The sequence below is a fragment of the Sarcophilus harrisii genome, chromosome 3 (genome assembly GCF_902635505.1).
Source record: "Sarcophilus harrisii chromosome 3, mSarHar1.11, whole genome shotgun sequence".
In the NCBI taxonomy this organism is placed as follows: Eukaryota; Metazoa; Chordata; class Mammalia; order Dasyuromorphia; family Dasyuridae; genus Sarcophilus; species Sarcophilus harrisii.
Window position 1 is genome coordinate 608546101 of NC_045428.1, and position 71566 is coordinate 608617666.

Below are 71566 nucleotides of genomic sequence, written 5' to 3' on the forward strand. Positions count from 1 at the left end.
CGGGGGCTGAGCGAATGGTCTGCGTGTAGCCACCGTCCCAGGGGCTGGGGATCTCTCTCCAGACCCGCCCCCGCCAGCCTGTAGCTTCCCCCCAGACAGTGCTAGGCCGGCCAGCCCGTCCGCATCTCCCCCTGGCCACCTGGAACTCTGCCCCCCCTCTCCCCCAGACTTCTCCCCCCCGACGCGGGAGGGACAGCGCCCGCGGTCCCCGGGCTCCCTCCAGCTTCCTACCAAGCCCCCCCCTCACCGAGCCGCAGCTCCGGCCGAAGCCCGCCTGCGGGCGGAGAAAGCAGGAGGGAGGATACAATGTGGCTGTTGGGAGGATACTTTGTGACTGGAGGACGGCCGGGAGCCACGTCACCCCCTCTGGAGCCCGGCCCCAGGCTGGCAGGCACGCAGAGCGCCCACGCACACCCCCCACGCCCGCGCCGCTCCCGCCCCACCCACGCGTGGCCACGCCCACCCGCCCCGCCCACCTCCATCCCCGCCCCACCCTTCCTCAGTCGCACCCTCCTTTAGCGCCCCGCGGACAGCCCACCCACGATCACCCTGCCCCCGGAAGCCCCAGATTTCTCCACGATGAGGCATGTGTGCTTCCCTCCGGGACTGACACCCACCAGCTCTCCCTCACCTGTGCGTGGCCAAACCCGCCCACGAACAAAGAGCCGGACCGGCCGGGCCCCGTGAGGAACTGCGCCTGCGCACCGAGAGCCTCCGAACTACGATTCCCAGAAAGCATCGCGCCCTGCAGGAGTCTTGGCCGAGACCAACAGCTAGACAGTGACACGCGTGGGTGTGCGGGGGATTCTGGGAAATGTAATCCGGCCACTAATAGTCACCTGGAATGCCCACATTGCTGGCCCCCTCTCCACAAACGCACCTTGCCCCCTTGGTCCCAGCCACCTTGGCCCGGGAGGAGCGATGCTTCCGAGGGGAAGCGGGAAAAGCTGGTGCTTTCCAAGGGGCGGGAGTTCTTCCAACCCACCCGAGCTCAGAAGGCTGGATTTACCCATTTTGATGGGCATTGCCCACCTTCCGCTTATCGGGGAAAAGGGAAATTAATAATTATTTACATGGGGCAGCCAGATGGCGCAGTGGATAGAGCACCAGCCCTGGGTTCAGGAGGACCTGAGTTCAAATCTTGTCTCAGACACTTGGACACTTCCCAGCTGCCAGACCCTGGGCAAGTCACTTAACCCTAATTGCCTCAGGGAAAATAATAATAATAATAATTATTATTTACATGGAGCTGAGCGATGAGCTAACTATTGTGCTTGGCAAATATTGTCTCTTTAGAAAATGTTCTTATTTGATCCTAAGAGGTCAATGCTATTATGATCCTCAATTTGCAGTAGAAGAAACTGAGGCAGAGTTTAGTGAATTGATGGCTTGGTAAGGGGAGACAAGGTGGACTGAACTAATGTCTTCTTGATTCCATGCTCAGCGATCTATTCACTGGATGACTAGATGCCCCTGAATGACTTTTGAACCTCTCTAAATAATGGTTTTCTCTTTTCTTCCTTCCTTCCTCCCTTTTTTCTTCCCTCCCTCCTTTTCTTCCTTCCTTCTTTCCTTCCTTCTTTCCTTTCCTCATCCCTCCCTCTCTCCCTCCCTTTCTTCTTCCCTCCCTTCTTTCCTTCCTTCTTTCCTTTCCTCCTCCCTTCCTCCCTCCCTTCCTTTCTTCCTTTTTTTTTTTTTTTTTTTTTTTTTTTTTTGATGAAGAATTGGGTTTAAGTCACTTGCCCAGGGTCACATAGCTAGTAAGTGTTAAGTATCTGAGACTGAATGTGAACTCAGGTCCTCCTAACTTCAGGGCTGATGCTCTACACATAAATAAAAATAACAATAAATTCCCACCAGATCCTGACTCTCATGCCCAGGGCAGAGTTGAGATCCTGAGCCAGGGGTTGCTTTGGTTGCTTTTATAATTTGCATCATATTCCTGGCCCAGCTGGATGTATGTGTCAAATCTGTGGAAACTGTTGTTTGGGAAGGAATCAGATTTTCCATATTGTAGAATATTGAAGTTCAGATCCATTCTCTGTTTAGGGCCAACTCCTAGATCTAGGATTATGAGGGACCTGGAGCTGCTCAGTGGATGGATTATTGTCATTAATTGTTTTCTTGTTACTGTAGGAAGTTGAGAGGAGGACTTAGTGTTCACCATGAGATGGGGCATATAGGTTACTGACTTTCTGAAACCCTATAAAAGTTTGGCCATTACTCAGCCCTTCTTTCCAGTAGAACAGGAGAAAGAAAACAAATGGAGACTGTGCCTTTGGCTAGATAAGATGAGCTAAGTGAACACTTAAGAAATAACTCATCCCAGTATTCCCTGATTTATACTTGGATTTGTGTTTCCAACTCTTAGCATAGCCCTTACCACATAGTAAACACTTAATAAACACTTTTATCTATCTGAGTACACATCAGTGAAACCTGGTGGTAATAATTTTCAAAAAGACAAAGGTAGCAGGGACAGCTCAGTGGCACAGTGTCAGTGCTGGAGTCCAGAGGACCTGAGTTCAAATTTGACCTCAGATACTCATTAGCTTTGGAGCAAATCACCCCAATTGCCTCCAAGAAAAAAAAAACCCAATGAGCGACAGAATTCTGTGGTATAATGGCATAAACCTAACATGGAAACTGTAGTAAAAAAAATTTTTTAAAGCTAGTGCTACAATATTGTCCTACAATATTTGGCAGAAATCATTAAAAAAATGTCAGGAAGGTAGAACCTGTAAGGGACTACCCCCAAGAGCAGGAGTCAAACATCATCATTGCAAAAATAACTTGAGAAAGGCCTGTGATGAGCTACAGAAAGCCAAAAATAGCCAGCTGTCGTCGCACATAGCCGATAATGTGGGCCCAATTTGGCCCAATTAAAGTCAACAAAAAAGAAACCTGGGCAAAGGAATCTAGAAACCAAAAACTTATTAGGAATTATAGATCCCTTTAATCAGCAACTAATAGTAAAAAAATCAAAAAGTTATTTAAATTATTACAAGGATCCAAAGTAGCACCAAGAACAAAATAAATAATTGAATGTTAAATCAAAAACTTTTACTACAAGGACTTAAGAAGAAATAAAGGGCAACAAAGAACCATCAGAAGAATACAATAGAAAATGTCTTGGTGTTTATATGCTCTCAACTCAACCCAAATTCCAGCTAGTTGAAAGAGAAACAACTTGCTTACCATTAAGATGAATGGCTGATCAAATATAATAAAGGAAGTAACTGGTTTTGCTAGGTAATGCAACAGATAGAACACCAGGCCTGTAGAGAAGAAGACTCCTCTTCCTGAGTTCAAAATCTGACCTTAAACACTTATTGGCTTGTCATTACCCTGTTTGCCTCAATTTCCCAATCAGACAAATGAGCTGAAGAAGAAAATGGCAAACCACTCCAGTATCTCTGCCCAGAAAACCCCAAATGGGATCAAGAGTGGGACAGAAAAAGTAGTTTCATCTGAAACTACTGAACGGCAAGAAAAACTCTAGCCTGGATATAAAACCAGAAAGTAGTAAGGATGGATAAAACGGAGAAAGAGAATAAGCATTTTTACCTGAAGTAGCCCAGGCAATAAAATTCAAGACAACCACAGTGGTTCATAATTTAGAAATAATTTATTTCTTACTGGCCTAGATGGCCTGCATGGCCGGGACGGACCTCCAGTAGGATTCTGGCATGGTTCCGTCCCGAACTGAAGTAGAGACAGCCTTATAAGCATTCTTGTTCAACCTTGCTGGCACATTTTGACATTAAACAGGGACTTGACTTTATGGGACAAAAGATACAATGGCAGATGTTTAATATAGTTTATAGGTCAGGGTTATCGAACAGACACCCCTCGATGTAGAGCAGGCACTTTGAAATGCAAAACCCCTCTTTTAATTTAGCTGAGCAGACATTTCTCTGCGAGCCCCAGGCCCTTTAACCTAAGACTGAGGGAGGGGAGGGGAGGCCAGTCCTTTGTCCATTTCATACCGAATATACTATGTGCCAGGCTCTCTGTTAAAAGCTTTTACAAATATTATTTCATTTGATGCTCACAACAACTCTGGGAAGTAGGGACTATTATTATCTCTATTTCGTGGTTGAGGAAACTGAGGTAAACACAAGTGAAATGATGTTCCAGGGGTCTACAAATATTGTCTCAAAGACAACACAGGGATATATGAATGACTAAGGTTCTTTACCAGTGCCTCTCAAAAGGAAGCCCTATGGGACATTTTTTTTTTTAATGCGTGCTTTCCATTATACTTTCTTGGTAAGATTTTTTTACCCCCTGAATGGGAAGTTCTACTTCATTGTTTCATGTCAGGGAGATGTCCCTTGGTCCTTGAAGAGTAGGCGAGGTCCTTTCACATTAGAAAAACATTAAGTATGGTTCCAGTGTAATGCCAGAGAAACTGAGGCAAGATAGAGATTAGAGAGTTTTTAATAATTTATTTGAAAGGGAGAGATTTACTGGGACCAAATGGATCCATGGTTTGGTCCCAAGGCTGAATGAGACCCTCATCTCCAAGAATCCAGCAGCCAGCAGCGAATGTGAGTTCTCAATGACATATTTATACACAGTAGCTAAACAAAGGTGGGAGGGGCAGGGGGTCCAAACTCTGGTTATTGGGAATCTCCAGGCAGGAACCATTAATATGGTTCTGACAGATTTGGGGGAGGGGGGGAAGGATCATAAATTCCAACAAACTGGGAATTAAGAAAGTGTCTGGCTAGAGACAGAAAGTCTGGACTTCCCCTTTTTGAGTTTACATATTGAAATTTATAACTTTAGAGTAAATAGCCCTGAGTTATATCAGTCTTAATGAACTGGAGGGGAGGCTTTGCAACTAAGGGGATTAAAGCAGAACAATTAGGGAAACTGAGTGAGGACGATAAAAGAGAACTGTGGCACAACACCAGCAAGAAATTTTGGTTTTATGCTGTATGAAAGTCTATAGCTATGTATGATTACTTTATTTAAAACTATTTTCTTCCTTTTCTGAGATAAAAGGTTTTCTTAAATAGTTTTCATAAAGTTTCTGTGATGCCTACATATTTAAAATCATCTGGAGTCAGGAATTCTGGTTAGGGGAAAATATTCTATCTTTATTCTTTGTGGAGAGGAAGAAGGATCGTGATCGCAATGTGAGCAGCTGTGACAAGACGCCAGCCAGCGCTCCTTTTCTGCCTCTCTTCCTGCCTCTCTGCCTTCACCCACCAAAATTGTCATTTCCTATACAACACATCAGGACTTGCACAAAGAGTGGGCAGGGGCCATTCTTTCTCCAAGCATATATATTAATAGAATATGGTCCAATTACTATTTAGCCTCATGTGCTTGGGACCTCAGTGCATCAACTCGAACTTCAGCCCATTACATCTCCCGCTTTCTTTTGTTTTAGAACATAGATGGTCATGCCATCCCTGACTCCTCAGGGAGGTCAGAGCCCCCAAGGGGAGGTGATCACACCCTCCCTGACTTCTCAGGAAAGGAGGTGAAAGCACCAAAAAGGAGGTGATCATGACCCCCTCCCTGACATCTCAGGAAGGGAGATGAAAAGCACCAAAGGGAAATGGAGGTTGCTAGTGTGTTTCTGGGCTGAAAAGTCTTTTTATGCACAAACCCATCAGCATGGGAGGTATTACAACAGCACATAGCAATAATGCAGAGGTTATTAGGATGACCCTCCCCTCAGCCAGTGCAGGCTGGATGTGGTGTAACAAACATGAATTGTACACGCAAGTAGTGGTATAACAAACACTATAAATCAACATGGTGGTGTAAAAGATTGCCAGAAGTCCTAGAAGGAGGGTATGTAAACAACAGTCACACATGCACCTTCTTCAGCAGCCAAGAGATATCCAAAACCAATCTACTGTCCATTGCTTCACATGTCAGGGAATCCAATGATTCCTGAAGGTTTTCAAGTCCTACAACAATCTTCTCATGTCTCAGAGAATTCAATGGTTCCTGCCTGGAGATTGCCAATCACCAGAGTTTGGAACATCCACTCCCCTCCCTGCCTTTGTTTAGCTACTGTGTATAAATATGTCATTGAGAACTCACATTCGCTGCTGGCTGCTGGATTCTTGGAGATGAGGGTCTCATTCAGCCTTGGGACCAAACCATGGATCTATTTGGTCCCAGTAAATCTCTCCCTTTCAAATAAAATATCAAAAACTCGCTAATCTCTATCTTGCCTCAGTTTCTCTGACATTACACTGGGACCATACTTAATGTTTTTCTAATGTGAAAGGACCTCGCCTACTCTTCAAGGACCAAGGGACATCTCCCTGACATGAAACAATGAAGTAGAACTTCCCGTTCAGAGGGTAAAATATCTTAACAAGATCACTTGTACCTAATTGTTTACATGTTGCACTCCCTGTTAAATTGTGGGTCCTTAGGGGCAGGGATTATCTACTGCCTTTTTCTTTCCTGTGTTTAATAGTATCTGATCCGTGGCCAATACTTAAAGTGCTGCCTTCTTAAAGGGTCTCTCAGAGGCCATCAGTACCCATCTTCTGCGCTCCTGATAATTTTGTATTAGTCTGTGAGCAAGAAGTGACTTACAAATGCTTTGTTGAATCAGTTATCTCTATCCAAAGCGCTTCCATACTCTATAACTCTGGTAACTTAAAAGAAGGAACAGAATCAATGACTTGTTCTTGATGAAACGAAAAATAAAAATTTTTGGCATCTTCCTTTTCTACCTATTCTGTAACATTTCTAAGGTTTCATTAAGAGTGCCTAGAGTTTGCAGTCTGGAAATACTCGGTTCTAATTTAGAAATGCTGCAGAGCTGGGGCACTTTCTCCATTATCCGCGTGGCACCTCCTCCATTATCCGTGCGCCCCCCGTATTGTCCGCGGGCCGCCCCCACCACCCGCACCTGCCGCCCAGGGTCAGCGGTGCTTCGCAGCCAGGCGCCACCCACACCCGGAGGCCTCCGTCACAGTCCCTGTTGCGGGGCAGCGAGGCCCCCCGCCGCTCGGCCCCGCCCACCCCTGCTCCCGCCCCGGAGCCTCGCCAGCGCCCCTCGCGGGCAGCGCCTCTCCCCGCCTTCCAGGCGGGCTCGGCGGCCCCTCTGGTCACATGCGGCCTCTGTCGGGAGGGGGGGTGGGGGTGGGGGGGGGGGAAGGAATGAGCACCGATACTGCACCCACTGCGCGTGTCCGCACAGGGATAGAATCTCACCCCCCTCGGGAGGTCGGGGCTGCTGTGAGTCCCGTCTCATACACAGGGAAACGGAGGCTGAAGGGACTTGGGCGCGCTCTGACCTTCCCGCGCCCCCCGGCCTCCCCACCCCCTTCCCACACCCCCATGACCGCAGCTCCGTTATGCTGCGCGCCTCCAATTCTGCAAAGCGCTTTGCAAAGATCTTTTAGGAAATGGCTCGATAGAAACTGTCCAGAGGACAGAGGAGCCCGCAAATGCTGATCCGCCAAGGTCAAGTTTGGTAGGGGGTGAAGCTGGAGGAGGGGAGGTCAAGAACAACCTCCCGGGTCCTCAAATTCTGGCGGATTAGGCAGGCTAAATACTGCTCAACCTCCAGTGCGCAGGCGCACTCCAGACGCGCTAAATGAGAACGCGGAGCCCTCTGGGAGATGAAGTCCAGGGATGCGCCTGGCGAATCGGCCCAGGCGGGGGTGTCACGCATCTTCCTACATACGGACTTCATCTCCCAGAATGCAGAGGGAACTGCTCAGGCGGAAGTTGTCGCGCCCGGTGTATGTTGGGAATCGTCCTTCCGTGTTCTGGCCCGGCTGTCCTTCCGGTCCAGAGAGTGAGGCCTCCCGTTGCCCCGAGAGTCGGGACTGTCTGATTAGGCTGCGTGGAGGCCCCGGGACTGCGCAGGCGCAGCCTTGTCCCTGCGCCCCCCTGGTGGAGCTGAGAGGCGGGAGCGCGCCCTGGCGCCCTCTGCGGGTAGGTACTGCCCCAGCATGTGGGTGTGCGCCTGTGTGCGGGAGAGGGCGGGGGCGTCCTTAGGTGGCCTCCCACACCTCCGGGGGGTGGGGGGTCTGCGCAGTCACCCCGGCCGTCGTTGGTGATGACAGTGACGCCTGCAAGCGCTTGAGATCTCAGAGATCCACCGCTGCTAACCGCGGCCCCGGAGGCGGCTCCGGGATGGGGAACTAGGGCAAGCGGGTCCCTCGAGCTGGGGCCGGGGCGCGGCTGGGACAGCACTCCGGGGTCATGGGGCCGCGGCCCCCTCACAGCCGGATGCCCCGCCCTCGGGAAGGGCTGAGTTGCCCTGTGACCTTTCCGAGGGGTTGTCACTCTGAGGAGGCCCCGCCCCCAAAGCCCGGCGGCTTCCTCAGAGCTCCTGGGGGGCCTCCCGCTGCCCCACCGGTGCTGTCCTCCCCCACCTCCCTGCATCTTCCTCAGAGCTCCTGGGGGCCTCCCGCTGCCCCACCGGTGCTGTCCTCCCCTGCACCTTCCTCAGAGCTCCTGGGGGAGGCCTCCGCTGCCCCCACACCGGTGCTGTCCTCCCCGCACCTTCCTCAGAGCTCCTGGGGGAGGCCTCCCCTCCCCCACCGGTGCTGTCTCCCCCTGCACCTTCCTCAGAGCTCCTGGGAGGCCTCCGCTTCCCCCCACGGTGCTGTCCTCCCCTGCACCTTCCTCAGAGCTCCTGGGGAGGCCTCCTCACCCCCCGGTGCTGTCCTCCCCTGCACCTTCCTCAGAGCTCCTGGGGGGAGGCCTCCCGCTGCCCCCCCCACCGGTGCTGTCCTCCCCCCGCACCTCCCTGCACCTTCCTCAGAGCTCCTGGGGGGAGGCCTCCTGCCCCAAGCCGGGGCTCCGATCAGCGGGGCTCCAGGTGTGTATAAGGCAGGTGGTGAAGGACTCGGAGCAGCTCCCTCGCCTGTACCAGGAGCTGGAGGAGGAAATGGTCGGCCGGGCCAGTCTGTGTCCCCGGGGCCAGGCGCAGGGCGTCCTCACAGAGGAGGGCGTGCCCCCATTTTCCCACGGATGTGCCAGTGTCCGGGCTTCCGCCGCCTCCCTCCACAGGCTCCAGAGGAAGGCGGCGGGAACAGCTGGAGCCTGCAGTTTTGCAGCCTCGGCGGGTCATCCCACCGGCCCTAAGAGAGACTGAGGTAGATGCTGAGCCAGGGCAGTGTATTCATGGGTCGGGCCGAGCCGCTTCTCTGTCCGAGATGCTGCCTCCTCTTAGTACTGCAGGTACAAAGGGCTACGGGCGGCGCCTGCGGGACGGCGCTCTCATTGGCTCACAGAGGTGCGATACACAGGCAGCCTTACTAGTGCGGTGAGGCCGTGGCCTGCGCCTGCTGGACAGAGGATTCATCTGGAGGCACAGAGACGGTTGGGGATACTCTCCACGGAGTCGTGACCCCGGCCACGCAAACAAGGCGGGGAGAGGGGGCCCTTTTGTTAACTTCTATAGTCAAGCAAGTGAACTCACAACCTGCGGCTTTCAGCCCCGGAGCCTCATAGACACAGTTTGGCTGCGGTCCTATCAAATTAATTAATGCTGAGTAGAATAGCTGCGGGTCCCAATGTTTGGCTCAGGAAGGGCAGGCCTAGTGGAGGCCCTACGGGATAGGCTACTGGGCCACTTACGCCAGATTCCCGCGCCCCGGCCCAACTCAATCATGCAGCCCTTCAGGTTACAGGGGAGAAAGGCTCACCATAATAAATCTGGGATCTGCTCTCCCGAGAGCCAAACCGTCCACCCAAGGTCAGAGTCTCATGCTTGGCTGTTGGGGGCTTCAGGCCTTGCCCATGATGGCCCTGGGAACTTGACCTCTTAGGATGGTGCTTGTCCCTTATGGCCCATCTTATTCCCTTTACCCTCAGGGCAATGCCCACTTGTGCCTCAGTTTTTGCCACAGGAATAATATCAATACAATGACTTCAGTGTCAGAGTCGAATAGTCGGAGTGGGATTGGAGCTTGGCCACTGTCCATCCTATATGTGCATAAAAATTGCTTCTGTGGGGATGGATCACCACTTATGTGGAGCAACCATGAAATCTCCCCAGCGGAATTGGCCTGATAAAGCTGCTACTCGAACAGGGCAGTTTGTTGTTCTTACTATACCTGTTGGTCAGAAAGGACCAACCAAGTCAGGGGACAAGCCTCCCAGGGCAATCCCTCCCGATGGATAATTGGTATGAACTACCCGGGTTTCTAAAGAGTCTCCAGGATTGCGTGGATACCTGCCTCAAATGCCAGCTGGCACCTCTCACTGTGCAGCTGCACCCCTGTCTTCAGAGTGCCATATTGCAACTAGGTAGAGAGATCCCAGGCAGATTCAGGCCATTTCCATAAGTGCCCCCCACTACTGCCACCCTTTTGTGGGTGAGACTCTGTCACTGTAAGGACCACCATGATTTAGAGCCTTCCACCATCTTCCTCACGAGCCTGGGAAGGGATGGGTTTGAGGGACAAGCTCTCTCTGGGACAAGCTGAATGGCAGCTGGGTGCCCTGGGGACCTTGGGCTCCTAGCTAGCCGGACACTACTCTGAATGAAGATGCCCAGCCCTGTAGCACTTCCTCTCCCTGGTCCCCCCTTTCTTGAAAAGATATCCCGCCAAGGCTCTTCACCTCCCAGCACTTCCTCCAGATTTGTTGGGCTGAGTCTGGCCAAAGAGCAGCGATGGGCACAGCTTGATTGCTCCTGACACGGGGAGGAGGAGGAGGATAGCTGCTCGGGGAGGTGCCGGAGTCTACTTCCAGTGAGTACCCAGAGTGTGAATGAATATCCGAGGCCAGGTGGAAGATCTGCTTTGCAATCTCTGTTAACCTGAGCATCAGCCTTTATATACCTTTTAGGCCAGTGTTACAGTATTACCAACTACCATCAGGTGATGTCATATCCCAACAGGGTTAATGCACCAACAGAACTGTAACTAGCTGTGAGTTTATCAGTAACAAAGTACTTGTCCAAACAGAGCCGGAAATGGCAGAAACCATCAGACTATGTGCTTCGCAGTATGTCCCTGATATGCCTTGTTCCTGTCCCAGGCATTCTCCAAGGTTATCCTGAATTTACAATCCCTTGAGAGGGAGATGGCGAGCCCATAGTTTGAATCATTGGCCCCAACAGAGAGAAGGTCTCAAGTAATACCTGCCCCGAACTCTAGTTTACACTGGTCCTCTACAGGGAGGCGGTCTTAGTCTATACCTGCAGCTGGCACCCAGTAATGGGGAGCAGGGAGAGGCTCTGGGCTCAGTGGAGTTTTAGACAAAGAGCAGGTAAGAGCAGGTCTGGTGCCTGTGGAGACTGGTGTGTTATGGGAAGGATGGGTAAAGTGAAGGTGTTCTCCAAGCACCTGAGGAAGCCAGGCTAGCGAGGCCACAGGACGTGATCTCTGCATTGGTCGGTCTTGGCATCTGGAGTCATCCTGTGCAAACGAGTTTTCAGTGGTCTGCAGTGAGCTAATAAGGCAGACATCAGGAAATTGCAGCACGACCACCTCCACAGGAGCTTGGCTCCCTGTCACCAAGGCCTACGGAGTCTCAGAGAAAATGAGCCCAAACGTAGAGAGACCAAAAGGAAGGCAGTGATAGGGCCGAGGCAGCTGACCCTTTGGACAAACGGGCTCTGGGGCAGAACCAGCCTGGTCTTTCCAGGCTCCTGGATACAAATGCTTTCTGCTTCTCTTGGGCTGCTCAAGCAGCAAGCAGACCCCTTGGCGGGCAGAGGCCCGAAAGCCACAGAGCTTCCCACATCTGCTCTCTTTCCTGGGCATTGAGGGGCTGGGACAAGTCTTCACAAAGCCCAGGATCTGCAGATCTGCTCTCTGCTCCACAAGGGTTTTCCCTTCTGGAACCCACAAAGTCAAGTTAGGTCCCCGAGCGTTTACAAAGTACCTTCCGTGTGCTGGGCGGTGACTAAGTACTGGGGATACAATGAAGGGCTGACCTCAGGGAACTCCCCGCCTGATGAGGAAGACACAAAGAGCTGTGAACAAACAAGATCTGTACAGGACAACTGGATGAACATCCCTATAAAGGGGGGAATTTATCTTCGGCTGGAGGAAGCCGGGAGATGGAGATGAGGCACAAGAAACAACCACTAAAATGCATAGAATTTTATGTGAGAGGAACAGCTAGGAAGCCAGTGTACTGCAAAGTGTCAGGGGTGGGGTGAGGTGGAGAAGGCAGGGGAGGCACAGGTTCATTGAGTGATGTGGTCAGACCTGTGCTGCACGAATGTCCCCCTGACAACTGAGTAGGGAATGGACTGAGGAGAGACTCGAATAGGAGAGTGACCAGAAGGCTGTCAGTAGTCTGTCAGTGGTGATGTGGCAGCATCTGAGCAGAGAAGGGAACTGTGCAAGAGATGTGCTGAAGGACTGCAGGACTCCGTAACAGGTGGAACATAGGAGATGAGAGACAGTGAGGAGTCTAAAATGGCAACTGGTGTGAGGGAGGGAGGGAGCAGGAAGATAATCACATCCTGCCTGGGATGTGTTGAGTTTAAAATATAGAGGACCCGTAGTTCAAGATGTCCAACATGCAGTGCCAGCCGCGAGTCTGGACTCATTAGCTTAAAGATGGTAATCGGGTCCCTAGAAAGACCAGCAGGCTTCTGGGGATTTCTCTTGTTGAACGTGGCCCTCCAGAGGCAAGGTAGTCTTTCTCAGGTAGTTTTTCTGTCTCCTTTTCCCAGACAGCTCCCAGCATCAGAACTTGCCTTCAATCAGAACAGTTCCCCTCCCCACTATTGAGCCCGGTGATGTTTCTCTGGGCTTCTCATCTCTGTCAGCGACTGCATCTTTCCAGTGTCTTGGCTGCTGTAAGCAGCTTATGGCATTGTCTTCTTCCTCCCAACACCCTTGCGCCTCTGCTCGGGACCTTCTGGCTTGGACTAAGAAATCCAAAATCCTTATTTCTGTCACCTCTAGTAGAAAGAGTTAATAGCAACTTGTTCTGTGGTTCCCCAACAGTTCTTTGACTTAGAGTTTCCCAGCTACAAAGCCAAGGTTTTTAAATAGCCATGTGAAAATTAGCCGCTGGGAAACGATGAACTGTGACCACAAGCAAGTCCCTTTACCTGTAGAAAGAAGCTGATTTTCTTGTAGGTCTTCCCAGAGCTCTATTTCTCCACAAGCTGTTTTTCTGTGTTTCTCACTCAAATTTCCTTTGTCCCTTTCAGTAAATAAAGTGGAACATTGCTTTTTGTTGTTGGTCAGTCATTTTCAGCCACCCCATCTGGGGTTTTCTTGGCAAAGACGCTGGAGTAATTTGCCATTTCCTTCTCCAGCTCATCGTACAGATGAGGCAAACAGGGTCACAGAGCTAGTAAGCCTCCAAGGGAGGACAGCTTTGGCTCCGCCCCCACTCTGTGCCCTGCACCACCCAGCTGCCCTACTAGGAGTCTGAGATTTGCCTATGAAGGGCTGGTCCCATCCGCCTTGACTGACCACTGGAGGCTGATGCGTCTTCTCGGGTGGCTGGAAACACCAAAGAGCCGCCTAAACCCGGCAGTGACTGAACGGTGCCAGAGCTCCCTCAGGTGCACGGCCAACTGTTTTATACCCGAGCTCTCAGGCAGCCCCAGCAGCTGCTACCTGGGAGCCCAAAGAGCCTCCAGACCACCTCCTGGCTCAGTAACCATGGCACCCACTGTTCCTGGACATCTTTGGTGCAGGCACCGACATTCAGGGCGCTCCTGATCCGGCTACAAATGAGGGCGTCTTCCCGGACACTAAGGAAGCCCAGAAATGCTTTGAGCGAGAGGAGGCACACATGCACTGTGCACATGCAGGCTCACACACACAGCACACACATGCACATGTGCGCGCACACAGAATATACACACACGCACTCCCCTTCACACAAATAACCAGGTTCCTCCTGGCACCTGGCAGAGGGAGAGGGGGTTTGAGGAAGGAAGGACGTGATTACTCCCCTGGGTGAAGACCTCCCCTGATGAGGTCTGGCAGTTCCTCCCCCTTGCAGAGTTGCAGGAGTCTGGTCGGCTCCTTCAGGTGCTTCCCCCCCAATGAGGGAGACCCCGATGCGGACATCCACATGGGCTCAGTGGCCCCACAGACACAAGGCACTCTCACCTCACCTCGCACCGTGATCTGCAGGACACCGACCCCTCCCCAGTACAGGGTACAAGGAAGATCGTTCACACTTTACAGAGGGGGAAACTGAGACCCTGAGACTTAGGTGACATGCCCATGTCCACCAGCTAGTGTCTGAGCCCAAGTTGGACCCCCCCCAATCCCCACCTCCTCAGCCTAAAGCCGTCTGCCCCATGACTCTGCCTGTGACTGCTCAGGTGGCCCCGAAGCAGCAGCCTGGTGAGCAGATGGGGAAACCAGACTCAAAGTGTGGGTGCTAGGGGGGAGTCTGTGTGTGTCTGTAAAAAACCACATCCAGGATAGTGTGGATTACCGGAACCTCCCCCCCCTCCCCCCCCCCCCAGGTCACCTGGGAAGGATCCCCCCCTGCTGAGGGCCCAGGTGCCTGGGGGAGGGGCGGGGCTTTGGGTCAGCCCCTGGCGGGAGGAAGCTGTTGAAATGCAGAAAGCCTGTAAAAGGTCCAAGGGGACTTCCCCATTAAGGGAGGGGGGATCCAAGGCCCCACAGCTGTGAATCCCAACACCCCTGAAGGAATTGCAGATGTTGCAATGTGAGGCCTCATGAATTGGGCGCGGGATGGACTGGAGGCCAGAGGAGGGAGGCCAGAGCCTGCTCCCGCGCCTCAGTCGGTTTTCTTCCTCTCACACGAAGGGATCCCCGCGGCTGCCCGCACTGGGCCCCCGGCAGCCCCTGGCAGGTGGCTCCCGTCACGGAGGCGGGCGCTGGGGGGGCCTCGGCCGCGCTTGCTGACTGACCTTCTGGGCTGGGCAGAGAAGACCCAGGGAGGAGCCATAAGTGAGCAGCAGCCATGGAGAGCTCGGCCTCCCAGGCCCGAGGTGAGCTGGCGGAGGCTTGGGGGGCCCGGAGGTCGGGTCCTGGCGGGAGGGGGACGAGGGAGGGGTCAGTAATGGAGAGACAGGAGAGCAGCGGCCCCTCGGGGCAGCACCAGATCTGCCAGCCTGGCTCCCTTCTAGCGGGTCCGGCAAGGAGCGGGCACCTGGCGAGCACCTACTAGATGCCAGGCGCCCGCCGGTCCTTCCCTGAGGGCGGGGCGTTCCCTGCTACCTTTCCCTGACGGGCCTTTCCCCCAACTGCGTGGGGCGGGCGCCCAGAAACGGCCGCTGCACCGGCGACCCGCGCTCAGCCCTGAAACACCCGCCTTGCGGCCCTTCCCCTCCTGCCGCCAAACCCGAAAGGCTCAATGACACGTGCCGGGCGTCAAAGAGAACGCGCTTCCCTGGCGTTTGCGCCTCCTCCGGGAGGCCGGGCTGCAGCCCCCCGGGGCCGAGCACTTGTGGGGGAAGCGGCCGGGAAAGGGGGCGCGGCTTCGCGGGACGTGGGCCGCGGCTCCGGTATCTGCTGCTGCCTCGGCTTCTCCCGCCGCCTTCCCTCTTAAGCGAGTTATTGGAGCCGGGAAAAGGAAAGCGATGCGAGCTTGACACAGAAGGCGGGTCTCCTCACCGTCCGTGCCCCGCACGGAAGAGGCGGCTCCTGGGGGTGCTCCCTTCGGCCGCCAGCCAACATTGGGGAGTCTGCTGTGTACCCCACCTCTCTCTGGGTAACGGCTCCTGCCTGGGAGCCTGAATTACGGGCTGCCTCAGTAACTTCTGAGAGGCAGCACAGAGGGTTTTACAAACAAAGCTTCTTTGCTTCTTCCAGCAAAGAGAACAATGGGAAGTTAGAGTCGGTCATAGAGGGAAGATGTAGAAGGGAAAAAGTGATAGCCCATAGCCGTGACCGGCATCCAGCATTTATTGAGCACTTAATGTATAAGAAATGCAGAAAAGGACAGAATTCACCAAATTCTAGGCCAGGTGAGTAGAGAAGCATGTTAATAGAATCTCAGCAGAGAAGCATTTATCCAGGATCTTTTATGGACCGGGCACTGTACTGGACAGTGGGAATATAAAGAAAGGCAACTATTCTTGTCCTTGGATAGCTCAGAGTCTGGTGAGAAACAACTACAAACAAATGAGTTGAATACACAGTAAATGGGAGATAATCTCTAGAGGGAAGGCATTACAATTGACAGAAGATGGGAAGGTTCTTGTAGAAGGTGGACTTGAAGCTGGGACTTAAAGGGCCAGGGAGGTCAGCAGTCAGAGCAGGGCAGCAATGCAGGCCAGAGAAAAGGCTGAGACCCAGGAGATGGAGGATCTTGTTCCTGAACAGCCAGGAGACCAGTGGGTCAAAGTGTTCAGAACAGGTAAAAATACTATGGGACATGGATGAAGGAACGGGTGGTTTTCCAGGTCAGGGATCCTCATGTAAGGTTAAAGACCGAGTTTTCTATTTGAGTTTGATACCCTGGCCCTGGGTTGTGGCAGAGGAGGTCCCAGGTGAGAGCATCCTGAGGCTGGGGGACAGGAGATTGTTTGCCACCTGCAGGGGAGGCTGGCTCTCTGCCCTGACCCCTTTCATTTCATCCAGTTCAGGCTCCTCAGTATCCTGCCATCCCCCAAGGCTGGAGTGTGGAGGATGACGAAGGAATGACTTCTGGGTTCCTGTTATCCAGATTCCAGGTGAGTTCAGATTTATCCTCTCAATGAAATACCATATCATTGCTGAGTATATACAACCATCTCTTTCTCTTATCATTGATGGTCTCTCTGCTTCCAGGTTCCTTCTAGGGCCTCTAGTTTCCAGGATTCTCTCTGACTTCTTTAGCACTTGCTGTAGAGGTTATAGATCATTTCAGTTGGAACATAAATTAGTAAGTTTCACAATTAAAGTATAGCATTTGCTATATCAATAAGGTGTAGCATTTGATAAGCAAGTTTCACAATTAAAATACAGCATTTAACAAGGATATTTTTTAGCTCTGCTGTGCTGGTGAAAGCTGAGTATCTGAATGTGGACTGAGAATTTACACTGGATAACCTCAAAAGTCCCTTCCTTCTCTTCAGGGATTTTTTTTTAATTTTCCAAATTATATATATGAAAGTAGAACCAATATTGGACAAGATGGCAAGCCTTAATAAACATCCGGAGAGAGTCAGATTTCCATAAGTGCCAGAAGACTAAAGGGAAAACCTAAAGCAAAGAAAAAATTGTTGATTATGGGCCTGAAATACCAGAACAGGCATGAAAAGTTGTCATGTAAGAAACAGCAACAAATTCTACTGAGCTCAATGCTGGGTATATATACATGTATGCAAAAATATAAGCAAAAAGAAAAACATTCCCCAATTTTAAGGGGCTTACATCACGAATGGGGGAGACAAAGCATAGTAGGAAGGTGAACGTGATTCAGAAACTCAGCTGGCCTGGGCCGTTCTCCAAAACAGAGACCTTGAAAGCCGCTCACCTGCAGGGCCAGCATGGTGAGGGGACCATTACAGGTACAAAGAGTTGCAGTAATGAGAGACACTGTAGGTGACGTGGCAGTGGAGTCACGGTGGCAAAGGCCTCAGAGTCTGTTGGATAGAGAAATCAGCCAGAAATCAGAAATCTCTCTGGGCGGGCGGGGAGCCAAGGGCAGGGGAGTTACCTTTTACATAATAGTGGTTTCCCTTTGTGTCACTGTCAGTGGCCACGGGTATCCTGCCTCCACAGGATGTCACGTCATTCAGTCCCTACTCCTCTCACTTTGTGGGGGCCGGAGTGGACTGTGCTCCGCAGTGGGCTGAGATGTGAGCAGAATCTATCTGCCATTTCAGGAATCAGTCACATTCAAGGATGTGGCTGTGGAGTTCACCTGGGAGGAGTGGAGAGATCTGGATCCCCTGCAGAGAGCCCTGTACAGGCGCGTGATGCTGGAGAACTACAAGAACTTCGTCTTCCTGGGTGAGTCCAGCTCTCCCCATGGCCAAAAGTAGTAATAAAAATAACCTGCCCACTGCCTGGGATTCAGTTCTTTGGATATCTATTGAATGCCTCCTATGTGCCCTGCCTGTGCTAAGCACTGGGGATACACCTAAGAAAAGGAAGGATGGACCCTGCCCTCAAAAGAGAAAACTACAGGGAAAAGGAGGCTGGAGGTTGGGGAGGGAGACGCTCATCATGGTTGTAAGCCAGCTGGGCCATGGAAAGTGAAGGGTAAGCTTGAGCCTCCTGAAGGCAGCCTGGGGAGTCCTCTGTCAAGAAGACCTGGGGACAGGGGTGTGGGGGAGACATTCTGGGATGCCTGGTGGAGTTTGAGCTTGTCTAAAGATCCCAGACTATGCGCCATGTGGCAGGGAGCCCTTCACAGCCCCAGTCAGGATGTTTCCCTTCCCTATCTTCCATAACTCTCTCATGCTAGCTCTGAGGGAGAGCTTCCAGGCTCCTTTTTTCTTCACAAGAAAGATTCAAGGTAAAATCCCAGGGAATCAGACTGCTTCCTACAGGAAGCCTTCCTTGACCCCCTCCAAACATTTCTTGGGGCCCTTCGCGTGGAGTCCTGCTCTGTATGGATCTCGCTCTTCCCAGACTGAAGCTCCCTGCCAGGAAGCACGGGTGACATCTTAGCTATGTCTGTACCTCCTCTGAACAGTTTGCTGCACAGAGGAGCCATTTACTGGGTGCTCCTGCACTAAAACTTGTAGGGGACACAGCTCTGGAAGGTGAGTCAGGGCCCAGAAGATCCTTGACCACGTTGGCATTTGGCTGAGTCCGGAAGGATGAAGTCTGGCAGGATCTGTGTAGTCGGAAGGCCTGGGGTGACCACAGCTTGTCCAGAGAAGCTTTGGGTTTTTAATGGAGACACCCATGGGAGGGGGAGAGGCAGGGCTTCCATGAATAAGGCCCTGACAGTCCCTGTCTCCTCCACCCTCAGAGACTGGGACACAGAGAAGCTCTAGCGGGGTCTCTCTCATCCTGGGATCATTTAGAGAAGGCTCGAGAGGAGCACGATAGTTCTGTCCAAGGGCAGAACGCAGAGGGCCAGGGATGAGGAGAAAACGTCTGATGTCCAAAATAGTCCTGCCCGGCCAGCTGCCCCAAAGGCCGGGGCTTCCTCCCGAGGTTGAGGCGTTTTCTCCAGGTGGGATGTGGGGAAGGGGAGTCCTTTCTGGGGGGATCACTCACAGAGACCCCGAACTCCTCTCCAATGCTGGAATTCTGTGAGAGCCTCAGGGGTGACAGTGGAAGGCCTGCAGAGGTCTGCTCTAACTCTTAGGATGGTCAGGTGAACTGAGACCCATTCTTCCTCAGGACTCAGACCAGAGCTTGCTTCGGCCTTTCTCAGCCACCCTGCTTTGCATGAAGAAAACGGAACTCTGAAGTGTCTTTCAGCCCCCATGACTTCCTCTTTTCTGTTCCGGTGAATAGGATTGTCCGTTTCCAACCTGGACATGATCTCTCTGTTGGAGAGAGGAGAGGCACCTTGGATGCCTGAGGGAGAAGCGCCAAGAAGGCACTACCCAGGTGAATGGGTAACGAGATGCCACATGAGCCCTTTGCGAGAACAGGCTCAGCTGAACTCTGCTGGACAGAGATTTCCCAAAGCCCCTCGGGAGCCTCGGACTGAAGGAGCAGGAGCTCCCTTTTTCACTGGACCAATTCCCACTGGGGATAGTTTTCTCTCCTTATCTAACTCTCTCAGAGATTAAAAGAAAAAAAAACAAGATATAAAAAGTTTGAAAAAGACATTTGTCGATACAAATATTTTTGTTAATGGCAGGGAATTTAAGATGAATTTTAAAACCAATAAAAGAAAGAATTTTTTTTTTCCTGAGACATCTGATGCCATCAAGGATCCTAAAATCCCATTATAATCTAATCTCTGATTTTGCCCTTCCAGCTGGTCATCTTCCTTGTCATCAATTTTCTTTAATTGTTAGTACTCATCAAAGTTCCTGCCTGTAACAGGTAGCCCCAGAATTCATACTCCAATAGAAAAAGAACTGGGGGAAATTGGGATGGAAAAATGGCTTTCCATTTTTCCCTCTAATCCTCTATCATTTGGGTTCTTCTCCTGCCCAATATTTTTGAGAATTTTAATTTTAAAATTTCCTGAACTATTTTAGACTCCGAAGCTCAATAATTCTTAAAAGTTTCTCCAATTGCTCACCCAAAGACATCCCTTTTGTGTGCTTAAGTCCATTTTCCCGTTGGTTGCTTTTCCCTATTCCCTTCTGGTTTTCCATTGTTCTGATGTCGAGAAGATGATTCTGTTTTTCATTGAGAGGACTGATTCCAGTGCTAGTGCTGTTAAAGCTTTGGTTTATTTGGCATTTCTTCCTAATGGCAAGGTGCTCTGTGATGCTTTCCTCAGCTCCCTGATTTTTATTCCCTATAAACAGGGTTTGTTCTTCCTGAGCATTGAGCATCATTGGCCTTTATACAAAAGATAGAAGGTAGAATTTGCTACAAAACACTCTCCTTTCTCCTAGCAAAGAACACTATGATTAGCAATTGAAAAAATAACTGTTTATTGATCTCTTTTATTTTTACATCACTTAGACTTCTCCTGTATGTCCCCTAGTTCCTTCCCCAAAATTAGTCAGTGACAAGGGTGAGTGTATGGTGTGTGTGTGTGTGTGTGTGTGTGTGTGTGTGTGTGTGTGTGTGTGTTATGGGAGAAGGGAGAAGAACCAGCAAAACCACTGCTGAGTGACTTTTAAATTTTTCTTTCAGATTTCCATACTCAGGAGACCAGATGTGAAACTCGGCGATCAGGATGGTCACAGGCCATTAGCACAGGAGCAGCGTCTAAGAAAAGACTTAAAGGAGACAGTTCCCAGCATTATCAAATGGGAGAAATTGGAGAATATGATGCCGTTTTAGAGAGAGGATCCAGAAGAGTAGCAGGTGCTTACAGGACAGCTTTTAATAGCGTGAGCCTACCTCAGTGTAATACTTTCAGGAGAAGTTTTAGTCCAGGGTCTGGATTTGCTACACCATGGAGTAGTGGTGTGGGGAAAAGTCCCCATAAACATAAGACACTTGGTAAGAGCTTCCAAGGGATTTCTGACCTAATTAAATGTACTACAGTGTCCATTGGGAAGAACCATTCTAAGTATAACATTTGCAGGAAGCCCTTCAGCTACCACTCAGATCTACTTAAGTTTCACAGACTACATGCTGGAGAAAAGCTACATGAATACAGCGAAAGTGGAAACACCTTCGGCAGAAGATCAAACCTTCCTGAACATCAGAGAATTCAGGCTGGAGAGAAACCCTGTGAAAGTGGTAAACGTGGCAAAGATTCCATCAGTAAGAGACCTTTGGTTCATCATGAAGGCATCCACATGAGAGAGAAACCCTTTTCCTGTAGTGACTGTGGGAAAGCCTTCAGCAAGAAGGGACACCTCATTACCCATGAGAGAATTCACACTGGAGAGAAACCTTTTGAATGTAACCACTGTGGGAAAGCCTTCAGCAAGAAGGGACATCTTATTAGCCACAAAAGAACTCACACTGGAGAGAAACCCTTTGAATGTATAGAATGTGGAAAAGCCTTTATCCAGAGGGGAGACCTTAACAGACATCAGAGAACGCACACAGGTGTGAAGCCCTTTGAATGTAATGAATGTGGCAAAACCTTCAGGGAAAAGGGAGCCCTGATTAGACACCAGAGAACTCATACTGGACTGAAACCTTTTGAATGCAGTGAGTGTGGCAAAGCCTTCAGTGCAAAGGGAACCCTTATTATACACCAGAGAACTCATACTGGAGTGAAACCCTTTGAATGCAATGAATGTGGGAAAGCCTTCACGGAAAAAGGAGCCCTTATTAGACATCAGCGAACTCATACTGGAGTAAAACCCTTTGAGTGTAATGAATGTGGAAAAGCCTTCAGTAGGAAAGTATACTTTATTAATCATCAGATAAGCCATACTGGAGTCAAGTCACTTATTTACAATGAATATAGGAAAGCATTCAGTCCACAGGTATACCATAACAACTATCAGATATCTCATCTGGGAATGAAGTCTTTTGATTATAATGAGTGTGAGAAAGACCTCAATTTGAAGGGCCGCCTTGAAAATCATCAGGAAGTTCACACCAGAGATAAATCTTTTGAACATAAGGAAAGTGAGAAGGCCTTCGGTGAGAAGGGAAAGCCTGATAGCCATCAGGAAACACATCTTGGAATCAAACGCTTTGAATGTTATCAGTGTGGGAAAGCTTTTATTGCCAGAGGAAGCCTTATTCGACATCAAATAACTCACACTGGAGTGAAACCTTTTGGATGTAATGAATGTGGGAAAGCCTTCAGCCAGAAAGTCCACCTTATTAAACACCAGTTAACTCATACTGGAGTGAAACCCTTCAGTTGTAATGAATGCGGAAAAGCCTTTAGTTTGAAGGGTCTCCTTGAAAGACATCAAAGAACTCATACTGGAGAGAAACCCTTTGAGTGTAAAGAATGTAGAAAAGCCTTTAGTTTGAAAGGACACCTTGAAAGACATCAGAAAACTCATACTGGAGAGAAACCTTTTGAATGTAATGAATGTGGAAAAGCCTTCAGTGAAAGGAGAACCCTTATTAGACATCAGAGCATTCATACTGGAGTGAAACCCTTTGAATGTAATGAATGTGGGAAAACCTTCAGAGCTAGAGGAACCCTTGTCAGACATCAGAGAATTCATACAGGTGTGAAACCCTTCCAGTGTAACGAATGTGCTAAAGCCTTCTCTCGGAAGGATGAGCTCATTAACCATCAGAGAACTCATACTGGAGAGAAACCCTTTGAATGTAAAGAGTGTGGGAAAGCCTTCAGTCAAAAAATATACCTTGTGAACCATCAGATAACTCATACTTGCATGTTCTATCCTCCCAATACAACATGGTTAACTTCTCAGCATTAGTGGACCCCCTACTTACATATGACTTATCCTGATGAAAACCCCTGTATGTTTAATATGGGAAAGTCATAGGAAACATTAGTGAATAAATGTGAAAGATGCTAAAGAGTAGCTGGATAGATATAAGTATAAAAGGAATAGTCATCTTTTGTAGAATACCGCAGATAAGAGCTGATAGTTTTAATGGGCTGAGGCTCGAGTTGATGCACTGAGGTCCCAAGCATGTGAGGCTAAATAGTAATTGGACTATACCCTATTAATATACATGATTGGATTAAGAATGGCCCCCTTCCACTCTCTGTGCAAGTCCTGATGTGTTGTATGGGAAATGATGATTTTGGTGGGTAGAGGCAGAGAGACAGGAAGAGAGGCTGGGAGAGATTGAGCCTGGGTTCCAGGCTAGCAGCTGCTGGTCGTGTGGCTGCTGGTCTAGCTAGCTTCTTGACTCAGCTGCACACATTGCTATTGCCCATTCTCTTCCACCTCCGATCTTTCTTCACTGAGAATAAAGACTGACGATTTTCCCCTAAGCTGAATTCCTGACTCTGGCTGATTTTAAAATACGTGGTCTTCACAGATAGTGAATGTCACCAGCCACCATATGGTTTGGAGTTCTCAGAGATTTTTTAAAAAACACTATCCTTCCTTGACAGTCTTTGCTGCAACACACCAAAGGTGCCATTAGGTGATAGTATCGCTTCTTATTGTGGATCAAGTGGGCTTGATTTGGAGTTTGTTTTTTAATTAAACATTCTGGCAAAACCATTGAAATTTCTTAAACTAGCTCAGTTCTCTCATTTTTTGTTTTCCTTTTTATTTCAAAATTACTCATTTACAAAAACATTTGAATTTAAAAAGAATTAGCATATGTGAAAAAGTAATCTTTATTTACATTTTGTTAAATAAAGCATATGTATATTTACTTCTACAAGATGGTAACAGTTTGCTTCCTTGTTGCCTTCTGAAGTCCTTTTTTCATGTGTTTTTCAATGATTTTGGTGTTTACACAAAACCTAAGTGTATATGTTTTTTTTCCCTCTGTATTTCCACTCTTGTTATCATTTTTCTGAAATACCACTTGAAGATTCAATGATGGAATAATGCATAGTCCTTGAAATTTAAAAAAAAAGTCAAAAAAACCCTCACATATTTAATAACTTACTTACAGATTTAAACACCTTTAATAGAAGTTATAATGGCAAAAGGTTTAGCCCTGTCTAAACTGGGCTAAACAGAGTGCCAAATTATTCTGGGTTCAAACCCATCTCTGCCTAATCTTGGAACAAGTTTCTAATTCATATGTTTCAATTTTGCAGTTCTACAACCTTTTGGCTGCATTTCTCCCAAGTCATGGAATTATCAGGATTAGACCCATGAAATTTGAAGATTATGTTGTGCAGCCATCTCATTTTATGAATGAGGTGAATCAGGTCCCAGAATATGGGAGTTTTCAGAGGTCCCAAACACAGATTCCCACACTCCAAGATGGGAGTGGATTGAGAGCTCTTACTGCCCCCGTAACTTTGATTCTTCTAAGATCATGGAGTTCCAAAAAAATCACAATCTCTCTATCATAAACCAGGAAATAATTAAGGAAGTAGGCTTTCATGACAATGAATAGCTTGATAGCATTGAAACTTGTCTTCAATTCTGTACCCATCTCTCCATTTGAAATTACTGTATATTCTAGAGTGTGTATTTGCTCTAAATAAGTAACCTAATTAATTTTAAGCATCCCTTATTTGGAACACCTTTTCACTATTTCAGAGCAGGAAGTCATTTCCATAGTCTAACATTTGCTTGGAATATTGAGAATTAAGTGCTTTGCATTTGATCAAACAACTACTGCCTGCCAAACATAGTCTTTGGAATCAGTATTGCTGATTCCAAGGCCAGTTTTCTACCCATTCTCATACATGTTTGTATGCTTATGTGTGTATTATATGTGTATATACACAAGTAATCATAGAAATGTTCTAATTAAAGGATCCTTAACCTTTGGACCTTTGGATTTTTTTAATTATAATTTTTATAATATATAATTGATTTCCTTGTAATATTATTTATTTTGTGCATTTAAAAACTATTCTGATAAGGGGCCCATAGTTTTCACCAACCCAGACCAAAAGGACTCTTAAGAGACAAAAAAAAGTAAAAACCTCAATGTATTAAAAATTAAAAATAATTAAATTCTCAAAAAATCTGCAATTCTTTAAAAAATTAGTCAGTTACCTGAGTTGAAAAGGATGCAATATTCGATACTCATTTTCTACATGAGAGAAGTTATTATTTCTCTCTCATTTTAATAGCCAGTCATAAAAACTGGGGAACCTAATCTTTTTTTCAGTCCTGTTTCCTTGTCTGAATCCCAGGACAGGGTTGATGAAAAATAGGATTAAGATTCTCTTTATTTTGGGTACTGTGACTCCATCCAATTAGATCAGACTTCCTTTTTCATTTTGTTTTGCAAGGCAAATTAGGGTTAAGTGAGTGGTCCAGAGTCACACAGCTAGTAAGTGTCAAGTGTTTGAGGTCAGATTTGATCGCGGATCCTTCTGACCCCAGGACTGACTGAAGGTCTATCCACTACATGACTTAGCTTGCCCCAGACTTCTAATTGAAAATGAATTCCTGCCCACCGCATTACACTCAAGTTAATTTGAATGGAAATGGATGCTCTAGTATCTCAAGGCTGTGGGTGGTTTAGGTGTGAGCTGCTTTCTTTGTCCCAGATGAATATAGCGAATGTCATTCACGGTCCTCATTAGAACACATCCACCTATCATTAATTGTTTATCAAACATAGTTAATATCCTTTGGAACACTCACTTTTGCAAGGACCTGTAGCCATCATTGTCTTTGGTTCAAGAAAAATAGTCAAATGACTATTCTTTTTATTAGCAAAAATGCTACCATTATTAATCAAATGATTACTCACAAACTATGTCTCTTGAGATTTCTATATGTCACAACATCTAAAAAAAAGTGAAGTTGATTTTTTTTTCATTTTTCACAGACCCATTTCAGTCAATAAAAAATGACTTCTTGTTCTGGTTTGTATTGTTGCTGATCTTACAGATTATTGTTCGCTTGCCTTCCTTTGAATGAGTTCAAATAAGTCTTCTTAGGCTTTTCTGAATGACTTAATAGTGCTTTCTTATAACACAGTAACAGTTCATTGCATTCACATGAGACTATGTTTAATCATTCCCCAAACAACAAAGTACCTAACCTGTTTCTAATTTGTCAATACCACAAAAAGTTCTGCTGTGAACATTTTAATATATATGTAACTTCTCTGTCTCTAAACCTGTAAGATCTCCAAGTCAAATAGTTTGGATGTTTTAGTCACCATTTCAGCATATTAACGTTCTTCCCACAAAATAGTGTGACTGCCTTTCTCAATTCATCATTTGCTGTTCAATTAATTTACGTGTATTTATTGTTTGCACTGTTCAGGGCATTGTGCTAAGCATCAGAGATACAAATAAGGGCAAATGAGCCCTGATCCTTCATTCCCATGGGGGAAACAATATGTAAGTATAGAATTGCATACAAACTACATGCATACAAAATGCAAGGAAATTTTAAAAGGGAATGGACTTGGAAGAAACAAGAAACAAGAAAAACATCCTGCAGAAGGGCTGGGATAACTGGGCAATCAGTGAAATAGCCCAGGACTCATTCTTTTAGGGGAGCAGGACATCATGACATCATGGCATACAAGTGAATTGGATTTAAGTGAGGGAGGGCTATACAAAGTCACCAGCCTCATTTTTTCTTCCAGAGCCATCTGGGTCAGATGTAGATCAGGATAACTGGAGATGGTCCTGGATATACTTAACATATATTGATTTTTAACATGTTTCAGTCTTATTGAGGCAATGCCCATTCAGTGATTAAGGCTAAGTAAGAATTGAGGCAAAGAATGTCCTTTTTTAACCTAGTCAAAAAAAAAATCTGGAAGTAAAAGACCCTCAGGGTTTGGGGCCAAAGCAGAAATAATTGCTACTTGCATTCCCTCTGAGTCAATCTGAGCTTGAACAGTAACCATCTGAATCTAGGCGGAAGGCATATTGTTGGCTAATCAAGGCGAACCAGAATGTTTTGGGTTTAAAACGTGGGTCCTTACAAAATCTAGGAAGATCCCAAGGAAATCATAAAGAAGGGAAAAGGACCCACATGTGCAAAAATGTTTGTAGCTTCTTGTTTTAGGGTAGCAAAGAATTGGAAAAAGAGTGGATGCCCATCAACTGGGAAATGGCTGAACAAACTGTGGTACATGAAAGTAATGGAATATTATTGTTCTATAAAAAATGAACAAGCTGATTATAGAAATGCCTGAAAAGAGTTACATTAACTGATCCTGAACCAGGAATTCATTGTACACAATAACAGCAAGATTGTGGGATGATCAGCTATAAAAGTCTCAGTTCTTCCCAGTGGTTCAGATCCAAGGCAATCTCAATAGATTTTGGACAGAAAAGGCAATCTGCGTCTAGAAAAAGAACTAAGGAGACTGGATGTAAATCACCATATGCTATGTTCACTTCTTTTTTTTTTGTTTTTTGTTTTTTTTGTTTTCTCTCCCATGGCTTTTCCCTTTGGCTCTGGTTTTTGTCTCCTAACGTGATTCATAAAGCAATGTGAATTAAAAATAAATAAATTTACTAGGGGAAAAAAAGAAATCTGGGAAGAAGATTCCAGAAAGATGGTGCATTAGGACAGAAAATTCCAAGCTCTCCAGACAGACAAAACAAAATTGTACCCCAAAACAAACATAGAAAGGTTAAAAACAAATAAGACTTAGGACAGAACAGTGATTCTCCTGAAAGTATCAGACAAAATCTGAATAAAGATACTAGACAGAGATTTGGCCTCATGAAGTGTAAATACCTTCAGGCTACTTCTACTGAAACAGTAAGCACAAGCCCTGGGATCAGCCTTGGCTGGGATCAGCTACAGGAATTTTCACCTCCTAGACAGTGTGGGGAACCAGGCATCTGAGCTGGAGAAGACAGAGGGAAACTCTGCTGATGAGGAACACCAGGCCCAACTGTGCTGCTGAGACATGGCCCTGGATAAGAAGGAACCAGCACACCTGGTGAGGGCAGAAGCAGGAACACTGCTGGCTTTGGTCACTCGAAGGAGGAGGGAGTTCTTGGTTTTGAGTTCTAGACCAGAGGCACCATCCCCCCTGCCCCAGGACCAGGTGATTCCACCAATGATCTGCTACAAAATGAATCCTTTTTCTCATCACAGAAAAAAGCAACTAGTGATTTCTAAAAATTTCTTTCAGATTCCCAAATATGAAAGCCATAATTTAAGATGGATACAGAAAATTTTCATGGAAGCATCATTTAAGAAAAGACTGGGAGAAGACAGTTGTTGGCATTATAGAATGGGAGAAACTAGAAAACGTGGTGTGATTTTACAAACACTCAAGGACAATGAGGAGAAAGGATCCAAAAGAGTAACACTTACTCTCAGAGCAAGTCTTAATAAAGTGAAGGTTTCTCAATATAACACATTTGGAAGAAATTTGAGTCTAGAGTCAAACTTTTCTTCACTGAGGAGAGATACTATGAGAAAAGTCCCACAAAAATATAAAACATTTGGTAAGAGTTCCTGGGGAATTTCAGACCTAATTAAATGTAATACAGTCTCTATAGGAAAGAACAATTACAAGATTCACAAATTCAAGAAGTCCTTTAGTTACCACTCAGACCTACTTAAATTTCATAGATTACATTTGAGAAGGAAAGATACATAAATACAATAAAATTACATGGAAAATCCTTCACTGATGGAAGAAACTTCACTCAACATGAAACAGTTCATATTGGAAATAAACCCTTTCAATGTCGTGAACGTGGGAAAGCCTTTCATGAGATTCGAATCTTTCTTAGACACAGAAAACTCCTACTGGAGAGAAGCCCTATCAATGCAGTGAATGGGAGAAAATCTTCAGAATGAAACAAAATTTCATTAAACATCAGAGACTTCATAGAAGAGAAACCCTTTGAATACAGTGAATGTGGAAAAGCTTTCAGCCAGAAAGGAACCCTTATTACGCATCATGGAACATACTGCAGTGAAACCCTTTGAATGTAATAAATGTGGGAAAGCATTTACTCGTAAGGGAGGCCTTGTAAACCATCAGAGAACCCACACTGGAGTAAAACCATGAGTGTAATAATGAATGTGGGAAAGCCTTTAAACTGAAAGACACTCTTAATAGATACCAGAGTAAAACCTTTTTAAGATAATGAATGTGGGAAAGCCATCAATGACCAAGGAACCCTCCTACCACACCAGAGAAATCATGCTGGAATAAAACTCTTTGAAAGTAATAATCGTAGAAAAGTCTATATCTTATTAACCATCAGGTAATTCGTAATAAAGCAAAGCCCTTTCCTCTTAATGAATATGGGAAATCCCTGAATTTGAAGGAACACTTTTTAAGTCAGGGAGTTCAGTCTGCAGAAAAATACATAAATTGTAATGTTTGTGGAGAAGTCTTCGATGGCAGGGAGAAGCTTAGTAGACATCAAAGAAGTCACACAGGAATAAATCCCTTGAATGACTGTGGGAAAGCCTTCAGTGACAAGGGAAGCCTTATTAAACATCAGAAAACTCACATTAGAATGAAACCTTTTAAATTTCCTGAATGTGGCAGAGCCTTCAGTTGAAAGGCATACCTTCTTAATCATCAGTTAACTTACCTTGGAGAGAAGCCCTTTGAATGCAATGAATATGGGAGAGCCTTCAGTCTAAAGGGAAACCTTGAAAGTCATCAAAGAATTCATATTGAAGAGAAACCTGTTGAATGTAATATATGTGCTAAAGTTTTCAGTGAGAGGGAAACCCTTATTAGACATCAGAAGAGTCATACTGGAATAAAAGCCTTTGAATGTAGTGATTGTGGAAAACCCTTCTCTAGGAAAGATGAACTTACAATCTATCCGATAACTCATGCTGGAGAGAAACCCTTTGAATGTAATGAATGTAGGAGAACTTTCTGTGAGAGAGGACACCTTAATAGACATAGAAAACTCATGGTAGAATAAAATCTTTTGAATGTAATATATGTGCTAACACTTTCAGTGAAAGGGAAACCTTATTATACATCAGAAGATTCCTACTGGAATAAAATCCTTCGAACATAACAGTTGTGAAAAACCCTCCTCTAGGAAAGATCAACTTAATACTCATCAAAGAACTCATGCTAGAGAGAAACCCTTTGAATGTAATGAATGTGGAAAAACCTTCAGGCAGAAAATATATCTTGTAAGCCATCACATAATGCACACCTGCAAGTTTCCTTTCATCCCTCTCCCCCCAACCACCTCTCCACTAGAACATGATTAAGCTGTCAGCTGTGGGAGACCTACACATCAATCAGTAGTTATTGTCTGTTATATGGTATGCATTGTGCTAGGTTCTGAGAATAGAAAAAAGAGTAAAAGATGATTCTTGCCCTCAGGGATGTTATAATCTAATGAATTGTAATGGATTACATTAGATAATTGAAACTGATGAAACACACTGTAACTAATGTGGGAACCTCTTGAGAAGAATCAGAGAAGTAATATCAAATGACATAGATCCAAGTTTTGTTGACCTTGGGAATATATTTGGGATTTTGTGAAATCCACTTCCTAGAATTTTGCTGGGAGTTAGTTATATAGAAGCATCTGAAAGTCTTTTTATACACCAGAAAAATCAATCCATTTGGTGCTTTGATGAATTTAAAAAACGATTGTGTTCCTTTCCACTCATATAACACATTATATGCTATTATGTGCTATTATGTGACAATAAAATTGACTAGGTCTTTATAACAATTGTGCCTCATCTGAGATTTAGTTTTTCACTAATCATTTTAGCAAAACCACTCAAATGGCTTTGAGGCAGCCAAGTGACACAGTGGGAAGGTTGCTGGACATGGAGTCAGGAAGACCTGAATTAAAAATCCTATTTCAAACACATTAACTGAGTGACTTAGATAAGCCAGCTTATTTTTCTGTGCCTCTGTTTCCTCATTTGTAAAATAAGGGAGGTCTAATCAGTGGTCTCTAAGGTCCCTTACATCTTTAAATTCATTATTCTGTAAGCCTATGAAATCTATTTTCTGAATGATCAATTCATTAAATGATTTTTTTCCTTTTTCATTCTAAAATAGCAATTGCAAATACAATTGTTTAAAGACAATTCAAAACTATCCTGTGTGAAATAGTAATTTCCTTTATTTAGTGTGTGAAATAAAGTATTTTATATTTACATCCATAAAAGGTAAACAAAAGTTCTTGCTTGCTTCTTTTAGTCTGAACTCTTGTTTAAATATGCTTTTCAGAATGATGTTAGTGTTACTAATAGTCATTGTTAGTGAAGATGATATTTTTTTCTCCCTCTCCAATTCTCACTCTTCATAATTCCACTTTTCAAAATCTTTCTATGGGTCATTTCTTGTGATGTTCCAATATTCTCTCACTTTGATTTAAAAAAATTTTTCTTTAATCCATTCCCTCAATCATTGAACACATTTTCAGTCTTTTGGTAAAGTGATTATTGAGAAAATTAAGAGAAAATGAATAATAATTGATGTTACTCTGTAGCTCATCCTCAGGCTATATTTTGTCAAACTCTATTTTTCGGCATAACCTCAAAGGGAGATCTCTCTCAATCAAAACTCCTTCACAGATTCCACTCTCTGTGTTTAAATCGATACTTGCCTGAGCTTTGCAGAACTCTACTCATTCTTCTTACCTTCTGTCATTCTGTAATGACAATTACATTTGTCATACTTGTCTGCCTAGAGTTGAATTCTTTAATGACATTTTTTCATTCCAATTTCTTGGAGGTATTTTATAAATTTAATCCTCTTAAATGTTTATTAGATGCTTTTTTGCTTAGCACTTGGGTATTTGAAAATGAAATAAAACATAGTCCTCGTGATCAAAGACACTTCTAACCTGATAAAGAGAGAACATATTTGCAGATGCCTCTAATACTTGGGAAAGGACACTTGGAAAGGAGAGATCCAAACTAAGCCCTAAATTATTCCAGGTTCAAATATACCTCTGTGGAAAGTTTTCACCCATTTAACTTATTGAATTTCCACTTTAGCACCTTTAGTTTATTGAATTTCCATTTTAGCATTGCTACAAATCTGTTTGCATTCTAATTTCTCTAGTATATATATCAATATGCTAGTATATATAGCGCACACACACACACACACACACACACACACATATTTCATAGACCATAGAATCAGGATTTAGAGCTAAGTAGCCAAAGCGCTTAAGGAGTGCACCCATGCTCTTTATTTTAAAGGTAAGGAAAGAAAGAATAATGGTTTCCCAAAGTCACATAGCTATAAGTGACATAGTCAAAATATACAGAAAATGGTACCATCTGCTGCCAACATATAATCCATATAAACTTTTAGAATAGAGATGCCTCTAAATTTATACATCTGACATTTCCTTTAAGTTACTCGATTCTGCCAGGCTCATAGGGCACACTGCCTTCTTTTTGTGGGCACACCATATTAGATGGTCCTGTGCCAGTGTCTCCCATGACTCATAATTCCAAAGTTCTTCAGGGAGACCTTGAGAGTACCCCTGTATCACTTCTTCTGACCTCTATATGAGCACTTGCCCTGTTAGAGTTCTCCATAAATTAGTTTTTTAGGCAAACATAAATTTGATATTTGAACAATGTGGCCAGCTCATTGGAGTTGCACTCTACAGCAGTTTGAATGCCTTCAGGGTCCAGTATCTTATTTTCCAATTGATTTTCAGAATCTCCCCAAGACAATTAAATGGAAGCAGTTCAGTTCCCTGGCATGATGCTAGCATACTGACTAGGTTTTACAGGCATATAACAATGGGGTCAGCACAACAGCTCTGTGACCTTTCAAAGGCAATCTTCTCTCCCACACTTTCTTGGAGCTTCCCAAACACAAGAATATGTGTGCGTCAACCCCATCATCCCTGGGGAGTATACTGCCAAGGTAAGTGAACAGATCCACAGCTCTCAAAATTTCTCCAGTTGCTGTAATCAATTGTTGCTATGGTTCTGGCTGGTCAATAACCTTTTTCTTGATTTTAATTATCTCCCCAAATTAACACAAACAATAGAGAAATGATCCATAGTTTGTGACATCTCAGCTTCAGAAGCTGTATTTGAGTGCACCATCATCTATAATTTCATCTGTCTTCTTCCAGAATCAAGAATCCTACATCTCTCTAAGCTTCAATTGTAATTTACTTTTTTTAATTTTTAATTTTTAAATTTTTTAAATTTAATAGCCTTTTATTTACAGGTTATATGTATGGGTAATTTTACAGCATTAACAACTGCCAAACCTCTTGTTCCAATTTTTCACCTCTTACCCCCCACCCTTTCCCCCAGATGGCAGGATGACCAGTAGATGTTAAATATATTAAAATATAAATTAGATACACAATAAGTATACATGACCAAACTGTTATTTTGCTGTACAAAAAGAATCAGACTCTGAAATATTGTACAATCAACCTGTGAAGGAAATCCAAAATGCAGGTGGGCAAAAATATAGGGATTGGGAATTCAATGTAATGGTTTTAGTCATCTCCCAGAGTTCTTTCTCTGGGCGTAGCTGGTTCAGTTCATTACTGCTCCATTGGAAATGATTTGGTTGATCTCATTGCTGAGGATGGCCAGGGCCATCAGAATTGGTCATCATATAGAATTGTTGTTGAAGTATATAATGATCTCCTGGTCCAGCATCAGTTCATGTAAGTCGCTCCAGGCCTTTCTGAAATCATCCTGTTGGTCATTTCTTACAGAACAATAATATTCCATAATATTCATATACCACAATTTATTCAGCCATTCTCCAACTGATGGACATCCACTCAGTTTCAGTTTCTAGCCACTACAAAGGGGCTGCCATAAACATTCGTGCACATACAGGTCCCTTTCCCTTCTTTATGATCTCTTTGGGATGTAAGCCCAGTAGTAACACTGCTGGATCAAAGGGTATGCACAGTTTGATTGTAATTTACTTTTGATGGAACTAAATGCTGCCTTCTTAAAGATGGATGAACTATCCTGCTGGTACACCCTGTGGAGTTCTCATTTTCATTTAACAGCTTTTGAATTTTCCCATCATTTTCATCAAAACAATCTTGATATTTGTGAATATTCTTCTGCAGATGAGTAAATGCAATACTGCACTTCAAATATCTGAAAGCTGCCAACTCCTTTTTTCTTTCACTGTTGTCAACCATATGTTGACTCAGCTTTCCAAGTTAGCAAGAAACTGTTTACACTTGAAGAAGCTACTCTAACTGTTGACATTAAATCTTCTGATAGATATCTTGCCTTGCAACCATTGCCTTCTATTGAATATTAATGTTCAGCCTGGACAGGAAAAGTCTGTGATCTGTCCAGCATCCTTATTCACCCATCACCTTTGTTATCTTGCATCCATCTGTCTCTTCTCCTTAAAATGAGTCTATTAAATGCCAATGTTTGCCTGGAAAATGCATCCATAAAGTCTTATTACATTTAGGTAAACAGAAGACAATGTTGGTGATGAAGTCACGAGATACATAATTCTTTACTAGTAAGTGGCTATTGCTGTTGCTGTTTCAACTCCATTTCTCTCATATCTGATAGTCTGAGCCTATTCTAGCATTAAACTCATCCAAGATCATAAACTTGTCTTCTTTTGGCATTTGGATGATAAGGTTCTCCAATGTGTAATAAAATTTTTCTTTGACCTCATCAGTGTCTCTCATTATAGGAACACTGATGGGCAGATTGGCATTTTCTTGAAGATGGCAACCGCATTGTCATGAGCCCACCCACTCCAGCTTCAAGGTGTCCCTTTTCACTGTGGCTGCTACAGAAAACCATCTCCACCTCCAACTCTGGTAAGCCAGCCTTCATTTACCAGCCTAGTTTTACTCGGATTGTTACTCAGGATGTGAGAGCTATTGAGTGCTCTCCCAAGAGCTGCTTGGTTTCAGGTCTACATGTCATCCGTAATCACTAATGGGCTTCATGCCCGTTACTTGCCCTCAACCTGGCTTATCCCATCTACCAAACTGCCTTACTAGGATCACATGAAACAGCTTTTTGGAGCCATATGTGAGAGTTGGATGATTCAATAGACACAGAAGGTAGAAAGCTTCCCTGGAAAGAACAGCCACACCAGAGGTACTAGTTTTCCATTTTCCCTAAAACTTGTATACCTGGCACATAGATATTTAATAAACGTTTATTCCTTCTTTCATCTTCCCATGAAATTTTGCGATTTTTGAGTATTTTTACATGTAAAGTGACATTGGTTGTGGCAGAGAAAATTTGAATGAAAGAATTCTACCTTTTGATTCTCTCTTTAGGCAAGAATGCTTATGTAATAATAATTAGATTTTAAGCGTAGGAGTAAATTAACATCTCCTAACTTCTATGTGTATCTCTCCTCTGCAATTTAGTTTATTTTAAATAAAAGTTATTAGTTAAATAAAAATTATTAGTTGAACTATAAATCACTCCAAACCCCCAATTAAGAAAGTTCCGACTAGACAGAGGTTGAATTCTCTGACTAATTCTACTTCCATAGAAAAGTTCTTACCCAACTATTTGAATAATTTTAAATGGTTGAGATAATCAATGGAGCTGCACCCTTATACTTAGATAATCAACAGATTTGAGCCAAAACCAAAGTATCACTTTCCTTGACAGCTCTTGCACACTAGCCCAGTGCGTTTTTGCCATAATGATGTCAAACTTCAAAAGATGATTATACAAATTCTGTTTCAGAATTTACCAATTTAGCTATTTTTTTAACTTTCTTTTGAGACTTCTGGAAAAGACAAGTTGGAAGAGATTCTGTCCTTCATGTCATACAGAAGAAACTGAAAGGGCAAAAATTCACCACTGGCGTATTGATGAGATTTCAAGTGATTGGGCCCTGAGCTTCTTGTTGTTATCCTGTAACAGGCTCAAAGCCCCTTGGCTCCCAGCTGAACTGTGACATGCTCATTATCAGTCCCAATTTTTCTTCTGCTGATTAAGTGAAGAAGCACAGGAGAAATGGAAGGCAATCCCTCCTGTGTGCTATGTTCCAAACTGACAAGGGCTTCAGTATTTACTTCTTTTTTTACGTATGTCTATGTGTCTGATAAATGCAAAATCTAGCATTTACTCATATTGTTTGTGTAATTAATGCTAACAGGATAAATATTTGGAAAGAAAGACTAACCTTTTATTTTATTCTTTTTAAAATTTTTTATTGAAACTAAATATAAAATTAAAAAATAAAATAGAAAAAGACAGAAAAGGAAAATTAAAAAAAAACACTCGTTATGCACAGCAAAACAACAGAGGATTCGATATATATAAAACAATAAATTTCCATTTCAAGAGAGCATGTATAATAATAGAAAAGATTATATTCACAAATCCTCCTTTTCTTCACTTCCTTTTGTCCTAAGAGAGGCTAACTTTTAAAAAGGATTAAAAAAAAAACCACCCCTCTTTCAGTCAATTGGAACCTTCTAGGGTGAGGTGCAAAGGATAAACCTGGACTCTATTGAGATTTCCCATACACTCACATTCCTTAGACTAATGTAATCTATTCATAAGAAAGAGAATGACTCTGTCTGGCAGAGACTGAAGCTGCTTTATGCTTTGCCCCCAGCATTGGGGTTTTCTGCTGCGATTTTAGTCTGGAGCATGCTGGCCACAGCTTTCTATGGCTGGGAACCAGCTCCTCTTCCAGGATCCAAGCTGATATAAGGCCCAGCTCCATACCTCCCTGGCACAAGCTCTATTTATCTATGCAACCTCATGCTAAATTTGTTATATTTACCCTTTTCCACTTTTCACATCACAAGTAGGACGCTCCTTATTAATATTACAAGGTGGAAATCGATGCCCCTCATATGGGCGAGCCCTTAGCAATGCTGGTCCCTGGACTCTCAATGACACGAGCCTTACCAGGCTTCAGGTTGTGAAGGCAAAGAGAGACTCTGCATCTTCCCTCTTTAACATGAGTAGCTCCATTTAAGCCAAAGTGCAGGTGTACACTCTTTCTCATTGCTGTGATACTTTAAAAATCCAAGTACTACATTAGTATGATATGCAGATGGGTTTTGATAAAGATTCTGGACTGGGTTTCCATATGGTTGTTCAGGGTGTCCCCATTTTACAGAATGAGAAATTGAGGCAAATAGAGGGTAAGTGACCTGTCCAGAGTCACATCTAATAAATGTCTAAGACTGGATTTGAACTCAGATCTTCCTATCTCCTTTTCTCCTATTGCCTTTTCTCAATTTTCTTCTTTTTGACCTATGTTTATGTGACCCTGCTCTTTTGGTTCTCCATGACTGTTCCCCAGTCTCCACCGAGAGTACCTAATTCCCAGAATTTTCATGTAGATAAAATATTTGCTAAGACTTGCAAACCTTAAAGTGCTATAAAAACGCTGGGTATTTTTATATCATTATCATCCTCATCATCACCCGGATCTTCATGTCATGCTCACTAATGGTGTATGTACCCCAAAACTCCAACCTCTCTTTCCTATATTTGCTTTGTAATTTGGAGGGCTCATCTCCCCATGAGTTCAATTATCATCTCTTCACAGAGGGTTCCTTGTTCTGTATAGTCCTTCCAGGTCTCTCCCCTGATTCCACCTGGACCGAACCCCCCACGGTGGCCCAAACTCAACTGTCCAAAAAAACCCCTACCTTTCCCCTTCCCCCTCTCCTTAACTGGGCCTGTAAACCTCCCCCACTACTGTCCATCTCCGGCAGTGCCAAAGTGATTTTTTGGAAAGGTCCGGGGGTACCCTTCCAAAAACCTCCTGTTGGCCCTTGAAGCTTGTAACCTGGTCCTCCCACCTTCCCCAGTCTCCCCCTTCCTTCTTTTTGCCCCATGAACCCAAACCCAGTACAACAGCTACTTACTTCCAACCTTCCATCTCCCCTCCTTGTCTTGGCCTGACTTTGGGGCATCCTTGGAAGGGTCTGCTCCCCACCCCCCCTCCTGCCTGAGTTTATTTAACAGGTTTTCTTCAACCAGCTCTACCCCACCGGTAGCTCCTGCCAAAAAATCTTCCCTTTTAAAAATTATTTTTTATCCACTATGACTCTATGGGCATGTTTCTTTTCTTTCACCTAACGGCCTGTCCCACATATGTTGTGGGACAAAGCTCCGGGTTTCATCGGATGGGCCTGGCCAAGCCTCTCAATCCATTCTTATGCTGGGGTTTTGTCTCCAGTCTAGGGAAGGGATCTCACACTATCTTGCCCTCGGACTTTATTTCCCCTGCTCATCTCCTTGGATTGATAGTATTAAAGAACACGAAAGCAAAGGGCTTTTACTGACCATGCAACTTCCTCCCCATATGCCACCTCCTCCATTATCTGTATGACATCTTCTCCATTATCCGCGTGGCACCTCCTCCATTATCCGTGCCCCCATTGTCCGGGCCCCCACCACCCCGCACCTCTGGGGTCAGGGTGCCGAGCCGGGACCGGAGGCCTGTCCAATCCCTTGGGGGAAGGCCCCCGGTCCCCGCCACCCCCCGCCCCGGAGCCCGCCAGCGCCCCCTGCGGGCAGGCCTCCCGCCTTTCCCGGGGGCTCCGGCCCTGGTCACATGCGGCCTCTGTCGGGAGGGGGGAATGAGCAGAATTGCACCCACTGCGCCCGCACAGGGAAGAATCCACCCCCCCGGGGGTCGGGGGCCCTGTGATCCCGTCTCATACAAGGAAACGGAGGTGAAGGACTTTGGGCGCTCTGACCTTCCCGCGCCCCGCCCGGCCTCCCCACCCCCCTTCCCACACACGCCCCATGACCCAGTTGTTATGCTGCGCCCTCCAATTCTGCAAAGGCTTTGCAAAGTCTTTAGGAAATGGTTTTAAGAAACTGTCCAGAGGACAGGGGCCCGAAATGCTGATCCCCAACAAGTTTGGTAGGGGTGAAGTTGAGGAGGGGAGGCAAGAACAACCCCCGGGTCCTCAAATTCTGGCTGATTAGGCAGGCAAATTGCTCAACCTCCGGGCCAGGCGTCCAGACGGTAAATGAGAACGGGAGCCCTCGGGAGATGAAGCCCAGGGATGCCCTGGGAATCGGCCCGGCGGGGTGTCACGCACTTCCCAACGGACTTCATCTCCAGAATGCAGAGGAACGTCGCTCGTCCAAGGCGAAAGTCGTCACGCTCCGTGTATGTTGGGAATCGCCCTTCCGCATTCTGGCCCGGCTGTCCTTCCGGTCCAGAGAAACCCTGCCCTGAGGTCCAGACTGTCGATTAGGCACCGGGAGGCCCGGGGGCCAGGCGCAGCTTTGTGCGCACCGCCCGGGGGCTAAGGGCGGGGGCACGCCCCGGCGCCCCTGCAGGTGGAGCCCCAGCACACTGGGCACACCGGACCCCAAAAAGCGCAGCACGTGCACACGCACCAGCACACATGCACCTGCACGGGCTCGCACTGGCACAAATGCACATGCACGGGCTCACACAGCACCGCATACACATGCCAGGGTCGCACATATAAAGCAATGCACCGCACCGGGGCTCGCACACACAAAGACATACATGCCCGTGGGAGGCCAAGGGCTCTCCGGGCGCCGTCTGTTTTCTTCCTCCTCGCAAGGGAAGGGGGGACCCCTGGGCTGCCCCCAGGTGGCCCCGGCCCGGAGGGGCGGGGGGGCTGGGGGACCCCGGGGGGCAGGGCCCGGGGGCAGGGACCACCAGGAAGCCTGGCCTCCCGGCCGGGTCGGGAGGGGGGCCCAGGCTCCCAAGAGGGCAGGGGGGCCTTTGGAGGCGGGGCCCCCTCCAGCCCAACGCCGGCTCCCTTCAGGGTCCGCGCCCGGGCACCGGGCCAGCCCCTGACCGGGCCCCGGGGGTCTTCCCCCAGGGCGGGCCCTTACCCCGAGGGCCCCAATGCCGGGGCGGGCGCCCAAAGCGGGCGCCGCCCGGAGTGCCCCCGGGGGTTCCCCGCCCCCCCCGAAAGGCCCAGGGGGAAGCCCGGCCGGGGGGGCGGGCTGCCCCGGGCCAGCCTTTGGGGGGCGGGGGTTCGGGGCTGCCCCTCCTTCTCCCCCGCTTCTTTCCCCCCTCTTAAGGGTTATTAGCCGGGAAAAGGAAAGCGAGGCGAGCCAAGAAGGCGGGCCCCTCCCGTCTGCGCCCCGGAAGAGGCGGCTCCTGGGGTGCCCCGGCCGCCAGCCAACATTAAGTCTGCTGGGCCCCCATCTCTTGGTAACGGCTCCTGCCGGGAGCCTAAATTACGGGCTGCCCAGTAACTTCTGAGAGGCAGCACAGAGGGTTTTAAAAAAGCTTTTTGTTCTTCCCAAAAGAGAAATGGGAAGTTAGAGTGGTCATGGGGAAGATGAAAGGGGAAAAGTGATAGCCCTGGCCGGACCCGCATCCAGCATTTTTGGCCAATGATAAGAAATGGAAAGGACAGAATTCCCCAAATTTTGGCCAGGTGAGGAAAGCATGTTAATAGAATCTCCGGAAGATTTATCCAGGATCTTTTATGGACCGGCACTGATGACAGTGGGAATATAAAGAAAGGCAACTATTCTTGTCCTTGATAGCTCAGAGTCTGGTGAGAAACAACACAAACAAATGGTTGAATAACAGTAAATGGGAGATAATTCAGAGGGAAGGCATTAAAGAAGAAGATGGGAAGGTTCTTTAGAAGGTGGACTTGAAGCTGGGACTTAGCAAAGGAGGTCAGCATCAGAGCAGGGCAGCAATGCAGGCCAGAGAAAAGGCGGACCCAGGAGATGGAGGACTTGTTCCTAACAGCCAGGAGACCGGGGTCAAAGTGTTCAGAACAGGTAAAAATACTTGGGACATGGATAAGGAACGGGTGGTTTTCCAGGTCAGGATCCCTGAAGGAAAGACCGAGTTTTCTTTTGAGTTTGAACCCTGGCCCTGGGTTGTGGCAGAGGAGGTCCCAGGTGAGGCACCTGAGGCTGGGGACAGGGAGATTGTTTGCCACCTGAGGGAGGTGGCTCCTGCCCCTGCCCCCTTTCATTTCATCCAGTTCAGGCTCCTCAGATCCGCCATCCCCAAGGCTGGTGTGGAGGATGACAGGAATGACTTCGGGTTTTATCCGGATTCCGGTGAGTTCAATTTATTCTCAATGAAATACCATATCATTGCGGTATTAAACCATCTCTTTTCTCTTATCATTGATGGTCTCTGCCCGTTCCTTCTGGCCTCTAGTTTCCGGGGCCCACACAACCCATTTAAAGCCGGGAAAAAAGCAAGCAATTAAAAGCATTTGACAAGGAATTTTTAGTCCGCCGGGGTGATACTGAAGTCGAAATTTAAGGAAAACCCCGGTCCTTCCCTTGAGGATTTTAAAAAACCAATTTATAATTGGTAACCAAATTGGACAAATGGCCCAAAAACATCTAAATAGATTTCAAAGGCCAGGAGACAAAGGGAAAACCTAAAAACAAAGAAGAAATTGTTGATTATGAGCCTGAAATTCCAGAACGGGCATGAAAAGTTGTCATGTGTAAGAAACAGCAACAAATTCTACTGAGCTCAATGCTGGGTATACATGCATGCATACATACATACATGTGTGTATATGTATGTGTGTGTGTATGTGTGTGCAAAAATACAAGCAAAAAGAAAACCATTCCCCAATTTCAAGGGGCTTACATCGCAATGGGGAAAAAACCTGGAAGCTGAACCTGACTCCAGAAGCTCATGACCTGGGCGTCTCCAAAACAGAGACTTGAAAGCCCCACCCGCAGGACCAGCATGGTGGGGGACCATTACAGGTAAGAGAGTTGCAGTGACAAAGATGTTCTAGGTGATTGGCAGGGAGTACGGGGCAAAGGCCCAGAGTCTTTGGTAGAGAAATCAGCCAAAATAGGAAATCTCTTGGGCAGGTGGGGAGCCGAGGGCAGGGAGTTACCTTTTACATAATGGTGGTTTCTTTGTGCCGCGTGGCCACGGGTATCCTCCTCCCCAGGATGTCACATCATTCAGTCCCTACCCTCCCACTTTTGGGGTCCGGGGACTGGCCTGCACAGGCTGAGATTGAGCAGAATCTATCTGCCATTTCAGGAACCATACATTGGTGTGGGTGGAGTTCACCTGGGAGGAGTGGGAGATCTGATCCCATGCAGAGAGCCCTGTCAGCGGATGCTGGAGAACAGGAACTTCTCTTCCTGGGTGAGTCTGTTTTCCGGGAAAGTAGTAATAAAAAACCTGCCCACTCCATCGGTTCTTTGGCACTATTAAAAGGGCTTCCTTGCTTGGGCCTGAGCACTGGGATACATCCAAGAAAAAAGGTGAACCCTGCCCTCAAAAGGGCAACTACAGGGAAAAGGAGGCTGGAGGTTGGGAGGGCGCATCATGATTGTGGCCCGGGCCATGGAAAGGAAGGGAGCTTGAGTCCCTGAAGTCACGGGAGCCCCGTCAGGAAGACCAGGGCGGGAGGAGGGGATTTTGGGTGCTTGGTAGAGTTTGAGTCATCTAAAGGTCCCAACTGTGGACTTGCCAAGATGGCAAGAGGACCAGTTTCTAAGCCCTTCTTGCTCTTAGAATACTTTTTATTTCATGAAAGGCCGGGTTAAGTTTGATGAAAAAACCCACAAATAATTAAACAAAGATATCCTCAAATTTTCCCAAAAGGTTTTTTGCTCGGGGTGGGGGCAGTTAGATCAGGCCAAGACTGAAGGCGGCAGCAAGGCTGGCAGGAAAAAGTACTGAAGGAGCTACACTGAGCAGACCAAAGGGCTTGGCCTCGTTTCGGGAAAACTTTACCACAGTGTGGGCTTTGCCCTGGCACAAAAGAAATCACGAGAAGCTTAAACCCAGAGGGAAAAATATAACCCAAAAACTAGGGTCCTTGGGACCTCACACCCACCCAAGGATCAGCACACTCAGGTTCTAAGAGCAGACAGCCATTGCTGTCCTGCTTGCCTCCTGCTGCCCCTGCAGTCTAGAGAGGAAGCTTGATAATACCTCCAGCCCCCTGCCCCCCAAAAAAGCAGACTGCATTTGTTTTTTTTGTTAGTTGGTTTTCTTTGATTCTTCTTTGACAAAATGAGCAAAAAATTTAAGTGTGCTCTAACAATAGAGAGTTTCTATACTGATAGGGAGCAGACTTTAAACCCTGAGGAGGCTAAAAACAGACTGTCTCCAGATGAATCCCCAAAGGGGAATATGATCTGGACTTCAACACACAAGACTCTCATAGAAGAAATTAAAAAGACTCTCACAAGAGAGCTAGAAGAAAAATGGGGAAAGGAAAGGAAAGCTTTCCAAGAGAGGCTGGATAAGTCATCCCACTCATTTAAAGATAGCATGGATAAAGAAATCAAATCCTTGAAAACAGAATTTTGAATTGGAAAAGGTAAACAATTCCAAAGAAAACAGTATCAGTGCATTGGAAAAAAGAAAATAGCTCTCTAAAAAATAAAATTGGCGAAATGGAAAAAAATTCCATAGAACAAAACAACTCACTTAAAAACTCAATTGGACAATTAGAAAAAGAAATTTTAAAAGTGAGTGAAGAAAATTCACAACTTTAGCAAAGTTACAGGATACAAAATAAATCCACATAAATCCTCAGCATTTTTATACATCACTAACAATATCCAACAGCAAGAGATACAGAGAGAATCCATTCAAAATATTATGCTGTCGACAGCATAAAATACTTGGGAATCCATCTACCAAAGGAAACTCAGGAACTATATGAACAAAATTACAAAACACTTTCCACACATAAAGTCAGATTTAAATAATTGGAAAAATATTAAATGCTCTTGGATAGGTCAAGTGAATATAATAAAGATGACAATATTACCTAAACTAATCTATTTATTTAATGCTATACCAATCAGACTCCCAAGAAACTATTTTAATGATCTAGAAAAAATAACAACAAAATTCATATGGAAGAACAAAAGGTCAAGAATTTCAAGGGAACTAATGAAAAAAAAAATCAAATGAAGGTGGCCTAGCTGTGCCTGATCTAAAACTATATTATAAAGCAGCAGTCACCAAAACCATTTGGTATTGGCTAAGAAATAGATTAGTTGAACAGTGGAATAGGTTAGGTTCACAGGACAAAATAGTCAATAACTATAACAATCTAGTATATAGACAAACCCAAAGATCCCAACTTTTGGGATAAGAATTCACTATTTGACAAAAACTGCTTGGGAAACTGGAAATTAGTATGGCAGAAACTAGGCATGGCCCCACACTTTTTTTTTTTTTTTTTTTTTTTTAAATAGCCTTTTATTTACAGGTTATATGCATGGGTAACTTTACAGCATTAACAATTGCCAAACCTCTTGTTCCAATTTTTCACCTCTTACCCCCCACCCCTTCCCCCAGATGGCAGGATGACCAGTAGATGTTAAATATATTAAAATATAAATTAGATACACAATAAGTATACATGACTAAACCATTATTTTGCTGTACAAAAAGAATCAGACTCTGAAATATTGTACAATTAGTTTGTGAAGGAAATCAAAAATGCAGGTGGGGATAAATATAGGGATTGGGAATTCAATGTAATGGTTTTTAGTCAACACCCAGAGTTCTTTCTCTGGGCGTAGCTGGTTCAGTTCATTACTGCTCCATTGGAAATGATTTGGTTGATCTCGTTGCTGAGAATGGCCAGGTCCATCAGAACTGGTCATCATATAGTATTGTTGTTGAAATATATAATGATCTCCTAGTCCTGCTCATTTCACTCAGCACCAGTTTGTGTAAGTCTCTCCAGGCATGGCCCCACACTTAACACCGTACTCCAAGATAAGACAAAATGGGTCCATGATTTAGGCATAAAGAACGAGAGTATAAATAAATTAGAGGAAAATAAGATAGTTTACCTCTCAAGACTTGTGGAGGAGGAAGGAATTTGTGACCAAAGAAGAACTAGACATCATTATTGATTACAAAATAGAAAATTTTGATTATATCAAATTAAAAAGCTTTTGTATGAACAAAACTAATGCAAACAAGATTGGAAGGGAAGCAATAAACTGGGAAAACATCTGTACAGTTAAAGGTTCTGATAAAGGCCTCATTTCCAAAATATTTAGAGAGTTGACTTTAATTTATAAGAAATCAAGCCATTCTGCAATTGATAAATGGTCAAAGGATATGAACAGACATTTTTCAGATGATGAAATTGAAACTATTTCTACTCATATGAAAAGATGCTCCAAGTCATTATTAATTGGAGAAATGCAAATTAAGACAACTCTGAGTTACCACTACACACCTGTCAGATTGGCTAAGATGACAGGAAAAAATAATGATGAATGTTGGAGGGGATGTGGGAAAACTGGGACACTGATACATTGTTGGTGGAGTTGTGAACTGATCCAATCATTCTGGAGAGCAAATAGGAACTATTCCTAAAGGGATATCAAACTGTGCATACTCTCTGATCCAGCAGAATTGATACTGGGCTTGTATCCCAAAGAGACCTTAAAAGAGGGAAAGGGACCCACATGTGCAAAAATATTTGTGGCAGTCCTTTTTGTAGTGGCAAGAAACTGGAAAATGAATAGATGCCCATTAGCTGGAGAATGGCTGAATAAATTATGATATGTGAATGTTATGGAATATTATTGTTCTGTAAGAAATGACCATCAGGATGAATACAGAGAGGTTTGGAGAAATTTATATGAACTGATGTTGAGTGAAATGAGCAGAACCAGAGATTATTATACACTTCAATAACAATACTTTATGAGGATGTATTCTGATGGAAGTGGATTTCTTCGACAAAGAGAAGATCTAATTCTATTCTAATTGATCAATAATAGACAGAATCAGCTACACCCAGAGAAGGAACACTGGGAAATGAATGTGGCCTGCTTGCATTTTTGTTTTTCTTCCCAGGTTATTTTTATCTTCTGAATCTGATTTTTCTTGTGCAACAAGAGAACTCTATGGATCTGCACACGTATATTGTATCTAGGATATACTATAAACTATTTAATATGTATAAGACTGCCTGCCATTTAGGGAAGGGGGTGGAGGGAGGGAAGGGAAAAGTCAGAACAGAAATGAGTGAAAAGGACAATGTAAAAAAAAATTACCATGCATATGTTTTGTCAATAAAAAGTTATAATTGTAAAATAATAATAATAATTTTTTAAAAAAAGATCGCAGACTATGTGCCAAGTGGCAGGGAGTCCTTCACAGCCCCAATCAGGATGCTTCCCTTCCCTATCTTTCATAGCTCTCTCATGCTAGCTCTGAGGAAGAGCTTCCAGGCTCCTTTTTTCTTCACAAGAAAGATTCAAGGTAAAATCCCAGGGAATCAGACTGCTTCCTACAGGAAGACTTCCTTGATCCCCTCCAAACATTTCTCGGGGCCCTCACATGGAGTCCTGCTCTGTACGGATCTCGCTCTTCCCAGACTGAAGCTCCCTGCCAGGAAGCACGGGCAACGTCTTAGCTATGTCTGTACCTCCTCTGAACAGTTTGCTGCACAGAGGAGCCATTTACTGGGTGCTCCTACACTAAAACTTGTTAGGGGACACAGCTCTGGAAGGTGAGTCAGGGCCCAGAAGATCCTTGACCACATCGGTGTTTGGCCGAGTCCGGAAGGATGAAGTCCAGCAGGATTTCTGTAGTCGGAAGGCCTGGGGTGACCACAGCTTGTCCAGAGAAGCTTTGGGTTTTTAATGCAGGCACCCAAGGGAGGGGGAGAGGCAGGGCTTCCATGAATAAGGCCCTGGCAGTCCCTGTCTCCTCCACCCTCAGAGACTGGGACACAGAGAAGCTCTAGCGGGGTCTCTGTCATCCTGGGATCATTTAGAGAAGGCTCGAGAGGAGCACGATAGTTCTGTCCAAGGGCAGAACGCAGAGGGCCGAGGATGAGGGGAAAATGTCTGATGTCCAAAATAGTCCTGCCCGGCCAGCTGCCCCAAAGACCGGGGCTTCCTCCCGAGGTCGAGGCGCTTTCTCCAGGTGGGATGTGGGGAAGGGGAGTCCTTTCTGTGGGGATCACTCACAGAGATCCTGAGCTCTTCTCCAATGCTGGAATTCTGTGAGAGCCCCAGGGGTGACAGTGGAAAGCCTGCAGAGATAACTCTTAGGATGGTCAGGTGAACTGAGACCCATTCTTCCTCAGAACTCAGCCCAGAGCTTGCTTCGGAGACCCTCGTATACCTGCCCTTTCTCAGCCACCCTGTTTTCCATGAAGAAAACGGAAACCTGAGGTGTCTTTCAGCCCCATGACTTCTTCTTTTCTGTTCTGGTGAATAGGATTGCCCGTTTCCAACTTGGACATGATCTCTCTGTTGGAGAGAGGAGAGGCACCTTGGATGCCCGAGGGAGAAGTGCCAAGAAGGCACTACCCAGGTGAGTGGGTGACAAGATGTCCCATGAGCCCTTTGTGAGAACAGGCTCAGCTGAACTGTGCTGGACGGAGATTTCCCAAAGCCCCTCGGACTGAAGGAGCAGGAGCCTCCTTTTCACTGGAAAAATTCCCATTGGGGATAGCTTTCTCTCCTTATCTACCTCTCTCAGAGATTTAAAAAAAAAAAACAAGATATAAAACGTTTAGATATAAATATTTTTGTTAGTGGCAGGGAATTTAAGATGAATTTTAAAACCAATAAAAGGAAGAAAACTTTTTTTTCCCCTGAGATGCCAACAAGGATCCTAAAATCCCATTATAATCTAATCTCTGATTTTGCCCTTCCAGCTGGTCATCTTCCTTGTCATCAATTTTCTTTAATTATTAGTACTCATCAAAATTCCTGCCTGTAACAAGTAGCCCCAGAATTCATACTCCAATAGAAAAAGAACTGGGGGAAATTGGGATGGAAAAATGGCTTTCCATTTCTCCCTCTAATCCTCTATCATTTGGATTCTTTTCCTGTCCAATATGTTTGAGAATTTTAGTTTTAAAATTTCCTGAACTATTTTAGACGCCAAAGCTCAATAATTCTTAAACCAATTGCTCACCCAAAGACATCCCTTTTGTGTGCTTAAGTCCATTTTCCCGTTGGTTGCTTTTCCCTATTCTCTTCTGGTTTTCCATTGTTCTGATGTCGAGAAGATGATTCTGTTTTTCATTGAGAGGACTGATTCCAGTGCTAGTGCTGTTGAAGTGTTGGTTTATTTGGCATTTCTTCCTAATGGCAAGGTGCTCTGTGATGCTTTCCTCAGCTCCCTGATTATAATTCCCTATAAACAGGGCTTGTTCTTCCTGGGCATTGAACATCATTCACCTTTATACAAAAGATAGAAGGTAGAATTTACTACAAAACATTCTCCTTTCTCCTAGCAAAGAACACCATGATTAGCAATTGAAAAAGTAAATGTTTATTGATCTCTTATTTTTACATCACGTAGCCTTCTCCTGTATGTCCCCTAGGTCCCTCCCCAAAATTAGTCAGTGACAAGGGTGAGTGTATGGTGTGTGTGTGTGTGTGTGTGTGTGTGTGTGTGTGTGTGTGTGTGTTATGGGGGAAGGGAGAAGAACCAGCAAAACCACTGCTGAGTGACTTTTAAATTTTTCTTTCAGATTTCCATACTCAGGAGACCAGATGTGAAACTCGGCGATCAGGATGGTCACAGGCCATTAGCACAGGAGCAGCGTCTAAGAAAAGACTTAAAGGAGACAGTTCCCAGCATTATCAAATGGGAGAAATTGGAGAATATGATGCCGTTTTAGAGAGAGGATCCAGAAGAGTAGCAGGTGCTTACAGGACAGCTTTTAATAGCGTGAGCCTACCTCAGTGTAATACTTTCAGGAGAAGTTTTAGTCCAGGGTCTGGATTTGCTACACCATGGAGTAGTGGTGTGGGGAAAAGTCTCCATAGACATAAGACACTTGGTAAGAGCTTCCAAGGGATTTCTGACCTAATTAAATGTACTACAGTGTCCATTGGGAAGAACCATTCTAAGTATAACATTTGCAGGAAGCCCTTCAGCTACCACTCAGATCTACTTAAGTTTCACAGACTACATGCTGGAGAAAAGCTACATGAATACAGCGAAAGTGGAAACACCTTCGGCAGAAGATCAAATCTTCCTGAACATCAGAGAATTCAGGCTGGAGAGAAACCCTGTGAAAGTGGTAAACGTGGCAAAGATTCCATCAGTAAGAGACCTTTGGTTCATCATGAAGGCATCCACACGAGAGAGAAACCCTTTTCCTGTAGTGACTGTGGGAAAGCCTTCAGCAAGAAGGGACACCTCATTACCCATGAGAGAATTCACACTGGAGAGAAACCTTTTGAATGTAACCACTGTGGGAAAGCCTTCAGCAAGAAGGGACATCTTATTAGCCATAAAAGAACTCACACTGGAGAGAAACCTTTTGAATGTATAGAATGTGGAAAAGCCTTTATCCAGAGGGGAGACCTTAACAGACATCAGAGAACGCACACAGGTGTGAAGCCCTTTGAATGTAATGAATGTGGCAAAACCTTCACGGAGAAGGGAGCCCTGATTAGACACCAGAGAACTCATACTGGACTGAAACCTTTTGAATGCAGTGAGTGTGGCAAAGCCTTCAGTGCAAAGGGAACCCTTATTATACACCAGAGAACTCATACTGGAGTGAAACCCTTTGAATGCAAAGAATGTGGGAAAGCCTTCACGGAAAAAGGAGCCCTTATTAGACATCAGCGAACTCATACTGGAGTAAAACCCTTTGAGTGTAATGAATGTGGCAAAACTTTTATTGACAGCGGAAGCCTTATTCGACATCAAATAACTCACACTGGAGTGAAACCTTTTGGATGTAATGAATGTGGGAAAGCCTTCAGCCAGAAAGTACACCTTATTAAACACCAGTTAACTCATACTGGAGTGAAACCCTTCAGTTGTAATGAATGCGGAAAAGCCTTTACTTTGAAGAGTCTCCTTGAAAGACATCAAAAAACTCATACTGGAGTGAAACCTTTTGGATGTAATGAATGTGGGAAAGCCTTTACCTTGAAGGGACATCTTGAAAGACATCAAATAACTCACACTGGAGTGAAACCTTTTGGATGTAATGAATGTGGGAAAGCCTTTGGCCAGAAAGTACACCTTATTGAACATCAGTTAACTCATACTGGAGTGAAACCCTTCAGTTGTAATGAATGCGGAAAAGCCTTTAGTTTGAAGGGACACCTTGGAAGACATCAGAAAACTCATACTGGAGAGAAACCTTTTGAATGTAATGAATGTGGGAAAGCTTTCAGTCAGAGGGAAACTCTTATTAGACATCAGAAAATTCATACTGGAGAGAAACCTTTTGAATGTAACGAATGTGGGAAAGCCTTCAGTGAGAGGAGAACCCTTATTAGACATCAGAGCATTCATACTGGGGTGAAACCCTTCCAGTGTAATGAATGTGCTAAAGCTTTCTCTCGGAAAGATGAACTCATTAACCATCAGAGAACTCATACTGGAGCGAAACCCTTTGAATGTAAAGAGTGTGGGAAAGCCTTCGGTGAAAAATTAAACCTTGTTAACCCTTGGATGTTAACTCATACCTGCATGCTCTATCCTCCCAATACAACATGGTTAACTTCTCAGCATTAGTGGATACCCTACTTACGTATGATGACTTGTCCTGATGAAAACCCCTATATGTTTAATATGGGACAGTCATAGGAAACATTAGTGAATTAATGTGAAAGGTGCTAAAGAGTAGCTGGATAGATATAATTGTGAAAGTAATAGTCAACTTTTCTTGAATACCATAGATATGAGCTGATAGTGAATGTCACCAGCCACCATATTATTTGGAGTTCTCAGAGATTTTTTTAAAACACTATCCTTCCTTGACAGTCCTTGCTGCAACACACCAAAGGTGCCATTAGGTAATAGTATAGTTTCTTATTGTGGATCAAGTGGGCTTGATTTGGAATTTGTTTTGTTTTTTAATTAAACATTCTGGCAAAACCACTGAAATTTCTTAAACTAGCTCAGTTCTCTCTTTTTTTTTCCTTTTTATTTCAGAATTACTCATCTACAAAAACATTTAAATTTTAAAAGCATTACCACATCAGGGAAAGTAATCTTTATTTACATTTTGTTAAATAAAGCATATGTATTTTGCTTCAACAAGCTGGTAACAAATCACTTTGTTCGCTTTTTTATTGCCTTCTGAAGTTCTTTTTTCATGTGTTTTTCAATGATTTTGGTGTTTACACAAAATCTAAGTGTATATGTTTTTTCTTCCTCTGTAACCCTAACCCGACTCTAACCCTAACCCTAACCCTCCCGACTCTACCCCTAACCCGACTCTAACCCGACTCCCAACTCTAACCCTAAAATTCGCGCCCCCCGACTCCCAACTCCCGCCCCCGACTCTTGTTATCATTTCAGAAAAATCTTGCTTACCACTTCAAGTTTCAATGATAGAATAACACATAGTCCTTTGACTTAAAAATAAATAAACCTACTAAAAAAACCTCACATATTTAATAACTTACTACCAGATTTAAACACCTTTAATAGAAGATAAAATGGCAACAGACAGGGCTAAACAGAGTGCCAAATTATTCTCGGTTCAAACCCATCTCTGCCTAATCTTAGAACAAGTTTCTATCCAATTCATATGTTTCAATTTTGCAGTTCTACAACCTTTTGGCTACATTTCTCCCAAGTCATGGAATTATCAGGATTAGACCCATGAAGACATTTGAAGATTATGTTCTGCAGCCACCTCATTGTATGAAGTGAATCAGGTCCCAGAAGATGGGAATTTTCTGAGATCCCAAACACAGTAAATGGCCAAGATGGGACTGGATTGAGAGCTCTTACTGCCCCCGTAACTTTGATTCTTCTAAGATCATGGAGTTCCAAAAATCACCATCTCTATATCATAAATCAGGAAATAATTAAGGAAGTAGGCTTTCATGACAATGAATAGCTTAATAGCATTGAAAACCATGCAAAAATTCAACTGTGATTCTTCTTTGTCTTCAATTCTATACCCATCTCTCCATTTGAAATTACTGTGTATTCTAGAATGTGTATTTGCTCTAAATATGTAAGCTAATTAATTTTAAGCATCCCTTATTTGAAACACCTTTTCACTATTTCAGAGCAGGAAGTCATTTCTATTTTGCTTGGAATATTGAGAATTAAATGCTTTGCACCTGATCCAACAACTACTGCCTGCCAAACATGGCCTTTGTAATCAGTATTGTTGATTCGAAGACCAATTTTCTACCCATTTTCATACATGTTTATATGCTTATGTGTGTATTATATTTGTATACACATAAATAATCATAGAAATGTTCAAACTAAAGGATCCTTAACCTTTGCACCTTTGGATTTTTAATTATAATTTTTATAAAATATAATTGATTTCCTTGTAATATTATGTATTTTGTGCATTTAAAAACTTCTGATAAGGGTCCCATAGTTTTCACTAACCCAGACCAAAAGACTCTTAAGAGACAAAAAAAGTAAAAACTTCAATGTATTAAAAATAATTATATTCTAGAAAAATCTGCAATTCTATAAAAATTAGTCAGTTACCTGAGTTGTAGAGGATGCAATATTTGATACCCATTTTCTACATGAGAGAAGTTATTATTTCTCTCATATTAATAACCAGTTATCAAAACTGAGGAAACCTAACATTTTTTTCTCAGTTCTGTTTCCTTGTCTGAATCAGCCCAGGACAGGGCTGATGAAAGATAGGATTAAGATTCTCTTTATTTTGGATATTGTGATTCCATCCAATTAGATCAGGCTTTCTTTTTCATTTTGTTTGCAAGGCAAATTAGGGTTAAGTGACTGGTCCAGAGTCACACAGCTAGTGTCAAGTGTTTGAGGCCAGATTTGAACTTCCTTCCTTCTGACCCCAGGGCTGACTGAAGGTCTATCTACTACATAGCTTAGCTTGCCCCAGACTTCTAATCGAAAATGAATTCCTGCCCAAGGGGTTGCACTCAAGTTAATTTGGATGGAAATGGATGCTCCACTATCTCAAGGCTGTGGGTAGTTTAGGTGTGAGCTGCTTCCTTTGTCCAAGATGAATATGATGAATGTCATTCGTGGTCCTCATTAGAACACGTCCACCTATCATTAATTGTTAATCAAACATAGTTAATACCCTTTGGAACATTCACTTTTACAAGTACCTATAGCCATCATTGTCTTTGGTTCAAGAAAAATCGCCAAATGACTATTCTTTTTATTACCAAAAATGCTACCATTATTAATCAAATGATTACCCACAAACTATATCTCGAGATTTTTAAATGTCACGACATCTAAAAAAAGTGAAGTTGATTTTTTTTTTCATTTTTCAGAGACCCATCTCAGTCAATAAAAAAATGACTTCTTGTTCTGGTTTGTATTGTTGCTGCTCTTACAGATTATTGTTCGCTTACCTTCCTTTGAATGAGTTCATATAAGTTTTCTCATGCTTTTCTGAATGACTTAATAGTGCTTTCTTATAACACAGTAACAGTTCATTGCATTCACATGAGACTATGTTTAATCATTCCCCAAACAACAAAGTACCTAACCTGTTTCTAATTTGTCAATACCACAAAAAGTTCTGCTGTGAACATTTTAATATATATGTAACTTCTCTGTCTCTAAACCTGTAAGATCTCCAAGTCAAATAGTTTGGATGTTTTAGTCACCATTTCAGTATATTAACGTTCTTCCCACAAAGTAGTGTGGCTCCCTTGCTCAATTCATCATTTGCTGTTCAATTAATTTACATGTATTTATTGTTTGCACTATTCTGGGCATTGTGCTAAGCACCAGAGATACAAATAAGGGCAAATGAGTCCTGATCCTTCATTCCCATTTGTAACCATCTCTTGTCCTGGGGTGTGGGGAATGGTGCCTCTGGTCCTTCTTAACTTATTTTGGGGACTTTTTTCAGGGCTGAACCCTAGCATTCCTTTCCCCTTCCACTCCATAGCTGGGGTCCCCAGGCACACTATGCTAAAAATGCTCTGCTTCTCTGAGGAGTCTCCAGTGAGAGTGACCTTCAATTACCCACTTTGGCCTGGAACAAAATCAAGGACTTAGTACATATATCTAAGTGCCCACTGCCAGCAGCATCCCCAACCCACTGTCTCTGCACTTCTTGGGCAGGGTGGGGGGGAGGGTGGGCTGGTTCCTTTTTGCCTTCCGCTGCAGCTCTGGACTTTATCACTTAGGCCTGTTGTCCCAGTCTGTGAGGTGAGAATTCCTACCCCACATCCAGCTGCTCCAGGCCTTGTTTGTTGTTTCAGTGGGCATAACCCAGAAGTATTGGCATTTCATTAGAGTCAAACTTCCATCCTAGGATCTTTCCTCCAGTTTTCTCCAGTGGTCCCAAGAAGACTACTACCCTACCTCAACTTGTGTTTATTTCTGCCACTCGACATTCACTCTGAGGCACTATTTTGTCTTATTTGTGGAGGAAATTTGGAATTGTCTGGCCTACTGCTATCTTTCCAGAATCCTCTCCCATAACTTGTTCTTTCCCCCCTTTCATCATTTCTCTTTTTAATGTATTTATTTAAAGCTTAAATACAAAATAGAAAAAGAAAAATTTGTCGTGTGCACAGCAGAACATGAGAGGATTCAAAATATGAAATAATAAATTTCCATTTTGAGAAATCAAAGATAATAAATACTATACATTGTATTCAGACTGTCCATCTTTTCTTTGCCTTCTTGTAGGTTTTCTTTTGTTCTTTTCTATGCACTTTTTACTTTATTCTTTTTCCCCTTTCCTCTACCCCATACCCCCAAGACTACATATATATGTATATACATGTATATGAATACTTATGTATATACACACATATTACACATACATTCATACTTTTATGCTTATTTATTCTCTGTTTCTCTGAAAGTGGATAACAACATCCTTCTTAGGTCTAAGTTTTTCCATATTTTTGAAATCCACCAATTCATTTCCTACACCACTATATTCCAACCTTATGCTATTTGTTTTAAATAATTTAAAACAATATTGATTAAATGATTGACATACAATGTAATTTTTCTATTTATTCTCTTTTGATTGAATGTATTTTAGCTTTAAATTTGTCTAAGATCCATGATTACTATTTGTATTTTTTTTCTAATAAATTCTATTCCTAATCATTATTACTATTATGTTTGTGTGTAGCTCTTGTTTCCTATACTTGCTGACTCCTCTACTTTTACCCACTACCTTATCTTACTATTACTTAACTTACCCCACCTCCAAGGATCCCTTCCTTATTCTCTCCCCCAACCCTTTCTTCTCACCCCTTTCCTCCCTCTTTATCCCACTCCCATCAATCTATACAACATCCCATTCCCATTAATTAACTTATTATTAATACCTTTCTATTAAAACTTTCTATAACCTCCACCTCTTATTTCTTAATAAATTTAGAAGACTTTTTGTATTCTGCTAGAAATATAGATATATATATAATTTTCTTCTTTAAACACATTCCCAATATGAGTAGCATTCGAGAACTATCAGCCCTTTTCCCCCATCTAATTCCTTCTTGTCAGTTCTTGTTCTTCTACCTCATTCATATAAACTAATTACTCTTTTTGCCTTTTCCTATATGGTTTTGCTTTTTAGAATCATATCATACTCAATTCTATTCCAAACTTTCTTTCAAACTACCCACTTACTAGTGGGTAGACATATGATTTACATTTTAGACATATGATTTACATTTCCACATATTAAGTATAAATAATTTGTCCTTGTTGAGTCCCTTGAAATTAATTTTTGATGCTTATCTGATATTTCTCTTAGATCTTATACATCAAATTTTCTATTACAGTTGGGTCTTTTTGCAATAAAATTGTGAAAGTCTGATAATTCAATGAACATCCATTTTTTAAAATTCAGAATTTTGTTTAATTTTTCTGGGTGATAATTTTGGCCATAATATTAGTTCTTTTGCTCTTTGATATACTGTGTTCCAAAACATGTATTCTTTTAATATAGCTACTCCTAAGTCTTAGGGGTTCTGTGACTCCATCATATTTGAATTATTTTTTTTTCTTTTTGCTTGAAATATTGTCTCCTCACTCTAGGGGGTTTCAGAATTTAGTTATGATGTTCCTGTGGGTTTTCATCATAGGATCTCCTTCAGGTGGTGATCTTTCATATTTTTTTTTGTTTATTTTTACTTTCCCCTCTTGTTCCAATGCTTTGGGACAATTTAATTATTTCTTATAATATATCAAGATTCTTTTTTTGTTGTTATAGCTTCCAAGTATTGCAATTATTATTATGTTTTTTCTATTTGATCTGTACCGCAGATACTGTTTTTATGTCTCATATTCTCTTTTGTTTTTTCATTTTTTAAATATTTTATTATTTCTTGGTCTCCTAATTTCACTGGCTTCTCCTTGCCCAATTCTAATTTTCAAGATATCATTTTCTTCCTAAGATTCTGGATGTTCTTTTCTAGTTGGTTGACTTTCTTTATATAATCTTATTTTTCTTGAATTACTTTTTTCTTTTTCTCAATCTCTCTTATCTGATTTTTTGAGGCAATAATGATTAAGTGACTTGCCGAGGATTACAGAGCTAGTGTGAAGTGTACAAGGCCAGATTTGAATTCGAGTCCTCCTGACTTCAGGGGCTGGTTCTCTATCCACTTTGCTATCTAGCTGTTTTTCTCATTTGACTTTTTAAGTCTTTTTAAAGTTTGTTTATAAATTCCTTTGGGGTAGGTGACCATTTGACATTATTCCTTGGATAGGAGAGGCTTTCTTTATTCTATATTCTCCTCTAAAGATGAGCCCCAGTCTTCCCTATTCCCATAGTAACTCTCTATGGTTGGGTTCTTTCTTCTTTACCTGCTCATTTTGTAGAAGATTATTGGTGCAATCACCTCTGGGGAGGATGTTCCTCTGATCTCAGTCCTCGGTCAGTTCTCCCCTCTAGCTTGGAACCTGAAACCAAGAACTCCACTAGTGTAAGTGCCCCACAGCCATCAGCATTCTTGCCCCAGTGGTGGATACTCACTGGCTGTGTGCTGGTTCCTTCTCACCCAGGGCTGTTATCTGGGTCTGATGTTTAGAATTTGTCTAAGGCAACTGGCTGCTTGCTCTCTCCCTGTTTCCTTACTTCTCTTGGGTATTTACTCCAAAGTGCTAGCTCTCTTTATTTAGTTCTATCTTATCCAGTACAAAAATCTGTGGAGATATATTAAAAACTTTTCATTTGTTCAACTAAAGTATTAATATTTCTCCAGCTTAAAACCCTTTCTAGACTTATTCTTTTTAGGAAAGTGGGTTAGGACAGCCTAAGGTTCCAGGAAACATATTGAAGGCAATCTTAAAACCAATCTTAATTCATTTTAATAAAAATCATTGCTTCTCCATCCTCCTAAAATGGCTAGCATCTTGACACAACTAAGGGTACTGAATTTTTTTCATTTTCAGGGACTGAGATGGTGCTTATAGAAAAAAAAATCCTTTTTAATCCTTGAGAGGAGTTGTCAAAGAAGGAGCCCAGTAGAATAAATCTTTTAGTAGATTAAATGATTCGTCCTGGAATGTTAACCCCAAACAGTACTTTTAACATATTATGACATTTTTCCTGTTTGTGATTCTTATGTTACCCCAAATCATCATGAAGTAAGGACATGTCTGAGGGCAAGTGGAGGGAGAAACTGGGGAGGACTATGCAAATTTTGACAGCTCTCTCTAAACTAGAAATGGTTTGGATTGTAAATTAATATTAAAATGTTTCTAGCCAACTTGTGTCTAAAACAGAGTAGAGAATTAATACTTTTCTGAACAGGTCATTCTCCCTGGTAGAAAACAGAAGCAATATAATGATCAAATAGGCCCGGGATTTCTCTTTATTATCAGTTATTCTGGTCTTAATCACTAAGGTTAGATCCTAGGTGGAAGGCCTAATTTTGTTTTTGAGCTTCCTTCCTCCCTCCTTCTCCATACTGCTTTTTAAACATTTCTTTTGTTGTACTAAACTTCTCTGGTTGGTCGATTGCTGTCCCTCATCCTCACAGAGAACCAGACATCCCTCTGTAAGAACTGAGTTACCGTGTGTACGGCATGGCTGATCAGACCAATGTGAACTGGGGATGTTCTACCACTGCTTGGACACAGAGAGTCCCTAGGAAGATTTGGGATGGACTCCCTTAAGTTTGCACACATCATGTTTCTTCTGGGTTAATTCACTTCTTTGCTCACAGAGCACAGCATCTTCCCTAATGAGGGCTCACCGAGCTGGGCGGGTCTGTGCCAGGGTCTCCCATGTCACACAATTGATTTTAAAGTTCTTAAGGAGAGACTTTCAGGGTCGCCTTCCTCAACCACTTTGTGAGTGCCTGCCCTGGGCAGCATTAAAAAAATGGGGAAGCATCCATTTGGCATTCGAACACTGTGGCTGGCCCAGTGGAGTTGTGCTTTCTGCAGCAAAGTCAGAATACTGGGCAGTTTAGTTCCAGAAAGGACTCAGGGTCCAACCCCTTCTCCTGCCAGAATTTTCCTGAGACAATTCAAATGGCAGCCATTCAGTTTCCCGGCATGGTGCTGTCAGACTGTCCGGGTTTCCCAGGCATCCAACCATGAGGGCAGCACAAGGGCTCTGCAGACCCTCAGCTCACCCCAGGAGTTATCACTCATGACACTGTCTTAAGCATCACTTTTACAAGGCTGGCCTGATTCATGAATTCATGCATCCACATCCGTTTCTTCCCAGAACTGTTGGTTTTCTTTCTGATTTAACCCCATCATGTTTTCAGAACTTCATTTTGATTTCTCATTCTTCACAGGCTGACTTCCCCTATAGAACACTATTTTCATGAGCTACTACCTGGACTTCCTAAGAACAATCTGACGTGTTTCCCCAAAATCGAGCGTGTGTGACAGATTGTGCCTAGAATCTCTCTTCTCGAGCAAAAACTCAGGGAGGGAGAGGCTTCTCCCCAGGAATTCCCTCATTTCTAACCCTTGCAGACAGTTTTTATCTTAGCAATACAGAACAGAATTTCCATTCGTTGATTCTGTCTTTTGAAAGAATAATCATTAGAGATTTTGGCTGTTCTGCTTTGAGCAGTATTCCAACAGAGGTCTATATAACTGAAGCTCCCCTAAAACTACCTTTCAACAAGCATTTAGGAAAGCACCAAAATAATCCCTAAGGAAGAAAAGGCTTGAGTTCATGGCTCAAAAAAATCACATTCTAATAGGAAAGACTATCTTTATGTTGGTGATTCTCGAGTCAATGCACCCAGCCCTAATTTCTCTCCAAAGAATCTCCTAATCTCCAGAGTTCCATTTCCAGATATCCAGTGGACAACTAAAACTGAATGTCCTGTATTCATCTTATACTTTACATGTCCAAAACAGAGTTAGCTTTCCTTCCAAATCCTCCCCTTCCCAGCTCTCCTATCACTGTTGAACCTAAGTGTCATGCCTCCCCCCATATCCAAACCATTTCAAAGTCTGTTGATTTTGCCAATAGAACAACGCCCACCTACCCCATCTCTTCTCTGTCCCCACCACTGCTTCGAGCCTGGACTACTGAAATAGCTGATGGTTGGTCCCCTTGCCACCAGTTCTCTCCACCATCTTTTATTATTACTATTATAGCTTTTTATTTACAAAACATATGCATGGGTAATTTTACAGCATTGACTCTTGTAAAACCTTCTGTTCCAACTTTTCCACACCTTCCCCCTACCCCTCCCCAGTTGGCAGGTAGTCCAATACATGTTAAATATGTTAAAAATATATGTTAAATCCAATATTTGTATACATACAATTTCTTCATTTGAGAATTGTCTGTTCATATCCTTTGACCATTTATCAATTGGAGAATGGCTTGATTTCTTATAGAGTCAATTCTCTATATATTTTGGAAATGAGGCCTTTATCCGAACCTTTGAATATAAAAATGTTTTCCCAAATTATTGCTTCCCTTCTAATCTTGTCTGCATTAGTTTTATTTGTACAAAAACTTTTTAACTTAATCAAAATTTTCTATTTTGTGATCAGTAATGATCTCTAGTTCTTCTTTGGTCACAAATTCCTTCATCCTCCATAGATCTGAGAGGTAAACTATCCTATGTTCTTCTAATTTGTTTATAATATCACTCTTTATGTCTAGATCATGAACCCATTTTGACCTTATCTTGGTATACAGTGTTAGGGGTGGGTCAATGCCTACTTTCTGCCATACTATTTTCCAATTTCCCCAGCAGTTTTTTGTCAAATAATAAATTCTTATCCCAGAAGCTGGAGCCTTTAGGTTTGTCAAACACTAAAACACTAGATTGCTATAGTTATTGACTATTTTGTCCTGTGAACCTAAACTATTCCACTGATCAACTAGTCTATTTCTTAGCCAGTACCATCTCTCCACCATCTTAAAGCACGGGCTTGAGCACGTCTCCTCTGCCCCTCCATCATCTCTAGGACCATAAATACACTGCCTTGGGGCTCCAAGCTCCCAGCCTTCTTGCCCACCCCAGTGTATTTCATCCCAGTGACCTCAGCTTCCTGGTTGCTCCTCACACAAGACACTCCATCTCCTGCTTCTAGGCATTTTCACTAACTATGCCCCATACCTGAAATTCTACCTCTTCTCATCTCCACCTAGGAGCTTCCTTTAAGCCTCAGCAAAAATCCCACTTTCTATAAGAAGGCTTCCCTGATCTTCCTAAATGCCCTCCCTCTGGAGATTGTATTTAATCTATTCTGCAGAAATCCTGTTTATACATAATTGTTTGCATGTTGTCTCCTTTGTTAGATTGTTGTAGGGTTTTTTGGTATCCTCAGTAGCTGGTACTGTGTGTGTGTGCATGTATATATGTGTGTATGTGTGTCTGTAAATGGGGGCTAGATAGACCATCACCCTGGAGTCAGGATTTGAGTTGAAATCTAGCCTTAGACATTAGCAGTGTAGCCCTGAGCAAGTTACTTAACTCCAATTTTCTCCAAATGTGATGGGGGGGGGGGAAGAGAGAGAAGAGGAGGGAGAGAAAGCAAGGGTGGGGGGGGTGGAGGGAGAGGGAGATATAAAGTAGATGTAAGGTAACAGTGGAGTGGCACTAGCACTTGGGCCTGGGAAAATCCCCCTGCAGAAGGTAGCATCTGAGCTGAATCTTGAGGAAAGATGAGAATTCTAAGAAGCAGAGACCTCTGGAGCATGTTAGTGATGAGAATTCCTTGTCTAGTTTCTCTTTCTAGCCAAGCCGGCTATAGTCTAATCTAATGAGAAAATGGCTTCTTTTCCTCCCTCAACTGATATCACCCAAGTATATCTTAATAAATAATGTTACCATGTCTTCTTTTTGCCTATCCCATGTTAAGGACCACACCTAAGTGTGAAGGGGCAGGTCGATTCTCTGAAACCCCACCCAGCTGTGAATTATAACACACTGCAAATCAGCTTTTCCTGACCAGATGTTGCTTGTATTGGGAATGGTGTTAGAATCCTTACAAAGTGATAAGTCAGTTGCCTAATTTAGCATGGTACTTGGCAAATTCTCTAGCTCACTAATGTATTTAAGTACTCATAGGAGTTCACAGGAGTTTTGGGAGATTCACAAGTCAGTATTCAGTATGAGATTCACAAGTCAGAAACCCACAATCCCACTCTCTTAGAGGAAAGTTCACATCTCTAAAAGAGCATAAAAAGGAGCTGAGTTAGTGAAGTGGGTTAGTTCAGAAGAAGCCCACTCTCAGAGGCGGAGCCAGATTCACTCATCCCATCTCACACCACCGTGGTGGCAGGCTCTCCTCCTTCACTTCACCACTGAAAGATAGGCCTCCAAGAAAGCTACCCGGACCCAAGGAAAGAGACAAGACTTGGAAGGAGAAAATAAACGTTTGGATTTTATCAGCTGGCTGCATCTGAGGTGATTATTACTCTGACCCGAAACTAAGGCTGTCTCTAGAAGAACCTCCCCAAGAAATCTGCTCTCCCAGAGAACCATCATATATTATATAAAAGAAGAGAATACCACAGAATGGAATAAATGGGAGACAAGGAAAGAGGAGAGAGGTCAGAGAATGCACCTGCCTCTCAGTCTCCTTATATCATTATCATCTTCTATTCTGCTGGCCAGAATTAGATCCCAGCAGCCACTAGCAGATGGCTCCTGTAACAATCCCATTTCTCTCGATTTGAGATATATCCAATCATAGCGTTTCAATCCACCATGTCTCAGAAATACTTCTGAGGTCAAATTTGCCTCCTAGAGGTAGAACCTCTAATTCTTCTTCTTTGCTTTTGTAAACTGATGTGAACAAAAGAAAACAAAGGACCATTTTGTTACCATCATATAAAAGTTACTAAATATTTTTATTTATCAAAATTTAAACAATGGAAATTGTTTTAAAACTAGTGATTCTTTATTGTTGCCTGAGCATTTAGATTATTAGCCCTATACACTATTTTCAAAAGTTTTCTCTTGATTATAAACTCTTTTCTATTGAGGAAGTTTTCTTTTTCAAGCAATAGCTTCCCCAATCATGACACTCAAAGGGCTTCACTCCAGCATGAGTTCTCTGATGTCTAATCAAGTTTCCCTTCTGACCAAAGATTTCCCCACATGTATGACACCGAAAGCGCTTCACTCCAGTATGAGTTCTCTGATGTCTAATGAGGTTTCCCTTCTGGCTGAAGGCTTTCCCACACTCAGTACATTCAAAGGGCTTCGCTCCAGTATGGGTTCTCTGGTGGCTAATCAGAAGTCCCTTCTGACTGAAGGCTTTCCCACATTCACTACATTCAAATGGCTGCATTCCAGTATGAATTCGCTGGTGATTAATAAGATGGCCTTTCCAGCCAAAGGCTTTCCCACATTCATTACATTCAAAGGGTTTCACCCCAATATGAGTCATCTGATGGCTAACAAGGGTTCCTCTGCGACTGAAGGCTTTCCCACATTCATTACATGCATAGGGTTTCACTCCAGAATGAATTCTCTGATGGCTCATGAGGGTGCCCTTTTCACTGAAGGCTTTCCCACAGTCATCACATTCAAAGGGCTTCACTCCAGAATGAATTCTCTGGTGTCTAATAAGCGTGCCCCTCTCACTGAAGGCTTTCCCACACTCTCTGCATTCAAAGGGTTTCACCCCAGTATGAGTTCTTTGATGGCTCATCAGGTTTCCCTTCTGACAAAAGGCTTTCCCACACTCTTGACACTCAAAGGGTTTCACTCCTGTATGAGTTCTCTGGTGGTTAGCAAGCAGCCCCTTCTGACTGAAGGCTTTTCCACACTCTTGACACTCAAAGGGTTTGACTCCAGTGTGGTTACTCTGATGGCTAAGAAGGGTCCCCCTCCGACTGAAAGTTTTCCCACAGTCATCACATTCAAATGGTTTCTCTCCAGTATGAATCCTCTGATGTTCCAGAAAATGTTGCCACCAAGTGAAGGCTTTTCCACATGAAGTACATTCGTAGGGTTTGGCTCCAGGGTGAATTCTCTGATGCTCAATAAGTGTTGACTTTTTGATAAAGGTTTTTCCACATTCATTGCAATCATACACCATCTCTCTGTCACATGTTCTTTGACATTTACCGAAGTCTGAGTAGAAACCAGAGACCAGCTAAATGAGGTAAAGTTAATTAAATATAATTCCACTAAAAATAGGGGGAAAAAATGAAGCATTCCACTAAATATAGGAAAAGAGAAGAAAACAGGTCAGGTTAGTATTGGGATGGGAGGATACATCCTAACTATAACTATGAAATAAGCAACAACAACCACTACAAATGGATCTGATGAAAGATAAAAATAGTGTTGAAGATAAAAAGGCATTATGTCTGGAGTGGGACTACCAATCAGTAAATCATGGAAGCTTTCAGACACATATAATTATTTCTAACCTCTCTTTGAATTTTGTCTACTTAATTTTCTCATTTTCTTTACCACATTTCGTTGTATACATTTGAATATCTACAGTTGTTCAAATAAAATTTGACCTAAAAGCAAAACATATATTGTGCAGCTGATTTCAGAAAAGCCAGGAAAGATTCACATGAATTGATGCTTAGTGAAACAATCAGAACCAGGAATACATTGTACACAATAACAGGAATGAGTGATGATCAACTATGAGAGGCTTGGTTCTTCTCAGTGGTTCAGTGATTTGAAGCAAACCCAATAGATTTTGGACAGAAAATGCCGTCTGCTTCCAGAAAAAGATCTAAGGAGACTGAATGTAAATCAACACGTGCTATGTTTACTTCTTTTTTTGTTTTTGTTTTTTTACTCTTTCCCATGGTTTTTTCCCTTTTGCTGATTTTTCTTTCCCAACATGATTCATAAAGCAATGTACGATAACCAAAAAAATAAATAAATAAACAAAATAATAAATAAATGTGTTCTTCAAAAGACTTTGTTTCTTTTTTATCTGCCTTTCACTGTCTGTCCTCTCAACTGAACTCTCCTTATGACAAAGAAAAATATTTAAACAAACAACAAAAATCCAACACAGTAATCCCTAGTCTCTCATCTCTGTGTTGAGAGGTATGATTTGTTATCCATTATATAGTATGAAGATTGCTCAATCCCAGTAATCAGCGCTGGACAGCTCTGCAATGGTATCAAGTATAAGACTATTCCCATGGGCAAACTACGCTGAATTGTGCCGTTTTCCCTTTACATTATTTCACATGAGAGTTTCCTATTTGCCATTTCTTGTAAACAAATAATATTCCATTGTATCATCTATCACATTTTGTTCCAAATTCCCCAAGCAACGCATACTTACTTGGTTTTCAGTATTTTATGACCAGAAAGTTTCTGTCACTGACCCTGCTGGCATAGAAGTTCCACCGTGGGGTCTCTGAGTCAAGAGCTATCAATGGTTCGGGGAGTTCTCTCCCATAATTCAAAACTAATTTCCAAAAAAGTTCAACCAACATCTAATCATTTGCCTTACTTCCTCACAATCACTCCAAAATGGGATATTTCCTTGAGTTCTATCATTGGCCAAGTTGTTTTGATTTAGGTGTTTTTTGTTTTTTAGATAGGTGGAAATTTTCTTTTTTACTAGGAAAGCTGTTCAGATCACTTGAGCACTTGTATATTGGGGAGACATTTTGTTCTCACACATCTTTTAATTCTCATTTCAACTCAGTTGTATGAACTAAATAGCTGATACAATCAAGAGCTTCTTTTCCTTCCTAAACAGAGTGAGGATTTTTTTTTTCTGAAACAGCTTTACAAATTTATAAAATATAAGTTTTGGTTTCACTTCAGTCATCATCCCTAACATACTAAATACTTAGTTTAATATATATTCTATCTACCTAATAAGATAATATTTGCAAAAGTGCTTGGTCTAGTGCCTGACATAAAATAGGTATTATATGCTTTTTTCCTCCCCTTCCTGCCTATCTGTCTTTTACAATCTTCTATATACCTTGATTGTTTAGGAGTTTTCCTTCTTAGTTAAAAAGCAGAAGAGAGATTGGGGGACAGACTAGATATGGCTGAATCAGAAACAACTGAATAAACCCAAGAATGTAAGATACTCGGGAAGAACTTGTTCAGTAAGAACAGGAAAACCAGACTGAGTCTTGGAAGAAATTTAGTTGAAATCAAGATGTGGAGTATGTACCACCAAAAGGTCTGTAGGAATGCAGGTTAAAAACCAGAATATAAAGATCTCACAGAGCATAACATGAAAACTCAGAGAACTGGATTAGGAGCCTCTCGCAGTTAGTTACAGCATTGGGAAAAAGTCTTAACCAAATTAGGGACATAGGCAACCAAAACAGATAAACCAAAATAAATAATTACTCTTGTGGGAAAATGAAAAGGTTTTGTATTAATCAAAATCAATGTAATTAGGATAAGAACAAAAAAAGTCAAATGAAAAAAAATTTGTTACTCTAGTAACCAAAATCTGGTTTGATAACCAAAATGTTTGGGAAATTAAGTGTGTGTGTGTGTGTGTGTGTGTGTGTGTGTGTGTGAGTGTATGTGTGTGCACCCGCACTTGTCTCATACCTAAGGCAACTCCCTAGTGGGAGCCCTATAATGTTGAAATGAAAACTTTAATAAACATAGGAAAGATTTTTCCAAATTATTTATTGAGAGAAATTACTATCACTTCTATTAAATGCAAATCAAAGGAACTCTGTTTCATCTCATAGTCCAGGGATACATAAAGATGGGAAAAGATGGTAACGGTCCATATTAAAGGGGTTGTGGAAAGAAAAAATTATTAACATGATGTTAGTGAATTAATCCAACCCTTCTGGAAACCAACTAAGAATTATACTAAGAAAGTGACCAAAAATGGCTTCAGTTTCACTCAGAGATTTCCCCATTGCTTCCCCCAAGAAGATTAAAAACAAAATAGAAAAAACAGTTCAATACACATGAAAATACTTACAGGAACAATTTTTTGTGATTTCATAAAACCAGAAATAAAATAATTGGCAAGAATTAGAGAATGGATTTCAAAGTCTGATTCTTCTTGTGCAGCAAAATAACTGTATGGACATGTATACATATATTGTATTTAACATATACTTTAACATATTTAACATGTATTGATCCACCTGCCATCTAGGGGAAGGGGTTGGAGGAAGGAAGGGAAAAATTGGAACAAAGGTTTGGCAATTGTCAATGCTGAAAAATTACCCATGCATGTATCTTGTAAATAAAAAGCTATAATAAAAAAAAAAATTAGAGAATGACTAAACAAGTTGTAATTTGTTCAACAATAGTCAGGTTCCCACTTAGTGAGAATAAATAATCTCCTGATACAGTTACATATCTGAATTCAAACTACTCAATATTATAAATTATATAAAACATGATTTATTTATTACATATAAATATATTATATAATATATAAATATATATATTTATATGTAAAATTTTAAATATTGGGTTCCAGCCCAATGGAAATATTCGGGATAAATTCAAATAATATGACCCCTTCAGAGGGTTTCTCATTCACTTATTAGGGCCTAACCGTAATAGAACATCACAGTATCTTAAGAAACAATGTACATGGGAAAATATAAAGGGGCATAAGAAGAGCTGCTGGGTGAAGTAAGCCTGACCAGTGACTACCTCTGTTCTCTCTGAAAAGGTGGGGAGCCTCTGGTTAGGAACACAGCATACATGGCCAGATCTGGCAGATTTGTCAGCTGGATTTGCTTTTGCAAAGTGTTTTTTTCCTTTCTTTGTGTTTTTTTCCTAAGTGATAATTTCCCCCCCAGAGAAGCTGGGAGAGAGATATTAGTGACGCAAAAACAAAATTTATCAATACAAATTAAGAAAAAAGAAAATTCTTCCCCTAAACTACTGGTTGACAACTCACATAACCTCATTCTTCAGGGATTAAGAAACTCTCATCATGTCACACTCGCCCATCGGTGACACTGAACCTCCTGCTATCATTATTCAAGCCCCATTCCTCATTCCCCCCACTCCCCGATTCCCTTCTCCCATCCCCTTAACCCAATTCCCACAACCCTCCACTGTAAAGCTGTCCTGTTCATGGAGCTCTCTGGAATGCCCGCTCCATAGGCAACAGTTTGCTTTCACAATTTCCTCTTCTCCCCATCTCCTGCCCTCCCACCACATATATTCCTTCTCTCCCTCAAACATCCTATCTTCTCAGTTCCTCAGCCTCCTCACTTCCCACTAGCTACCCTGCACTCCACTTTAGCCACACCCCAAGATGGTCACTCCCAGATCTTGCTATCACCCACAAATGTTCCACCCCCACATTAAGGAGTTATGAAATCCCCTTATGCAACCATAATCTATTGGCATTTTACCTCTCCCTCTGCCTCCCCTTCCATAATGCTTCATCCTCTCTGGAACCTGCAATCCCTTGCCCCCTCGGTTCTCTCCCAGGCCCTCTCCCCTGCACTAGCCACTCTCTCCTCTTCGCCCCATCGGCTCTCCTTGGTGAAACAATGTAATTCTACGCTGCCCAACTCTCCTGATCCTCTTATCCAATCCCTGATCACACCCAGCCAAGCCTCGGCCTTGGATCACTCCCACCATTGGTAGCCTTGCACACATGCTGCTGAACAAAGACAGAGAAAACCAGACGGCCCGAGTCCACTAGAAAGTTATGTTGCACATCTTTAAGTGGGCCCTCACTGCTGCTAGTCAATTCTACCATACCTCCCTAATCGACTCACCCTTCCACTCTTTAGAGCAGATCTTCCAAACCTTCTCATCCCTCCTCAAACTTCCCAGGGTTCACATCCTCTCACTCTCAGCTGAGAACTGTGCCTTACAGTTTACGGGGGGGGGGGGGGGGGGAAGGAGACCATTTGCTTCCTCTTCTTCCTAGAAACGACATATGTCACATGAAACTAGCAATATCTAAAATACAGAGAAATAGGAGCTGATTCCTCCAACAATGAGTCCCTGCACCCTTCCCTCCATAACACCTTTCCCCCCTCCCCCCTCCCCTTTCCTTTCCCTCCCTGCTGAATTTTATTCCTTACTCATTTTTGCCAATACTTTGGAGAGTTTTAGACCTTAAAGATGCTTTAATTTGCACTTCCTGAATATCGTGTGATCAAATGTTATTTCAAGAAATTATTCACAGTCTATGTTTCTTGTTTGGGAAAGTATCTATTCATTTCCTTTAAGCATTTACCCGTTGTCGCCTGGGAGTGCCGGGTGAAAAGGAGGCACAGATCACATAAGAAGCTGCACGATGTGAAGAATTTCTAAAATATCCAAACATCACAAAGACAAGCCCACTTTCTATAAGGACGGCAATAGGTTGCAGGGAACAGAGATCGGCAACAGCTGCGCTCACGGGAAAGATGAAGCCGGATAAGGACGCTGCCATCCAAGGCTTCCCCAAATGCCTCCACCTGTCATTCAAATGTCCTTGCTCTGAACAACCAGAATCCTCTCAGCCCAGTGTCCCTCACTCACCTGGGCAGGTGCCTTTTAGGACTTTCCCCTCAGGCTTATACGGAGCTGCTCCTCTCTCCAACAGGGAGATCACCTCAGGTTTGGATACTACGAGCCCAGATCCTGGAGACACGGGAGGGAAAGGCTTTGGGACAAAGAGGCCCCTCGGAATTCAACCGTGAACTTAAGCTAGGAGCGTGATGGGACTGGGGAGCTTCTGGGGATCTCCCGGGCTCTGCCATTCTGGCCAAGTCCAAGGCCAGGTCACACACCTGAGAGGGGCTCAAAGGGATCACAGGGGATCTGAGAGGCCCTGATCCCTGGCCTGCTCCCGGACTCTCTCAAGGAGCCACGGCTAAAAAGCAGAGCCCGTAGGGGAGGTGGGAAAGCCGGCAGGAGCCCAGAGCAAGGGAGCCGAAACCCCCTGAACCTTCCCTGCCATCTCCTCCTCTTCCTCTCTCTGTCTGTGCTGTCTCTGTTTCTGTCTCTCTTTGTATCTATTTCCTTCTCTTTGTGTCTCTGTCTCTGTTCCCATCTGTCAACATTTACACACACACACACACACACACACACACACACACACACACACACAAGTGTATGTATATGTACTTAATACATAATCCCACGTGTTTGTTACAGCTATGATTCCTGTACCTTAACAAACAGGGCAGGGCGTGGGGAGGAGGCGGAGAGGCCGGGGCTATGCCAGGGCGCTTACCCACAGACACCAGGTTCTGGTAGTTCTCCAGCATCACGTCCCTGTGCAGGGCCCTCTGGGCCGGGCTCAGGTGCCTCCACTCCTGCCACGAGAAGTCCACGGCCACGTCCCGGAAGGTCACCGGAGGCTGAAACACCAAATGTGTGGCCCGAACACCCTCACTCTCCCGACACCCAGAAGACCACAGCGTGGGCGGAGCACTCACTGACCTGGCCTTCTGTGGCAGAGGGTGGGAGGGAAAGGAGAGAAGGGGGAAGGAGGCTGGGGTGAGAAAGAATGGAGAAGGTGGCCGAGGGGTTCTCCTGCAGACTTTCTGGATTTCTCTATTCTCTCCCAGCTCCAGGGCAGCTCACCCATGTGAGGGGGCTCAGAACGAGAAAGATGGCAGAAGCATGAAAAGGAACAGAAGTGCGCCATGAGTTAAACGGCTGCAGGCGCCTAAAACAATCACGGAAGCCCGAGGGTGCTGGCCAGAAGCAGCCCCCCTTGTGGCCCCTACGCCTGCCTCTAAGAGCACAGGAGCCACTTGCATCAGGAGGATGAGCTTAGGGACCCCTGAAAAGGCCTCTAGCAAGAGGGGCAAACGTGTGAAGGCCCTGCCTTCTGTAAGTCGGCTTGTCAGTCTGCGCACATTTGGGCACTTTTTAGGCCCTATCCCCAAGGAGCTTCCCTTCTAACGGGGAGACAGTGTGTGCAGGACTGGGGTACAGCACACCTACAGAGCACCAAGGCGGGGCTCTGGCAGGAGACAAGGTCCCAGCAGAGGGAGGCTGGAGGGGGCAGACACAAAAAAATCAGATCAAAAGAGAAAAAACACAAGAAAGAAAAAAAAAGCAAGCAAATGAACAACAAAAAAGGTGAAAATGCTACGCTCTGATCCACATTCAGTCTCCACAGGGAGAGGCAGATCTCTCTGGAGGCCTGGAGTACTTTAATCACGACTCCACTGGAATTTCAGCAAAACCTCCTTAAGGAAACCCAGGAAGCCACTCAGAGGTGGAAGGGGCTTCCGTGGGGGCTGGCAGACTCCCCTTCTTCGGAAGTTCTAGAGCGAAGGTAACGACTATCTATCAAATGTCAGAGAGGGCAGAGGTCGACCCCAATGGCCATCTCTGTCATCTCCAGTTCACCATGTGCTTCATTTTGTGTTCAACCCTGTGCCATTAAGATAATGTCACTTTACTGACCACATTCATATGGATAAATCATCTCACAAAGGGAGGGCCAGGACAATCACCCTTCTGGGCACAGTCAATGCAATGACTGCCAGCTTAAACAAGATCTTGCCAGCCTAGAACCTGGGGTTGAATTGAAGAGTGAAACTGAACCAGGAGAGGCGGGGGGAGGGGAGGGATGGAAAGACCCAAATGGGGACGAAACAGTCAGATGCACACATCCAAGATGGAGAAGTCCCAGACATCGAGCGGTTTGCATCAGCAGCCATCAAGCTCCCACAAGTCGTGCATGACAAGATACCATGACACGGTCCAGAATCTTAGGAGTCATACTGTCCTCCATGAGGGTGGAGAGGGGCTCACCAGACGTGGCCCCTGACAAGCGACCCCTGAGATCTTGTGCCACGAGGAGGAATGAGACTGAGAAGCTACTGAGGATCCAGAGGAGTTAAGCCAGGACAGGGAATGTTCAGCCACTGCTGCTTGCCCCAGAGAAATCACTGCAATGAACTTACACAGAAGATCCTGTCAAGGTAGACTAAGGAAAGACTAAAGGGATTCCAGGGAGAATGGGCGGCTCAAAGGGGTGTCCTCCTCTTCACAGAGATCCTCAAGAAGGCTGGATTCCCCACTGGTGGCGTGTGCCCCATGGCTGGGTAGACAGCAGAAATTATTCCCTTCCAGCTTCCTCTCGAGATTCCGTGCCCTCCCATCAGCCATAAAGGAGACTAGCCGAAGCCTTGGACTGGGCATGGATGAGACCAGACCATTCCAAGGAAGGCAAAGGATGGAGCATTTCCAGAAAGGAAACCTCCACTCACCTGGGGCCTGGCTGCCAGAAGCCCAGAAGTCATCCTTCCTCTGTGCTTCTGTCCTGGGGAAAGCGGGCTCTGAAGAAGGGCAAACTGTGGAGAAGAGAGAGGGTCAATCGTGTCTAGCAGCTTCCCCTGTCCTCCCTCATTCCGAGGTCCCATAGCCTGGGTCACCGCTCGATCAACTCTCTCCACCACTATCCTCAGGCTGCCAAAT

At 43.9% G+C, this 71566-nt stretch overlaps 3 protein-coding genes across 7 annotated transcripts in view; 1 reads left to right on the plus strand and 2 right to left on the minus strand.

Moving 5' to 3' along the window:
• Positions 1-747, minus strand: part of LOC100915593 (zinc finger protein 260) — a 17412-nt gene extending 16665 nt beyond the window's left edge. For 2 of the 3 annotated variants that reach the window (XM_031964086.1, XM_031964088.1), the window contains exon 1: positions 632-747. The gene's annotated coding sequence lies outside the window, so the exon portion shown is untranslated. Of the gene's footprint in view, positions 1-247; positions 390-631 lie in introns of those variants that run through there. The other variant, XM_031964087.1, reaches the window with a different exon arrangement.
• A 6276-nt stretch (positions 748-7023) lies between these two features.
• On the plus strand, positions 7024-51021 carry LOC100915332 (zinc finger protein 260-like). 2 transcript variants are annotated; one of them, XM_031964075.1, is made up of 6 exons: positions 7024-7929; positions 14715-14899; positions 16494-16585; positions 17723-17849; positions 19314-19409; positions 20622-23077. In XM_031964075.1, exons 2-6 carry the CDS (start codon positions 14872-14874, stop codon positions 22796-22798), a joined length of 2520 nt encoding a protein of 839 aa, XP_031819935.1. In that variant the 5' UTR covers positions 7024-7929; positions 14715-14871; the 3' UTR covers positions 22799-23077. The 2 variants fall into 2 exon arrangements, with proteins under 2 accessions (XP_031819935.1, XP_031819936.1); XM_031964076.1 differs by lacking the exons at positions 19314-19409; positions 20622-23077 and adding exons at positions 47076-47171; positions 48343-51021 and having other exon boundaries at positions 7030-7929.
• Positions 51022-62071: 11050 nt separating this feature from the next.
• Positions 62072-71566, minus strand: part of LOC111720104 (zinc finger protein OZF-like) — a 13953-nt gene continuing 4458 nt past the window's right edge. For both annotated transcript variants that reach the window (XM_031964097.1, XM_031964096.1), the window contains exons 3-6: positions 71359-71442; positions 69363-69489; positions 68666-68767; positions 62072-63316 (exon numbers count right to left, since the gene is read on the minus strand). In XM_031964097.1, the coding sequence (XP_031819957.1) occupies positions 62199-63316; positions 68666-68767; positions 69363-69489; positions 71359-71391 (1380 nt within the window). In that variant the 5' untranslated portion in view covers positions 71392-71442 and the 3' untranslated portion in view covers positions 62072-62198. The remainder of the gene's footprint in view (positions 63317-68665; positions 68768-69362; positions 69490-71358; positions 71443-71566) is intronic.

What these genes read in the sequence shown, in the direction of transcription:
- LOC100915332 (XM_031964075.1), top strand. Translation starts at nt 14,872, where the DNA reads ATGGAGAGCTCGGCCTCCCAGGCCCGAG. An exon ending in CTCGGCCTCCCAGGCCCGAG is followed by an intron (nt 14,900 to 16,493) that starts GTGAGCTGGCGG and finishes CATTTCATCCAG; the next exon opens with TTCAGGCTCCTCAGTATCCT. An exon ending in CAAGAACTTCGTCTTCCTGG is followed by an intron (nt 17,850 to 19,313) that starts GTGAGTCCAGCT and finishes TCCGGTGAATAG; the next exon opens with GATTGTCCGTTTCCAACCTG.